We start from the raw sequence: 69,459 nt of genomic DNA on the forward strand, positions 1-69,459 counted from the left end.
TGGCAGGCTGGTCAGGTCTGGGTATGAGTTGTGTCTCTAGGACTGTGCAGGTATATGGTGATGGCAGGCTGGTCAGGTCTGCGTATGAGTTGTATCTCTAGGACTGTGCAGGTATATGGGGATGGCAGGCTGGTCAGGTCTGCGTATGAGTTGTCTCTAGGACTGTGCAGGTATATGGGGATGGCAGGCTGGTCAGGTCTGGGTATGAGTTGTATCTCTAGGACTGTGCAGGTATATGGGGATGGCAGGCTGGTCAGGTCTGGGTATGAGTTGTATCTAGGACTGTGCAGGCATACGGGGATGGCAGGCTGGTCAGGTCTGGGTATGAGTTGTATCTCTAGGACTGTGCAGGTATACGGGGATGGCAGGCTGGTCAGGTCTGGGTATGAGTTGTGTCTCTAGGACTGTGCAGGTATATGGGGATGGCAGGCTGGTCAGGTCTGGGTATGAGTTGTATCTCTCGGACTGTGCAGGTATATGGGGATGGCAGGCTGGTCAGGTCTGGGTATGAGTAGTGTCTCTAGGACTGTGCAGGTATATGGGGATGGCAGGCTGGTCAGGTCTGGGTATGAGTTGTCTCTAGGACTGTGCAGGTATATGGGGATGGCAGGCTGGTCAGGTCTGGGTATGAGTTGTATCTCTAGGACTGTGCAGGTATATGGGGATGGCAGGCTGGTCAGGTCTGGGTATGAGTTGTCTCTAGGACTGTGCAGGTATATGGGGATGGCAGGCTGGTCAGGTCTGGGTATGAGTTGTCTCTAAGACTGTGCAGGTATATGGGGATGACAGGCTGGTCAGGTCTGGGTATGAGTTGTCTCTAGGACTGTGCAGGTATATGGGGATGACAGGCTGGTCAGGTCTGGGTATGAGTTGTCTCTAGGACTGTGCAGGTATATGGGGATGGCAGGCTGGTCAGGTCTGGGTATGAGTTGTCTCTAGGACTGTGCAGGTATATGGGGATGGAAGGCTGGTCAGGTCTGGGTATGAGTTGTGTCTCTAGGACTGTGCAGGTATATGGGGATGGCAGGCTGGTCAGGTCTGGGTATGAGTTGTATCTCTAGGACTGTGCAGGTATACGGGGATGGCAGGCTGGTCAGGTCTGGGTATGAGTTGTGTCTCTAGGACTGTGCAGGTATACGGGGATGGCAGGCTGGTCAGGTCTGGGTATGAGTTGTATCTCTAGGACTGTGCAGGTATATGGGGATGGCAGGCTGGTCAGGTCTGGGTATAAGTTGTCTCTAGGACTGTGCAGGTATATGGGGATGGCAGGCTGGTCAGGTCTGGGTATGAGTTGTCTCTAGGACTGTGCAGGTATACGGGGATGGCAGGCTGGTCATGTCTGGGTATGAGTTGTATCTAGGACTGTGCAGGTATATGGGGATGGCAGGCTGGTCAGGTCTGGGTATGAGTTGTATCTCTAGGACTGTGCAGGTATATGGGGATGGCAGGCTGGTCAGGTCTGGGTATGAATTGTATCTCTACGACTGTGCAGGTATATGGGGATGGCAGGCTGGTCAGGTCTGGGTATGAGTTGTGTCTCTAGGACTGTGCAGGTATACGGGGATGGCAGGCTGGTCAGGTCTGGGTATGAGTTGTATCTCTAGGACTGTGCAGGTATACGGGGATGGCAGGCTGGTCAGGTCTGGGTATGAGTTGTATCTCTAGGACTGTGCAGGTATACGGGGATGGCAGGCTGGTCAGGTCTGGGTATGAGTTGTATCTCTACGACTGTGCAGGTATATGGGGATGGCAGGCTGGTCAGGTCTGGGTATGAATTGTATCTCTACGACTGTGCAGGTATATGGGGATGGCAGGCTGGTCAGGTCTGGGTATGAGTCGTGTCTCTAGGACTGTGCAGGTATATGGGGATGGCAGGCTGGTCAGGTCTGGGGATGAGTTGTATCTCTAGGACTGTGCAGGTATATGGGGATGGCAGGCTGGTCAGGTCTGGGTATGAGTTGTGTCTCTAGGACTGTGCAGGTATATGGTGATGGCAGGCTGGTCAGGTCTGCGTATGAGTTGTATCTCTAGGACTGTGCAGGTATATGGGGATGGCAGGCTGGTCAGGTCTGCGTATGAGTTGTCTCTAGGACTGTGCAGGTATATGGGGATGGCAGGCTGGTCAGGTCTGGGTATGAGTTGTATCTCTAGGACTGTGCAGGTATATGGGGATGGCAGGCTGGTCAGGTCTGGGTATGAGTTGTATCTAGGACTGTGCAGGCATACGGGGATGGCAGGCTGGTCAGGTCTGGGTATGAGTTGTATCTCTAGGACTGTGCAGGTATACGGGGATGGCAGGCTGGTCAGGTCTGGGTATGAGTTGTGTCTCTAGGACTGTGCAGGTATATGGGGATGGCAGGCTGGTCAGGTCTGGGTATGAGTTGTATCTCTCGGACTGTGCAGGTATATGGGGATGGCAGGCTGGTCAGGTCTGGGTATGAGTAGTGTCTCTAGGACTGTGCAGGTATATGGGGATGGCAGGCTGGTCAGGTCTGGGTATGAGTTGTCTCTAGGACTGTGCAGGTATATGGGGATGGCAGGCTGGTCAGGTCTGGGTATGAGTTGTATCTCTAGGACTGTGCAGGTATATGGGGATGGCAGGCTGGTCAGGTCTGGGTATGAGTTGTCTCTAGGACTGTGCAGGTATATGGGGATGGCAGGCTGGTCAGGTCTGGGTATGAGTTGTCTCTAAGACTGTGCAGGTATATGGGGATGACAGGCTGGTCAGGTCTGGGTATGAGTTGTCTCTAGGACTGTGCAGGTATATGGGGATGACAGGCTGGTCAGGTCTGGGTATGAGTTGTCTCTAGGACTGTGCAGGTATATGGGGATGGCAGGCTGGTCAGGTCTGGGTATGAGTTGTCTCTAGGACTGTGCAGGTATATGGGGATGGAAGGCTGGTCAGGTCTGGGTATGAGTTGTGTCTCTAGGACTGTGCAGGTATATGGGGATGGCAGGCTGGTCAGGTCTGGGTATGAGTTGTATCTCTAGGACTGTGCAGGTATACGGGGATGGCAGGCTGGTCAGGTCTGGGTATGAGTTGTGTCTCTAGGACTGTGCAGGTATATGGGGATGGCAGGCTGGTCAGGTCTGGGTATGAGTTGTATCTCTAAGACTGTGCAGGTATATGGGGATGGCAGGCTGGTCAGGTCTGGGTATGAGTTGTATCTCTAGGACTGTGCAGGTATATGGGGATGGCAGGCTGGTCAGGTCTGGGTATGAGTCGTGTCTCTAGGACTGTGCAGGTATACGGGGATGGCAGGCTGGTCAGGTCTGGGTATGAGTTGTATCTCTAGGACTGTGCAGGTATATGGGGATGGCAGGCTGGTCAGGTCTGGGTATAAGTTGTCTCTAGGACTGTGCAGGTATATGGGGATGGCAGGCTGGTCAGGTCTGGGTATGAGTTGTCTCTAGGACTGTGCAGGTATACGGGGATGGCAGGCTGGTCAGGTCTGGGTATGAGTTGTATCTAGGACTGTGCAGGTATATGGGGATGGCAGGCTGGTCAGGTCTGGGTATGAGTTGTATCTCTAGGACTGTGCAGGTATATGGGGATGGCAGGCTGGTCAGGTCTGGGTATGAGTTGTGTCTCTAGGACTGTGCAGGTATATGGGGATGGCAGGCTGGTCAGGTCTGGGTATGAGTTGTCTCTAGGACTGTGCAGGTATATGGGGATGGCAGGCTGGTCAGGTCTGGGTATGAGTTGTATCTCTAGGACTGTGCAGGTATATGGGGATGGCAGGCTGGTCAGGTCTGGGTATGAGTTGTCTCTAGGACTGTGCAGGTATATGGGGATGGAAGGCTGGTCAGGTCTGGGTATGAGTTGTATCTCTAGGACTGTGCAGGTATATGGGGATGGCAGGCTGGTCAGGTCTGGGTATGAGTTGTGTCTCTAGGACTGTGCAGGTATATGGGGATGGCAGGCTGGTCAGGTCTGGGTATGAGTTATTTCTAGGACTGTGCAGGTATATGGGGATGGCAGGCTGGTCAGGTCTGGGTATGAGTTGTGTCTCTAGGACTGTGCAGGTATATGGGGATGGCAGGCTGGTCAGGTCTGGGTATGAGTTGTATCTCTAAGACTGTGCAGGTATATGGGGATGGCAGGCTGGTCAGGTCTGGGTATGAGTTGTATCTCTAGGACTGTGCAGGTATATGGGGATGGCAGGCTGGTCAGGTCTGGGTATGAGTCGTGTCTCTAGGACTGTGCAGGTATACGGGGATGGCAGGCTGGTCAGGTCTGGGTATGAGTTGTATCTCTAGGACTGTGCAGGTATATGGGGATGGCAGGCTGGTCAGGTCTGGGTATAAGTTGTCTCTAGGACTGTGCAGGTATATGGGGATGGCAGGCTGGTCAGGTCTGGGTATGAGTTGTCTCTAGGACTGTGCAGGTATACGGGGATGGCAGGCTGGTCATGTCTGGGTATGAGTTGTATCTAGGACTGTGCAGGTATATGGGGATGGCAGGCTGGTCAGGTCTGGGTATGAGTTGTATCTCTAGGACTGTGCAGGTATATGGGGATGGCAGGCTGGTCAGGTCTGGGTATGAGTTGTGTCTCTAGGACTGTGCAGGTATATGGGGATGGCAGGCTGGTCAGGTCTGGGTATGAGTTGTATCTCTAGGACTGTGCAGGTATATGGGGATGGCAGGCTGGTCAGGTCTGGGTATGAGTTGTCTCTAGGACTGTGCAGGTATATGGGGATGGAAGGCTGGTCAGGTCTGGGTATGAGTTGTATCTCTAGGACTGTGCAGGTATATGGGGATGGCAGGCTGGTCAGGTCTGGGTATGAGTTGTGTCTCTAGGACTGTGCAGGTATATGGGGATGGCAGGCTGGTCAGGTCTGGGTATGAGTTATTTCTAGGACTGTGCAGGTATATGGGGATGGCAGGCTGGTCAGGTCTGGGTATGAGTTGTGTCTCTAGGACTGTGCAGGTATATGGGGATGGCAGGCTGGTCAGGTCTGGGTATGAGTTGTATCTCTAGGACTGTGCAGGTGTATGGGGATGGCAGGCTGGTCAGGTCTGGGTATGAGTTGTATCTCTAGGACTGTGCAGGTATATGGGGATGGCAGGCTGGTCAGGTCTGGGTATGAGTAGTGTCTCTAGGACTGTGCAGGTATATGGGGATGGAAGGCTGGTCAGGTCTGGGTATGAGTTGTATCTCTAAGACTGTGCAGGTGTATGGGGATGGCAGGCTGGTCAGGTCTGGGTATGAGTCGTGTCTCTAGGACTGTGCAGGTATATGGGGATGGCAGGCTGGTCAGGTCTGGGTATGAGTTGTCTCTAGGACTGTGCAGGTATATGGGGATGGCAGGCTGGTCAGGTCTGGGTATGAGTTGTGTCTCTAGGACTGTGCAGGTATATGGGGATGGCAGGCTGGTCAGGTCTGGGTATGAGTTGTATCTCTAGGACTGTGCAGGTATATGGGGATGGCAGGCTGGTCAGGTCTGGGTATGAGTCGTGTCTCTAGGACTGTGCAGGTATATGGGGATGGCAGGCTGGTCAGGTCTGGGTATGAGTTGTGTCTCTAGGACTGTGCAGGTATATGGGGATGGCAGGCTGGTCAGGTCTGGGTATGAGTTGTGTCTCTAGGACTGTGCAGGTATATGGGGATGGCAGGCTGGTCAGGTCTGGGTATGAGTTGTATCTCTAGGACTGTGCAGGTATATGGGGATGGCAGGCTGGTCAGGTCTGGGTATGAGTCGTGTCTCTAGGACTGTGCAGGTATATGGGGATGGCAGGCTGGTCAGGTCTGGGTATGAGTTGTGTCTCTAGGACTGTGCAGGTATATGGGGATGGCAGGCTGGTCAGGTCTGGGTATGAGTTGTGTCTCTAGGACTGTGCAGGTATATGGGGATGGCAGGCTGGTCAGGTCTGGGTATGAGTTGTATCTCTAGGACTGTGCAGGTATATGGGGATGGCAGGCTGGTCAGGTCTGGGTATGAGTTGTCTCTAGGACTGTGCAGGTATATGGGGATGGCAGGCTGGTCAGGTCTGGGTATGAGTTGTGTCTCTAGGACTGTGCAGGTATATGGGGATGGCAGGCTGGTCAGGTCTGGGTATGAGTTGTCTCTAGGACTGTGCAGGTATATGGGGATGGCAGGCTGGTCAGGTCTGGGTATGAGTTGTATCTCTAGGACTGTGCAGGTATATGGGGATGGCAGGCTGGTCAGGTCTGGGTATGAGTTGTATCTCTAGGACTGTGCAGGTATATGGGGATGGCAGGCTGGTCAGGTCTGGGTATGAGTTGTCTCTAGGACTGTGCAGGTATATGGGGATGACAGGCTGGTCAGGTCTGGGTATGAGTTGTCTCTAGGACTGTGCAGGTATATGGGGATGGCAGGCTGGTCAGGTCTGGGTTTGAGTTGTCTCTAGGACTGTGCAGGTATATGGGGATGGCAGGCTGGTCAGGTCTGGGTATGAGTTGTATCTCTAGGACTGTGCAGGTATATGAGGATGGCAGGCTGGTCAGGTCTGGGTATGAGTTGTATCTCTAGGACTGTGCAGGTATATGGGGAAGGCAGGCTGGTCAGGTCTGTGTATGAGTTGTATCTCTAGGACTGTGCAGGTATATGGGGATGGCAGGCTGGTCAGGTCTGGGTATGACTTGTCTCTAGGACTGTGCAGGTATATGGGGATGGCAGGCTGGTCAGGGCTGGGTATGAGTTGTATCTCTAGGACTGTGCAGGTATATGGGGATGGCAGGCTGGTCAGGTCTGGGTATGAGTTGTATCTCTAGGACTGTGCAGGTATATGGGGAAGGCAGGCTGGTCAGGTCTGGGTATGAGTTGTGTCTCTAGGACTGTGCAGGTATATGGGGAAGGCAGGCTGGTCAGGTCTGGGTATGAGTTGTATCTCTAGGACTGTGCAGGTATATGGGGAAGGCAGGCTGGTCAGGTCTGGGTATGAGTTGTATCTCTAGGACTGTGCAGGTATATGGGGATGGCAGGCTGGTCAGGTCTGGGTATGAGTTGTATCTCTAGGACTGTGCAGGTATATGGGGATGGCAGGCTGGTCAGGTCTGGGTATGAGTTGTATCTCTAGGACTGTGCAGGTATATGGGGATGGCAGGCTGGTCAGGTCTGGGTATGAGTTATCTCTAGGACTGTGCAGGTATATGGGGATGGCAGGCTGGTCAGGTCTGGGTATGAGTCGTGTCTCTAGGACTGTGCAGGTATATGGGGATGGCAGGCTGGTCAGGTCTGGGTATGAGTTATCTCTAGGACTGTGCAGGTATATGGGGATGGCAGGCTGGTCAGGTCTGGGTATGAGTTGTCTCTAGGACTGTGCAGGTATATGGGGATGGCAGGCTGGTCAGGTCTGGGTATGAGTTGTATCTCTAGGACTGTGCAGGTATATGGGGATGGCAGGCTGGTCAGGTCTGGGTATGAGTTGTATCTCTAGGACTGTGCAGGTATATGGGGAAGGCAGGCTGGTCAGGTCTGGGTATGAGTTGTGTCTCTAGGACTGTGCAGGTATATGGGGATGGCAGGCTGGTCAGGTCTGGGTATGAGTTGTCTCTAGGACTGTGCAGGTATATGGGGATGGCAGGCTGGTCAGGTCTGGGTATGAGTTGTCTCTAGGACTGTGCAGGTATATGGGGATGGCAGGCTGGTCAGGTCTGGGTGTGAGTTGTCTCTAGGACTGTGCAGGTATATGGGGATGGCAGGCTGGTCAGGTCTGGGTATGAGTTGTCTCTAGGACTGTGCAGGTATATGAGGATGGCAGGCTGGTCAGGTCTGGGTATGAGTTGTGTCTCTAGGACTGTGCAGGTATATGGGGATGGCAGGCTGGTCAGGTCTGGGTATGAGTTGTCTCTAGGACTGTGCAGGTATATGGGGATGGCAGGCTGGTCAGGTCTGGGTATGAGTTGTCTCTAGGACTGTGCAGGTATACGGGGATGGCAGGCTGGTCAGGTCTGGGTATGAGTTGTCTCTAGGACTGTGCAGGTATATGGGGATGGCAGGCTGGTCAGGTCTGGGTATGCGTCGTGTCTCTAGGACTGTGCAGGTATACGGGGATGGCAGGCTGGTCAGGTCTGGGTATGAGTTGTCTCTAGGACTGTGCAGGTATATGGGGATGGCAGGCTGGTCAGGTCTGGGTATGAGTTGTATCTCTAGGACTGTGCAGGTATATGGGGATGGCAGGCTGGTCAGGTCTGGGTATGAGTTGTGTCTCTAGGACTGTGCAGGTATATGAGGATGGCAGGCTGGTCAGGTCTGGGTATGAGTCGTGTCTCTAGGACTGTGCAGGTATATGGGGATGGCAGGCTGGTCAGGTCTGGGTATGAGTTGTGTCTCTAGGACTGTGCAGGTATATGGGGATGGCAGGCTGGTCAGGTCTGGGTATGAGTTGTGTCTCTAGGACTGTGCAGGTATATGGGGATGGCAGGCTGGTCAGGTCTGGGTATGAGTTGTATCTCTAGGACTGTGCAGGTATATGGGGATGGCAGGCTGGTCAGGTCTGGGTATTAGTTGTCTCTAGGACTGTGCAGGTATATGGGGATGGCAGGCTGGTCAGGTCTGGGTATGAGTTGTGTCTCTAGGACTGTGCAGGTATATGGGGATGGCAGGCTGGTCAGGTCTGGGTATGAGTTGTCTCTAGGACTGTGCAGGTATATGGGGATGGCAGGCTGGTCAGGTCTGGGTATGAGTTGTATCTCTAGGACTGTGCAGGTATATGGGGATGGCAGGCTGGTCAGGTCTGGGTATGAGTTGTATCTCTAGGACTGTGCAGGTATATGGGGATGGCAGGCTGGTCAGGTCTGGGTATGAGTTGTCTCTAGGACTGTGCAGGTATATGGGGATGACAGGCTGGTCAGGTCTGGGTATGAGTTGTCTCTAGGACTGTGCAGGTATATGGGGATGGCAGGCTGGTCAGGTCTGGGTTTGAGTTGTCTCTAGGACTGTGCAGGTATATGGGGATGGCAGGCTGGTCAGGTCTGGGTATGAGTTGTATCTCTAGGACTGTGCAGGTATATGAGGATGGCAGGCTGGTCAGGTCTGGGTATGAGTTGTATCTCTAGGACTGTGCAGGTATATGGGGAAGGCAGGCTGGTCAGGTCTGGGTATGAGTTGTATCTCTAGGACTGTGCAGGTATATGGGGATGGCAGGCTGGTCAGGTCTGGGTATGAGTTGTCTCTAGGACTGTGCAGGTATATGGGGATGGCAGGCTGGTCAGGGCTGGGTATGAGTTGTATCTCTAGGACTGTGCAGGTATATGGGGATGGCAGGCTGGTCAGGTCTGGGTATGAGTTGTATCTCTAGGACTGTGCAGGTATATGGGGAAGGCAGGCTGGTCAGGTCTGGGTATGAGTTGTGTCTCTAGGACTGTGCAGGTATATGGGGAAGGCAGGCTGGTCAGGTCTGGGTATGAGTTGTATCTCTAGGACTGTGCAGGTATATGGGGAAGGCAGGCTGGTCAGGTCTGGGTATGAGTTGTATCTCTAGGACTGTGCAGGTATATGGGGATGGCAGGCTGGTCAGGTCTGGGTATGAGTTGTATCTCTAGGACTGTGCAGGTATATGGGGATGGCAGGCTGGTCAGGTCTGAGTATGAGTTGTATCTCTAGGACTGTGCAGGTATATGGGGATGGCAGGCTGGTCAGGTCTGGGTATGAGTTATCTCTAGGACTGTGCAGGTATATGGGGATGGCAGGCTGCTCAGGTCTGGGTATGAGTCGTGTCTCTAGGACTGTGCAGGTATATGGGGATGGCAGGCTGGTCAGGTCTGGGTATGAGTTATCTCTAGGACTGTGCAGGTATATGGGGATGGCAGGCTGGTCAGGTCTGGGTATGAGTTGTCTCTAGGACTGTGCAGGTATATGGGGATGGCAGGCTGGTCAGGTCTGGGTATGAGTTGTATCTCTAGGACTGTGCAGGTATATGGGGATGGCAGGCTGGTCAGGTCTGGGTATGAGTTGTATCTCTAGGACTGTGCAGGTATATGGGGAAGGCAGGCTGGTCAGGTCTGGGTATGAGTTGTGTCTCTAGGACTGTGCAGGTATATGGGGATGGCAGGCTGGTCAGGTCTGGGTATGAGTTGTCTCTAGGACTGTGCAGGTATATGGGGATGGCAGGCTGGTCAGGTCTGGGTATGAGTTGTCTCTAGGACTGTGCAGGTATATGGGGATGGCAGGCTGGTCAGGTCTGGGTGTTAGTTGTCTCTAGGACTGTGCAGGTATATGGGGATGGCAGGCTGGTCAGGTCTGGGTATGAGTTGTCTCTAGGACTGTGCAGGTATATGAGGATGGCAGGCTGGTCAGGTCTGGGTATGAGTTGTGTCTCTAGGACTGTGCAGGTATATGGGGATGGCAGGCTGGTCAGGTCTGGGTATGAGTTGTCTCTAGGACTGTGCAGGTATATGGGGATGGCAGGCTGGTCAGGTCTGGGTATGAGTTGTCTCTAGGACTGTGCAGGCATACGGGGATGGCAGGCTGGTCAGGTCTGGGTATGAGTTGTCTCTAGGACTGTGCAGGTATATGGGGATGGCAGGCTGGTCAGGTCTGGGTATGCGTCGTGTCTCTAGGACTGTGCAGGTATACGGGGATGGCAGGCTGGTCAGGTCTGGGTATGAGTTGTCTCTAGGACTGTGCAGGTATATGGGGATGGCAGGCTGGTCAGGTCTGGGTATGAGTTGTGTCTCTAGGACTGTGCAGGTATATGGGGATGGCAGGCTGGTCAGGTCTGGGTATGAGTTGTATCTCTAGGACTGTGCAGGTATACGGGGATGGCAGGCTGGTCAGGTCTGGGTATGAGTTGTGTCTCTAGGACTGTGCAGGTATATGGGGATGGCAGGCTGGTCAGGTCTGGGTATGAGTTATATCTCTAGGACTGTGCAGGTATACGGGGATGGCAGGCTGGTCAGGTCTGGGTATGAGTTGTATCTCTAGGACTGTGCAGGTATATGGGGATGGCAGGCTGGTCAGGTCTGGGTATGAGTTGTATCTCTAGGACTGTGCAGGTATATGGGGATGGCAGGCTGGTCAGGTCTGGGTATGAGTTGTATCTCTAGGACTGTGCAGGTATATGGGGATGGCAGGCTGGTCAGGTCTGGGTATGAGTTGTATCTCTAGGACTGTGCAGGTATATGGGGATGGCAGGCTGCTCAGGTCTGGGTATGAGTTGTCTCTAGGACTGTGCAGGTATATGGGGATGGCAGGCTGGTCAGGTCTGGGTATGAGTTGTATCTCTAGGACTGTGCAGGTTTATGGGGATGGCAGGCTGGTCAGGTCTGGGTATGAGTTGTATCTCTAGGACTGTGCAGGTATATGGGGATGGCAGGCTGGTCAGGTCTGGGTATGAGTTATCTCTAGGACTGTGCAGGTATATGGGGATGGCAGGCTGGTCAGGTCTGGGTATGAGTTGTATCTCTAGGACTGTGCAGGTATATGGGGATGGCAGGCTGGTCAGGTCTGGGTATGAGTTGTATCTCTAGGACTGTGCAGGTATATGGGGATGGCAGGCTGGTCAGGTCTGGGTATGAGTTGTATCTCTAGGACTTTGCAGGTATATGGGGATGGCAGGCTGGTCAGGTCTGGGTATGAGTTGTATCTCTAGGACTGTGCAGGTATATGGGGATGGCAGGCTGGTCAGGTCTGGGTATGAGTTGTATCTCTAGGACTGTGCAGGTATATGGGGATGGCAGGCTGGTCAGGTCTGGGTATGAGTTGTATCTCTAGGACTGTGCAGGTATATGGGGATGGCAGGCTGGTCAGGTCTGGGTATGAGTTGTCTCTAGGACTGTGCAGGTATATGGGGATGGCAGGCTGGTCAGGTCTGGGTATGAGTTGTCTCTAGGACTGTGCAGGTATATGGGGATGGCAGGCTGGTCAGGTCTGGGTATGAGTTGTCTCTAGGACTGTGCAGGTATATGGGGATGGCAGGCTGGTCAGGTCTGGGTATGAGTTGTCTCTAGGACTGTGCAGGTATACGGGGATGGCAGGCTGGTCAGGTCTGGGTATGAGTTGTATCTCTAGGACTGTGCAGGTATATGGCGATGGCAGGCTGGTCAGGTCTGGGTATGAGTTGTATCTCTAGGACTGTGCAGGTATATGGGGATGGCAGGCTTGTCAGGTGTGGGTATGAGTTGTCTCTAGGACTGTGCAGGTATATGGGGATGGCAGGCTGGTCAGGTCTGGGTATGAGTCGTGTCTCTAGGACTGTGCAGGTATATGGGGATGGCAGGCTGGTCAGGTCTGGGTATGAGTTGTATCTAGGACTGTGCAGGTATATGGGGATGGCAGGCTGGTCAGGTCTGGGTATGAGTTGTGTCTCTAGGACTGTGCAGGTATATGGGGATGGCAGGCTGGTCAGGTCTGGGTATGAGTTATCTCTAGGACTGTGCAGGTATATGGGGATGGCAGGCTGGTCAGGTCTGGGTATGAGTTGTCTCTAGGACTGTGCAGGTATATGGGGATGGCTGCCTGCTCAAAACCACCCTGAGAATTGACCGATGTCTGCCTGAGATCGCATACAGTTGCAGCAGGAGACCTAATCTTTGTAGTGCTGTCTTGAGGTGCGCGCTGCTCCTGATGTTGGGTATCGGGACCTGACACCCACTGACCTGCTTGCAATTAAAAGAACTAACGTTTAGTTACTAGTGATGGGCGAGCGTGCTCGGCATTGCTTGTTACTCAGTTCTGGTTGCTTGGGCGCCACTTGAGAACAGAGTATAATAAGTCATTGGGAAACGCAAGCGTTCTTAAACTCCGATGTGTGATCAAGTAACGAGCAGTGGCGAGCACGCAACCGCATCTTTATCAGATACTCAAATCTTTACTGTATAGCTCAATGCATATAGTGCAGCTACAAGAGACTGTTATTGTGGAGGAGAGTGGTGGATCTCTTCCCCTGGCTTGGGCCTGTGTGGAGGAGAATGGTGGCTCTTTACTCTCCTGGCTTGGGCCTGTGCGGAGGAGAATGGTGGCTCTACTCTCTTGGTTTGAGCCTGTGCGGAGGAGAATGGTGGCTCTACTCTCTTGGTTTGGGCCTGTGTGAAGGAGAATGGTGGCTCTACTCTCTTGGTTTGGGCCTGTGCGGAGGAGAATGGTGGCTTTTTACTTTCTTGGTTTGGGCCTGTGTGAAGGAGAATGGTGGCTCTCTACACTCTCGGCTTGTGCCTGTGCGGAGGAGAATGGTGGCTCTACTCTCTTGGTTTGGGCCTGTGCGGAGGAGAATGGTGGCTTTTTACTTTCTTGGTTTGGGCCTGTGTGAAGGAGAATGGTGGCTCTACTCTCTTGGTTTGGGCCTGTGCGGAGGAGAATGGTGGCTTTTTACTTTCTTGGTTTGGGCCTGTGTGAAGGAGAATGGTGGCTCTCTACACTCTCGGCTTGGGCCTGTGCGAAGGAGAATGCGAGCTCTACTCTCTTGGCTTGGGCCTGTGCGGAGGAGAATGGTGGCTCTACTCTCTTGGTTTGAGCCTGTGCGGAGGAGAATGGTGGCTCTACTCTCTTGGTTTGGGCCTGTGTGAAGGAGAATGGTGGCTCTACTCTCTTGGTTTGGGCCTGTGCGGAGGAGAATGGTGTCTTTTTACTTTCTTGGTTTGGGCCTGTGTGAAGGAGAATGGTGGCTCTCTACACTCTCGGCTTGGGCCTGTGCGAAGGAGAATGCGAGCTCTACTCTCTTGGCTTGGGCCTGTGCGGAGGAGAATGGTGGCTCTACTCTCTTGGTTTGGGCCTGTGCGGAGGAGAATGGTGGCTCTACTCTCTTGGCTTGGGCCTGTGTGAAGGAGAATGGTGGCTCTCTACACTCTCGGCTTGGGCCTGTGCGAAGGAGAATGGGAGCTCTACTCTCTTGGTTTGAGCCTGTGCGGAGGAGAATGGTGGCTTTTTACTTTCTTGGTTTGGGCCTGTGTGAAGGAGAATGGTGGCTCTCTACACTCTCGGCTTGGGCCTGTGCGAAGGAGAATGCGAGCTCTACTCTCTTGGCTTGGGCCTGTGCGGAGGAGAATGGTGGCTCTACTCTCTTGGTTTGGGCCTGTGCGGAGGAGAATGGTGGCTCTACTCTCTTGGCTTGGGCCTGTGTGAAGGAGAATGGTGGCTCTCTACACTCTCGGCTTGGGCCTGTGCGAAGGAGAATGGGAGCTCTACTCTCTTGGTTTGAGCCTGTGCGGAGGAGAATGGTGGCTTTTTATTTTCTTGGTTTGGGCCTGTGTGAAGGAGAATGGTGGCTCTCTACACTCTCGGCTTGGGCCTGTGCGAAGGAGAATGCGAGCTCTACACTCTTGGCTTGGGCCTGTGCGGAGGAGAATGGTGGCTCTACTCTCTTGGTTTGGGCCTGTGCGGAGGAGAATGGTGGCTCTACTCTCTTGGTTTGGGCCTGTGTGAAGGAGAATGGTGGCTCTACTCTCTTGGTTTGAGCCTGTGCGGAGGAGAATGGTGGCTCTACTCTCTTGGTTTGGGCCTGTGTGAAGGAGAATGGTGGCTCTACTCTCTTGGTTTGGGCCTGTGTGAAGGAGAATGGTGGCTCTACTCTCTTGGTTTGGGCCTGTGTGAAGGAGAATGGTGGCTCTACTCTCTTGGTTTGGGCCTTTTTGAAGGAGAATGGTGGCTCTACTCTCTTGGTTTGGGCCTGTGCAGAGGAGAATGGTGGCTCTACTCTCTTGGTTTGAGCCTGTGCGGAGGAGAATGGTGGCTCTACTCTCTTGGTTTGGGCCTGTGTGAAGGAGAATGGTGGCTCTACTCTCTTGGTTTGGGCCTGTGCGGAGGAGAATTGGGGCTCTTTACTCTCTTGAATTGAGCCTGTGCGGAGGAGAATGGTGGCTCTTTACTCTCTTGAATTGAGCCTGTGCGGAGGAGAATGGTGGCTCTACTCTCTTGGTTTGGGCCTGTGCGGAGGAGAATGGGGGCTCTTTACTCTCTTGAATTGAGCCTGTGCGGAGGAGAATGGGGGCTCTTTACTCTCTTGAATTGAGCCTGTGCGAACGAGAATGGGGGCTCTACTCTCTTGGCTTGGGACTGTGTGAAGGAGAATGGGGGCTCTACTCTCTTGGTTTGGGCCTGTGTGAAGGAGAATGGGGGCTCTACTCTCTTGGGTTGGGCCTGTGCGGAGGAGAATGGGGGCTCTACTCTCTTGGGTTGGGCCTGTGCGGAGGAGAATGGTGGCTCTACTCTCTTGGTTTGGGCCTGTGCGCAGGAGAATGGTGGCTCTACTCTCTTGGTTTGGGCCTGTGCGGAGGAGAATGGTGGCTCTACTCTTAGTTTGGGCCTGTGCGGAGGAGAATGATGGATCTTTACTCTCTTGGCTTGGGCCTATGCGGAGGAGAATGATGGATCTCAACTCTTATTTTTTTTTTTGTGTGTGTGCAGTTCCCGTGCCGTTGGGAAGGGTGTACGTCCTGATCCTTTTATCATTCCTTATGAGTGAGTAGTGGGTGGGCAGACCCCTACAAAGGAAACATAGCCATCCGGAAATGTTAATGTTGTTTTAATAAAAGTGTTTTATTGATATTGTATTGTGTTAGGGCACCCCCTAGTGGCCGGGTGGGACGGCTGTCGCCACAGGGAATGAGGAGGAGCCGGCAGAAACCAGTGGAAGATAAAAAGTGTGTGTGTGGAAGAAAGTGGCAGTTGGGTCCGGGAGGAGTGAGTGAACAACAAGGGGGCAGAGTGTGGGAGCTGAATAGATCGGGGACGCCGGAGAAGACAGGAGGGGACGAAACCTCAGCAAGCAAAGCAGCCGGTGTGGGTCCGGCCTGTGGGTAGCTGTTAGTGGGAGCCCGGCGAAGTGGAGTAACCGGTCACATCCCCACTGGAGGGAGCGTCAGGGCAGGTTGTCCCCCAGCTCAAGCAAGTGTACCCGGTATTCATAACTGCACTGTTTTTGGGAGAAGAAGTGTGAAAATAAAACATGTCGTTTATTTGCATTGAACCCTGCCTGAAGCGTGTTTTTGCACCGGATGATCGTTGCACCACCACACTCTGCCCCACCGAGTCATCTCCCGACATGGAAGTAGTGATGGAGTAAGGGGGGAGTCTTGAACCTACAAAGGCCACGACTACAAGGCCGGAGACCCCCCTGGCTCATCATTACATGTGGCGTAGTCGGCAGGATGCGAATTCCCTGCCAGGGACCCAAGAAGCCGGAGATCAAGTGGTGCCTAGGGCACAGGATCCGGACTTCAAGAGAAGATTTCCAGTCCCTTGGTGGGAAGAAGAAACAGTGCCTGTAGCGTTGGACCGGGCACAAGATGGCGGCAAGATGGCCGTCGTCTGGGAAGATGAAGAAAGCGCGCGAAAAGTTGGCGCCAAAAGAAGAGCCTGGGGCTGGCCGGTGCCGAAAAAGAAGTTCGGAGTACTCCGCCCAAAGAGGGGAGGTGCCAGTCCCAGGGCACGCAGAAGAACATGTACAGTGGGTGGAGTTTGTTCAAGAGCGGGAAAAATAGGCCCGCCTCCACCTTCTCCACCTTCTCCACCTTCTTCACCTTCTCCACTGACCCCGCCGCCATTACTAGAGACGACGCAAGCTCATAAGATGGAGACCTCCGGGCAACAGCAGGAAATAGTGACCACTATGGCCCTCACTAACCTGGGCCGAGGACGTCCCAAACATGCTGCAGCTACAGAAGTGTCCCCTCTCAATATCCCGGCCGCGTCAGGAGGATCAGAACGTCCGGCTAAGGTGACCTGGCTAACCACCTGGGACGCTGCGACCGGAGGCACTACCACCGAAGTACGAGCGACCTACGCCACCCAGTTACCAGTGGGGAATCGGCCCCTGGGGATCTCCTATCCCGTCTCGGAGACACCCCTGCCCGTCACCGCGGCCGCAGCACCATCCGTCCCCATACAGGCTCCGGCAGAAGAGATCGCCCGGAAGCTGGAACAAGACCCCTGGGGTTTTTTCTGGGACCCCGTCCAGCCGTCTACCATACCTCACTCAAGGGCTCCGTCCCCGGTACCAGACCCCGTCCGGGAGCGGCTGCTCGCAGAGACCATCGCCCGGGAGATGATGGCCGGTCCCCGAGGTGAAGAGCTGGCGCTGCAGTTCACCACAGGTATAGTGGTGAAGTTTAACCAGCAGGAAGGCTACGGCTTTATCCGGGAAGAGACAACCGGAGACGACTACTTTTACAACAGGGTACATCTGGATGTGGAAGGTTTGCCGCAGCGCCTGCATACACTCTATCCGGGCGAAAAAGTCGAGTTCCTACCGGAGGCGGGAAGCCGCGGCCTCTTCGCGGTCGGCGTGACTAGAATGCCGACCCCACGAGAAGCCGCTCAATGGCAGCAGGAGCTGGAGTGGGAGGAACATCAAAGCCGGCGGCGGGCCCAGTTAAGACCGGTGCTGGCTGAAGCCTCTCAACCCCGACGCACTTTGGCGGTGGCTCCGGAGATGATGCCCGGACCAACTCCTGGCCCGGAAAGGGAGATCCCGGCGGTGCTGGCGGTCAACCAGAACATAACCAACCACCCGGTGATTGTTCTGGACGTGCCTCAGCCACCCCGAGGAGCGACACCATCACCCCCGCCAGGAAATGAGGAGATCACGACACCCGAGGCCGCCGTTGCTCCTGAACCTTTTCGAAGGCTACGTCGACAGCCCGGGCAGTCCCTGTCCGACTACATCCAGGCACAGAGGGCCGAATGGAAGCGGGCCTGGCCTCCGGCGTAAACCGCCCTGATCGGCTCGTACGAAGACCAGTGTTGTTGTTTGACCGGCAGAAGTTATGTTAAGACCGGAGGGAGTCTGTGGCTGGACTGAGCCAGGGGCTCCTCCGTGTCCTGAAGAAAAGTTTTGTGTTCCTGTGGCGCACAACCAAGACCGGGAGCGCTGCTAAGCCTCCGGGCACCATCAAAGACCAGGAGCGCTGCTAAGCCTCCGGGCGCCACCAAAGACCGGGAGCGCTGCTAAGCCTCCGGGCGCTGGACTGGTGCCCCTTTTCTTCCGGGCCGCCTGTTGTGGACTGGTTCATAGTGTTGTGCCTAGTTTAAAGATGTGTGTTTTTATGATGGAGCCTTGCCGGGAGGCTCGGGTTTTAAGAGAGGAGGTGTGTAGTGGGTGGGCAGACCCCTACAAAGGAAACATAGCCATCCGGAAATGTTAATGTTGTTTTAATAAAAGTGTTTTATTGATATTGTATTGTGTTAGGGCACCCCCTAGTGGCCGGGTGGGACGGCTGTCGCCACAGGGAATGAGGAGGAGCTGGCAGAAAGCAGGGGAAGATAAAAAGTGTGTGTGTGGAAGAAAGTGGCAGTTGGGTCCGGGAGGAGTGAGTGAACAACAAGGGGGCAGAGTGTGGGAGCTGAATAGATCGGGGACGCCGGAGAAGACAGGAGGGGACGAAACCTCAGCGAGCGAAGCAGCCGGTGTGGGTCCGGCCTGTGGGTAGCTGTTAGTGGGAGCCCGGCGAAGTGGAGTAACCGGTCACATCCCCACTGGAGGGAGCGTCAGGGCAGGTTGTCCCCCAGCTCAAGCAAGTGTACCCGGTATTCATAACTGCACTGTTTTTGGGAGAAGAAGTGTGAAAATAAAACATGTCGTTTATTTGCATTGAACCCTGCCTGAAGCGTGTTTTTGCACCGGATGATCGTTGCACCACCACACTCTGCCCCACCGAGTCATCTCCCGACATGGAAGTAGTGATGGAGTCAGGGGGGAGTCTTGAACCTACAAAGGCCACGACTACAAGGCCGGAGACCCCCCTGGCTCATCATTACAAGTGTATCATCTTTGGTGGAGGCTGCTCAAGTTTACTGTGATTTCTGATGATCCCGGTGCTCACCAGGGTCTGAGCACATCACATCTCCGTCACTTTCTGCTCCATAGAAAAATGCTCGCTTCTAGGATTGCTACACACTTCTCCACCTGGAAGAATTGACACTGGGTCACCTTGGAGCTCCATACTATGCACCTTGGGTCCTTTATTTGGTCCATCAAACATGACGGGTCAGTTTTCACCTTCAGTGCTGGAGCAGATATCTGCAAACACTGAACATATAAAATCTCATCTGCGTTACTCCTATCTTGAATATCCATCTAAAAATTAAGGCACTTAGCTCATGAAATGGCCAATTCATGAGAGGCTGTCAGCCACCGTCTGTAAGGCATCCTTCTCTGCTGGAATATCTCAGGGTTGTTATATTGTGTTGTGCGTTGTGCAATCATGGCAGCCTGCACCTGTTCACACCTGCTTTATTCTGTTCGCAGGTGCTGATCAGTTTTTTTTGTGTGTTCGACTATAGGAGGGCTATGACTGCCTCAGCAGAGACTGAAGGGTTTGTAAGTCTGTTCTGGTATTTTCGGTGCATTCTTTGCAGTAACTCCTGACCTCTGCCATGAAGCAGCTGGCTCAGGATGAACAAAGTTGCTTTATCATTACCTGTTAGCAAGGCATTGGGAAGACCTGGTGACTTCATGATCGGTGAGGACAATGCTTGGTGTTCACCCCCTCAGTTCTGTCGCACAGGTCAGGGCATGTGGCAGGGAGTGGTTAAGATGTGCTCATTGTGTGCAGGGTGTGGACGTCGTGTCATGTGTGTCATGCTGTGTGCCAGGGTGTCTGGGTGTGTGCAGTAATGCAGTCACACAGGATATTATCGGAGGGGATGAGGGAGAAAGTTCTGCAGCAGAATTGAGAAGGACAAGCCCTCTGCTGTGTGCCCTCTCATAGCTTGTACTCCAGCCCTGCAACCATTCAGACCCAGGCCACGCACGTCCAGGTCAGGTTATCCGAGGTCTAACCTTTCCCAGAACATCAACTCCTGTGTGCTATTATCCTGTCATGTAGGCTCCATCCTTCTAGGACTATTACCTGTCTTCTGGACATTGCTATTGTAGGACTGCAACCTGTCTCCTCGTGGCTCCATCCTTCTAGGACTACAACCTGTCTTCAGAACATTGCTCATTATAGGACTACAACCTGCCTCCTGGAGACTCCATCCTTCTAGGACTATTACCTGTCTTCTGGACATTGCTATTGTAGGACTACAACCTGTCTCCTCGTGGCTCCATCCTTCTAGGACTACAACCTGTCTCCTGGAGGCTCCATCATTCTCGGACTATTACCTGTCTTCTGGACATTGCTATTGTAGGACTGCAACCTGTCTCCTGGAGACTCCATCCTTCTAGGACTACAACCTGTCTCCAGAACATTGCTTATTATAGGACTACAACCTGCCTCCTGGAGACTCCATCCTTCTAGGACTATTACCTGTCTTCAGAACATTGCTTATTATAGGACTACAACCTGTCTCCTGGAGACTCCATCCTTCTAGGACTATTACCTGTCTTCAGAACATTGCTTATTATAGGACTACAACCTGTCTCCTGGAGACTCCATCCTTCTAGGACTATTACCTGTCTTCAGAACATTGCTTATTATAGGACTACAACCTGTCTCCTGGAGACTCCATCATTCTCGGACTATTACCTGTCTTCAGAACATTGCTTATTATAGGACTACAACCTGTCTCCTGGAGACTCCATCCTTCTAGGACTATTACCTGTCTTCAGAACATTGCATATTATAGGACTACAACCTGTCTCCTGGAGACTCCATCCTTCTAGGACTATTACCTGTCTTCAGAACATTGCTTATTATAGGACTACAACCTGTCTCCAGGAGATTCCATTCTTATGCTAGGACTAGTACCTGTGTCCTGGAGGTGCCATAATTCTCCTAGGACTACAACCTTTCTCCAAGAGGCGCCATCCTTCTCCTGGAAGTTCCATCTGTCTACTGGACTACAACCTGTCTTGTGGAGGCTGCCTCCTTCTAGGACTATTACCTGTCCCCTGGAGGTTCAATCTTTGTAATGGACTACAACCTGTCTCCTACAGACTCCCTTTTTATTCTAGAACTACAACCTGTCTCCTAGGCTTCATCCTTCTCTTAGGACTATTACATGTCTTCTTTAGACTTCATCCTTCTAGGACTATTACATGTGTTCTGGAGGCTCCATCCTTAATCTTTGACTACAACCTATCTCCAAGAGTCTCCATTCTTATTTTAGGACTATAACCTGTATCCTGGAGGTGCCATCCTTTTTCTAGGACTATTACCTGTCTCCAGGAGGCTTCATCCTTATTCTAGGTTCTAGTACCTGTCACCAGAAGGCTCCATCCTTCTCCTAGGACTAATACTTGTCTCCTGGAGGAACCATCCTTATTCTTGAACTAGAACCTGTCTCCTGGAGGCTAAATTCTTATTCTAGGACTATTACCTGTCTCCATGATGCTCCATCCCCCTAGGACTAGTACAAGTCTATAAGAGACTTCACCCATATTCTAGGACTAATACATGTCTCCTAGATGCCTTACTCCATCCTCATACTAGGACTAGTACCTATCTCCAGGAGACTTCATCTTTATTCTAGGACTAATACTTGTCTATATTAGGATCCATAATTAATGTAGGACTATAACCTGTCTCCTGGAGGCTCCATCCTTCTCCTAGAATTATAACCTGCTAACTGCAGACTCCATCCTCCTTCTAGGACTTGTACTTGTCTTCTGTGGGATTCATCCATATTCTAGTACTATAATGTCTTCTGGATGCTCCATCCTTATTCTAGGATTATTATCTGTCTTCAGGAGGCTCCAGCCTTATTCTAAGACAATTACTGGTCTCCTTGTGGCTCCATCCGTCTTCTAGGACTAATAACTGTCTCCTGGAGGCTCCATCCTTATAGTAGGACTATAACCTGCCTCCTGAAGGCTACATCCATATTCTAGGACTAGTACCTGTCTCCTGGAGGCTACATGCTTATACTAGGACTATAACCTGCCTCCTGAAGGCTCCATCCATATTCTAGGACTAGTACCTGTCTCCTGGAGGCTACATCCATATTCTAGGACTAATACCTTTCTCCTGGAGGCTCCATCCTTCTACTAGAACTAGTCCCTGTCTCCTGCAGGCTCCATCCTTCTACTAGGATTAGCACCTGTCTCCTGGGAGGCTCCATCATTCTACTAAGTCTACAACTTGTCTCCAGGAAGCTCCATCCTTATTGTAGGACTAGTACCTTTCCCCAGGAGGCTTCCTCCTTCTGCTAGGACTAATAACTCTCTCCACGAGACTCCAATCTTATTCTAAGACTAGTACTTGACTCCTTGAGACTCCATCCTTCTCCTACGACTAGTATTGGTCTCCAGAAAGCTCCCTCCTTCTTGTAGGACTATTACGTGTCCACAGGAAGCTCTGTCCTTATTCTAGGAATAATACTTTTCTCCTGAAGGCTCTAGTTTTCACTGATTTTCTTTTGTTTAGTTTCCCACCATTTGTGACGTGTTTATCTTGCTTCTTAGGGCTCCTTCCAGTGCCTATCCCCTAAGGTGGTAATTTCTTCTGCACACTATGGTCATCCATCCAGCATAGTCCCTTCTCCAGGAGTGTCCTCCGTATCCATCCTCCTTCTGGGAGCATCGTCAGACTCGTACTTATCATCGTAGTGACATCTTAGATGGGCGGTAACAGTGTAAAGAATGCCGCCGACGTCCAGAACGGTAAATATCTCCTTATGTCACCTTTGTATTTGGTACTAAGTGAATTATTAAAGAGACAAATTAAATCTGTAACAGAAATAGTAATAACAGTAGTAATAGCAACACTAGCCGTACTAATGGAGGTAATAATGGGTGTGGTGCGAGTAATCACAGAGCTAGTGGTGGTAATGGCAGCAGTAACAGCAGATTTACTATTATTGCTACGGCTGCAATGTAAAATATAAGAAAAGAAGAAGATAATCTGGAAATCTTATCTCCATATTGTATGGCACAGAACAGATCGCACATTGGACATTTTCATTTGAAGAAATTACCGTAACTCATTTAGAAATTGATGGCAGTGACACATCTCAGAACAGTTTTACCCGGGCCGTATCCACCACTGTGTCCTGGCCGCGTCCACCACTGTGTCCCGGCTGTGTCCACCATGTCTACTATAGTGTCCCGGACGCGTCAACCATTGTGTCCTGGCCGCGTCCATCATGTCCACCATTGTGTCCCGGCCGCGTCCACCAGACTGTAGAGACGGGGAAGTGAGTAGATAATTGCTGGAGTTTTGGGAGAGGAACATTGTCCCGTTCTTGTCCGATGTTGCTTTCTTGCTCTTCCTCATTTTGGGGTCTTTACCTGATTTTTCGTTTGATGATGTACCATACGTTTTCTATTGGTGAAAGGTTCAAACTGCAAGCGGTCGATTCATCACCCAGACTCATCTTCTGCCACCCTGTGTTGCTGTGATGGATGCAGTATGTGGTTTATCATTGTCCTGCTGAAATGCACAAGGCTTTCCCTAAAATAGACGTTGTCTGGATGGATCAGGTGTTGTTCTACCACCTCTATGTAATGCTCAGCATTGATGGCGCCTCTCAGGTGTAAGCTGCCCCTGCCATAGGCACTAATGCTCCATTCACCAGAGATGCAGAACTGTGCACTGATAACCAGCTGCATGGTCCCTCTCTTCGTTAACAAGCTGGGTGGTCCATGTCGTCCAGGGTTCCCTCAAAGTATGTCACAATTTGATTAATCGACCACAGAACAGTTTTCCATTGTACCTCGGTCCAGAGCTTTGGCCCTGAGCAGAAGGCAGCATTTCTGGATTGTGCGGACATACATCTTCTTCTTTGTGTGATGGAGCTTTCACTTGCCTTTGTGGATTGCTTGGTGATTACAGAATGATTTCTGGAAGTTTTCCTGAGCCTATACAGTGATTTGCATGACTGAATTCTGACTGTATAATTCAGTGCCACCTGGAGATCTCGAGCATCCATTACTGAGCCTATGCACATGGTTTTCTCCGCAGTCTCTGAATCTCTAGAAGACATTATATATTGTGGATGGTAAATATTCAAAGTCTTTACAATTTTACATTGAAGATTATATTTCTGAAAGTGTCCCACATTTTTAGATGCATTTGTTCACAGATGGGTGACCTCAGACCATCTTTGCTTCTTCGGAGAGACTCTGCCTCTCTCATCTGCTCTTTTTATACAATCATTTGGCCTGGTTGAATATCGAGCCTTTGGCTGTTTTTCATTCATACCTCTTACTATTACATCATTTTATTAACCCTGTCTCAAGCTTTCTGAAAAGTGTCGCCACCATCATTTTCTGAATGAGTTAATTTTTTCAAAGAAAAATGTCCCATGTCTGATCCGTGTTCTGTGTGATACAATATGGTGATAAGAGACTTTCCGATCGCCGTGTTTTCTTTCCATTTTGCACAGTGCTTAATTTTTATGGACTCGGGGTTGTAGTAGTGATTGTAGCACAAATAAGAATAATCCCAGTAGTAGTTGTGATAATAGCTGCAGTAATAATAGTAATCACACTTCCTTCTTGTGGGTCCCTTGCTTTATCCTGGGAGTTCAGGATCTGTTTTTCCAGTTCCTCTCAGTTTCGTCCATCTTTCTCCTCAGATCCCACCATGGGTCCAGCGTCACCATCCCTCTACAAGCTTCACCAGTCTCCGACGGACTCCCCCACCCGGGATTCGTTCTACACACCCACAGGCAGCCCTGACTCTCGGCCCACCCCTATGGACACTGGCCCTTCCCCTGAGGATTTAAGCCCCCTCCACGATGAGCCCAGGAGTACAGATACCTGGGGGGCCCCATTTAGTCAGGCAATGAAGAGGATACAAAGAGCGACGTGTGCTCTAGATGAAATGCATGGACAGCTGCGGGGCCTTCTGAGTCCGGCGAGCAGCACTGAGGGCCACCGCATCTTGGATTCAGCTCTGGGTTGGGAGATGCGGCTGACAGAAGTGAGAAAAGACCTGAAAGGTGGCCTGCGAGAGCTGAGCGAGCTGCGGAGGCAGTATGAGGCGCTGAGTGCAGGTTCGACTCCCCACAGGCACCCCATCACCTCCATCATAACCGATAGACATAACACAAGTGTAGCACCATGGCGAGACGCACAATATCTCCACCACTGTGACTCTTCTCAGGGCTTTCCATGGTCACATAGCCGATGTCCCGGCGGTCGTATAAATATATAGACATTGTCCGTCTCTCCATGGTGAAATGTTATGTTACTCAGTTATCAATACCAAGACTAGAACTGTGTCCCCCGTCCTTTTTTAATTGCCCGATACATCATTCTGCGGACCTCCTGAGTGCTCTCTGTCTTACAGGTTCAGGAACAGAGGCCGCAAAGCCCTCGGACATTCAGGTTTGTGGGATTCTGCATATATTGAGCCGGCGTGGAAAGGGAGGGAAAATGTATGGCGGGAGGGTAGACATGTGGTGAGAGGACAGGCGTATAGTGGTGGGAGGGCAGACGTATTGTGAAAGGACAGGTGTATAGTGGAGGGAAGGCAGACGTATGGTGAGAGGACAGGCGTATTGTGGGAGGGCAGACGTATAGTGGAGGGAGAGCAGACGTAGGGTGAGAGGACAGGCGTATTGTGGGAGGGTAGACGTATCGTGATTGGACATGTGTATAGTGGAGGGATGGCAGACGTATTGTGAAAGGAGAGGTGTATAGTGGAGGGAAGGCAGACGTATGGTGGGAGGCAGGCGTATTGTGGGAGGGCAGACGTATCGTGATAGGACAGGTGTATAGTGGAGGGATGGCAGACGTATTGTGAAAGTGTTGAGGATGGATACAAGTGATCCCTTTCCGATCTGATCGTTGTTCCGAATTAAAATGTCGTTTGTGCACGGCGAAAAAGAATGATAATTAATTGGAAATCAATTAAAACTCTTCCTCTCACGACCAAGACTGAGGCAAGACTGAAAATCTTTATTCTCGGACACTTAAACCACGAAGTAAAAGGGGTGTAAACAAAAGTTCTAGTCCAATCAAGTATCGTAGGTCAGGGCTTCATGACGTAGAGAGATCTGCATATGCCCCTTGGATTGGTCAATCCAAGGCTTCAGGAATTTCATTGTCCATCTGTCTTGGGTGTAAACCAGGAAATGGTGGCCATTTTCAAGCTATACATATATATATATATCCTAGTATATACTGAGGTTAAGGAAAATACACTGAATATGCAATATACATATATACATGTTAGTAAGAAACAAAAGCATTCACAAATATGTGTATTAGTTCACATCTACTGAACTATATAACTGAGTCTATGAAATGGCTGAATTAAGTATTTTTGGATACTCAATTCTTTATCCTCAACAGTCCCCCCTAAAGACTTACTTCTGCCATTTCTAAATTCTAAGGGGTACTGTGTTCCCTTAGGAAGAGAGGTAGAAAGATCTGTTGAAAAACCTGCCTAACTGAACGTTGAAACATGGGCGGAAAGGGGAAAGGGGTTTTCTTCACCGGTTTGAGACCAAGGACTCCTAGGCGAGTCCTCACCCTTTGTAGTTGGACTTTCCCATGTCTCAAGGTTCTCTAAGTCCTCTCTTCTAACTGTTCTGGCAATGCTGGTCTAAGACTATACAGGGTTTTCTGAAAAGGATAAGTATGAGCAGAACGCTCAGTGCAGCTCCGGTTGATTAACCCTTCTACAATGCGAGGTGTGGATCCATAGATGTTTCTGTGGTTGGATCGGCTCATCTAGTGTTGACTCATGGCTCTTTCTCGCTTGTCCTTTAGGATCAATCAGTCTCCTGACTGGAGACCATATGCTAATAGCTCTGATTTAAGATCTGGAATTGGAGAATACACCTGTTTAGCACACTATTCAGTCAATTATATAAAAATATACATGTCTATGTTAAACCAAAAAACATCTTACATAAAGACCTGCTTATTGCAAAAAGAAAACAGAACATATACATTTTATACACCATTTACTAGTTTCCACTTTTCTATAAAATATACACTTTTTGTAAACACATTTTTCTTTACATACCACCTTCATGTGCTTCTCAACAATAATGTCGTTTTCTGCACTGGAATGCCTCTGACCAAACCTGGAGAGAAATTTACACAACACGCACAGACTTGCATACAACGTGCTCATGATATACATCTATAATCAGTTTGCAGTCTCTAAGAATGGGTAGAGCAGGTGCAGGGTGTTTCTACGGACTCTTTACAGTTTTTTCTCACTTCGTTCTAGGCACTTGTCTCACAAGACTGGGTGAATCTGCCCACCTGGGTACTGAACCCGGTGTCACCAAAGCACACACTGACAATTGTCTTTCACAGATGTTACCTGGGCCATCATTAAGAAGAGCTCTCATGGCAGAGAAAGCTTACCACCCTTTATCCACAGACCTTCCTCAGTCAGCTGGCTCCCTGCATGTCACACTCCATTCCTTGTTGTTTTGCTTGTTCCTGTAGGGATTTAAGAACACAAGGAGTAACAGAAGTCACTGACGTGACCAATGTCACCAAGGCATGGTCGGTATTGGTGAAAGACTCTCAACTCTAGGCCCGTTCACTGCTTCTTGGTCAGCTGCACCTGTGCAAGGATCTCCATCCGAATCCATCAGCTCAGATCTAGACTTTCTTTTCGGCATACCTAATTCATTTGACAACAGGAAAAAATCTACAACCTACATACACCTCTAAAGACTCTTACCCACTCCTGTTCTACCCATCTAGAGAGGGCATTTAATGCATCACTGTCTCCTGTATCAATAGGATTGGAGGGAGTGGTCGAATTTAGACTACCTCATGTGGTGTAAACAGCAGCATATCCAGTGCAGAATCGACCACCATCTGGTTTCATCTATAAAAACAAAAACTTAAAAATATACATTAGATCATTCTTATAACTTCATCTCTGATCATAATACAGTTAGTGGTCATCTATACCTCACATGACTGAAAATACTAAATAAATAAACAAACAAATAAATAAACAAATAAACATATAAGACAAGACTTTCCTATTTCAGTTAACAGATATACCTCATAGTAATCTAATAAACATAACCTATGGGAAAAAGGTCAGCTTCAAAACCAAGGTCAACTTCAAAACCTATCTAATATGCCTGCTGCGCTCTCCAAGAAACTGGAGAATATAATTAATACCTTATTCCCCCCTTGTTTAATTGTTTATTTACCAATATGGCAAAATTCAGCATTTGTATACTGGTATTCCCTAAAAGAAAAGATAAAACAGCAGGTAATAAATTAGCCACATACTAAAACCTAAAATGAACAAACACTGAAAATAACGTACATCTCAGAACACTATACATTACTGGGGAATTTTAAAACCTTACAATAAACAACACTGTATCCATAAAGAAAAGAAAAACCTTTCATAGTAGAAACGACTGAGACATGATGAAATGACAGCTGTGACTGGGCGACTAACCTGCAAAAATATATAAATTGTTTAGAAATAATCGTAAAAACAGAAAAGGTGATAGAGTCACAAAATAAAAATATATTGTTCAAATAAATCGCCATTAAACACAAAACACATCCCATAAAATTTAATATTCCCTATTCAGGTATAAACAGCAAACTAAAAATGGGAAACCCTGAACTCCAAGGGTTAAACCAAACTCACGTCACTATTGGAGAGAGACACATTCCATCAAGACACATTCCATCCCTGTCTCTTAAAAGCGAGACAGGAAGAAGGAAAAAACTCATCCTTTGTTATAACAAAGACGTAGCAGGGAACACATCCATTACCCATGTACATTGAATGCATTATACATTTTTCCTAATTCCTTTTTACAAATGGATTTGATACATTTTGACATCAGTAGGGGTAAGTCGTTTACAATTTTTGTTTTAAATTAACTAACATAATACAAAGATATATATATTTACCTTCCTCTATTTTATTTTATGATATAATGCTGCAGGACTTCTAAAATACCAATTGATTTTATGTGAACAGAAAATTCTGTAAAAGTTTCACTTACTTATCTTTGACTTGTATTTATGGGATAACTGAGTAAACAAATATACTATTTATACTTATTCAGATATGTTAGTCATTTATACCAGAGAACACCTCCCACCGGGGATGGGTGGAGAGCTTTGAACAAAGAGCCATTGCGAGGGGTGTGGCTTATGAGGTGTACTGCCATCAGTGGGTGTAGCAAGACGGCTGCCACAGGAAGTTCCAGGCACCTGACTTCCGGGTGTAGCATCCATGTTGTGACTCCCTGGGTGTACTGGGAGTGGCTGGAACTACGTAGTAAACCAGGGATACTTTAGTGCCTGTAAATTTGCATTTCAGCATACAAAGGAGAGATATGATTAGCACCAGATATAATGACTTCTAGAGAAAAACAATAAGGCACCGCTAGAGAAACACATTTAGTGATTCTACAAACAGCAACAGACAGTGAATGAGGTCTTTGTTCTCCATTATAAACTCACTACAGATTAATCTGAACTTCAATACATGGGTTGCAGCCTGCCATCTAGTGGTAGTCCAACGATATTACACAACTTTTTGCAATCTTTTATATTTTTTCCGTTTTTTGTAACTAGGGCGACAGCGTTCTCAGCTCCTACTAAAAAACAATCTCTTCTTGAACAGAGTATACAGTGCTCTAGCTGGATTGGCCACATCCAACTGAACCCTCTTCCCGCTTCCCTACTATGCAATAAGGACATACTGCGACGTCCAACGTACGAATACAATACCGTTCCTCGTACGTTCCTATTTTTCCGGCGTCTCACATAGCAGTGCATGAGTTAATACTCAGGGGAATACGCTGGTTCAAAACACTTTTCTCCACCACCGGAATCCCTCCCCCTCTTTCCCGTGTAAGCGGACGCACTTTTTCAGCGTCCAACACGTGGATACTAATACCGTTCTCCACGTGTTCCTATTTCCGGCCATTAACACAAGAATCGATGTATTTTATATATATATATATATATATATATAAATAAAACACTGGGGGACACGCCAATTCCCTTATTTCTCTGTTCCAAAAACAAACCAACGATTACAAAATGCTGAAAAACGCATAAACTAGTTAATTTCTCTCAAATCCAAACCAAGATAACACTTGTCTTTCTTTCAAATCATTACAACTCTGTTTGCTTTACGATACAAAGGCTGCAGTCACCTGACCCCTCCTTTCTCCAAAGAGCTGCGCTGTTTTAACACCCAGCGTCTGCCTCTTCACGCTCCACCCCCCTTCTCCTTCACAGAACAAAGACAACAGCTGCGTCTGTGGGCATTCCAAACCCCCCCCCCCCCCCCCCGCTTTCTAACACACACAAACTTTCCTCTTAGTGAAGAAATGCAGGGGCAAGGGGGGGGATTAACTATCAACCCCCCTGCTTTCTTTGTCTAAGACACTGCAGACACAGCGTGTAATTCAATTCCCGCGCTCAGTCTGTGACTACCTCCCTTCTTCCTTCGGTCACAGCGAAGAAGAAAAAAAAACTACAGGCAATTAACTCTTTGAAAACTAGATCAGAGCGTAGAATCTACAAGCTATCTATGAAGCTAAAAACACCGTTCACAATTAGCAATAAAAAAAACAAACGATCAGATCGTATGACCCACGGACCCTATGACGCTATGGGGTCTGGGTCCGTCTCTTTGTTCTTAGACTACCGGCGAAAGATTCAAGCCCGCTAAGGGTCAATAGCGTCAACCCCTTCCTCAGTTCAGGGATCAGACCGTTCGCCACAAGTCTCCGAAACCGCAGGCAAATCTCATATACATTATATATGACACTTACCTGCGATTTTGAGTGATCAGCTCCTGTTTCGGTGGCCTGTGGGTACTAGGAAACGATCCCTCGGATCCGAGATAGAAGTTCGGCCAATCTTTCTTACGGTATCTCAGCAGTGCCTCCAGTTGTTGAGGATGGATACAAGTGATCCCTTTCCGATCTGATCGTTGTTCCGAATTAAAATGTCGTTTGTGCACGGCGAAAAAGAATGATAATTAATTGGAAATCAATTAAAACTCTTCCTCTCACGACCAAGACTGAGGCAAGACTGAAAATCTTTATTCTCGGACACTTAAACCACGAAGTAAAAGGGGTGTAAACAAAAGTTCTAGTCCAATCAAGTATCGTAGGTCAGGGCTTCATGACGTAGAGAGATCTGCATATGCCCCTTGGATTGGTCAATCCAAGGCTTCAGGAATTTCATTGTCCATCTGTCTTGGGTGTAAACCAGGAAATGGTGGCCATTTTCAAGCTATACATATATATATATATATCCTAGTATATACTGAGGTTAAGGAAAATACACTGAATATGCAATATACATATATACATGTTAGTAAGAAACAAAAGCATTCACAAATATGTGTATTAGTTCACATCTACTGAACTATATAACTGAGTCTATGAAATGGCTGAATTAAGTATTTTTGGATACTCAATTCTTTATCCTCAACAAAAGGAGAGGTGTATAGTGAAGGGAAGGCAGACGTATGGTAGGAGGACAGGCGTATTGTGGAAGGGCAGATGTATAGTGGAGGGAGAGCAGACGTAGGGTGAGAGGACAGGCGTATTATGGGAGGGTAGACGTATCGTGATTGGACATGTGTATAGTGGAGGGAGGGCAGACGTATTGTGAAAGGAGAGGTGTATAGTGGAGGGAAGGCAGACGTATGGTGGGAGGCAGGCGTATTGTGGGAGGGCAGACGTATCATGATAGGACAGGTGTATAGTGGAGGGATGGCAGACGTATGGTGAGAGGACAGGCGTATAGTGGTGGGAGGGCAGACGTATTGTGAAAGGAGAGGTGTATAGTGAAGGGAAGGCAGACGTATGGTAGGAGGACAGGCGTATTGTGGAAGGGCAGATGTATAGTGGAGGGAGAGCAGACGTAGGGTGAGAGGACAGGCGTATTATGGGAGGGTAGACGTATCGTGATTGGACATGTGTATAGTGGAGGGAGGGCAGACGTATTGTGAAAGGAGAGGTGTATAGTGGAGGGAAGGCAGACGTATGGTGGGAGGCAGGCGTATTGTGGGAGGGCAGACGTATCATGATAGGACAGGTGTATAGTGGAGGGATGGCAGACGTATGGTGAGAGGACAGGCGTATAGTGGTGGGAGGGCAGACGTATTGTGAAAGGACAGGTGTATAGCAGGGGGAGGGAAAACGTATGGTGGGACGGGGAAATGTATGGTGGGAGGACAGGCATATAGTGGTGGGACGGTAGACGTGTGGAGGGAGCACAGACGTGTGGTGAGAGGACAGGCGTATAGTGGTGGGAGTGTAGTCGTGTGGTGGGAGCGTAGACGTGTGGTGAGAGGACAGGTGTATAGTTGTTGGACTGCCATCATATGGTGAAAGAACCAATGTATGGTGAGACGATATAGACAGTGTTTGGGCACCTCCTGCAGTCAGTGGATGAGACATGAATGTGTGTGGTCCCTCCAGGGTAGCACAATAATGACAGATCTCTCCTTGACAGGCTCACATAAGAGCTTTGGAATCTGAGGAGAGGATAGAGAGGGAACGACTGCGAGGTAGGTACCAGATGTAATGTTCTGCCATGAAAGCCAGTGTGATGCTCTGCAGCACGGCTCCTATACTCTGTGCTCCTCTGTCCCTTGTAGATCGCGTCTACCAGGTAGAGAAAGAAAATGTGAAATTAACAGAAAGGATCATCGAACTGCAGGTGAGACGTCACCTTGTGTATCTTCACCTTGTGTATCTCTATCTCATATATCACCACCTTGTTTATCTCCACCTTGCGTATCTCCAGCTCACGTTATCATCTCCATTCTGAGTTATCGCCGCCTCATGTATGTCCTGTGACTCTCCATGGCTTCATTCTTATCCTCCTCACAGGGTGAAGTGCAGGATCTCAACCTGCTGCAGTCAGATCTCCGCACGGCCGTCTCTGTAGCCGAGAGATTTAGAGAGGAGACCCAAGAGAAACTGGAGATATGTGAGCGGGAGAACCATAGACTCAGAAACAAGGGGTGAGTGGCACCTGAAACCTGAGCAAATCTCTTACATCGGCCCAAGATGAGGGGGTAACATGGCTATGAACAATGGTGGATCCCTCTGAAGTGGAGATTTGACTGAGTGATCTTGGATCCCTCTGAGGTGGTGACGTGGCTCTAATTGGTGGTGGATTCCTATAATTCTAGAGCCTGTTAGGTCACACAGATGAATTGTGCTCCTGAATAATTACGAGTCCTTATAGACAGGGAAATAACAGAGGACTGATGGTTTTGTACATTGAAGACCACTGATGGTGAATGTTGAGGACTGACTTTGCTCTTCCCCTGCAGGTCGGACTCTGTGGATTGGGTAGAGGGCCCCACTGTCAATGGTTCTCTGCAGGGATATCGCAGCCTTCCTCGGGGAGCCATCCTGTCTTCCATGCGGGTAGGTAGAGCACTAACATCCAACTTGTGGCTGCCACATGTCCACTTACTCTTGTCTGACCTCTTGGCAGGACCCCATTACAAAGTCCAGCAGTCTGATGAGTGTGCCCCCCAGCAGCTCCCGGGTCCGGGATTCAGGTGACACTTCCTAACTAGAAGTCCATGAACATCAGAGGTTTCTCAGTGAAGTCCTCTTCTGTGTCTGTTGCAATGCTTATGTCTTCTTCTTTCTCAATAAGACATGTCATATGTGCCACCAGGACCTTAACACCTTCTTCTCATCTTTTCCCTCCTCACATTATAGTCGATGAGTCGTAATATTAATTATCCATTTCAGCTCAATGATGAGAGTTGTTGTCCTATAACCAATATTTACGTATCTCCATTATCAGAAGCCCCATCAGCCCGTAAAGAGAGAAGAGGAAGCCTAGAAACCCTACTAAACCAGTCAAAAGCCACGTGAGTGACACAGCTCTCTACACGTGGCTCAGTATATGGATGCCGTGTTCGGCCATTTCTGATCTTTCTTATTTCCTCAGGGAGAATTTGACCGAAGACTCTGGCTCCTTCTTCCGTCGTTATGGAGGTTCAAAAAGAGGCGTTTTCCTGCGCTGGGCTCAGGACCGCACCTGCGGATACAAGGTGGGTGCAGTAGTGAGAGCTGGTCCCCGAGTAAGAGGCGCGGCTCGGGGGGTCATCCGACAAAAGCTGCGCACAGGTTCCCAGACACTCCTGGTGGAAAATCCAGGTTCTGTAATGTTGGGAACCTCTCACTCTCCATCACAATCCTTCCACTGCAGATGTAGGGATTGCCTGTTCATCACGTGCGCTGTAGGGATTGCCTGTCTATCACGTGCACTGTAGGGATTGCCTGTCCTGTTATGATCTGGTAACCGTGGACGATCACAAAAAATCCCATTGATAAGGAAAAAAATAAAAACCATAAGAGTAGTTGGAAACTAAGCTGACCGCCATCCCCTCTCTATCGGACAACACTAGAAGTAGCAGTGGAATGTTCCTAACACACCTAGACACCTCGTCCCTGACTGAGAAACTTGCTACACCTCAAAGATACAAATGAGGAATCTTAACTTGCTTCGGAGCAGTCCCCAAAGAAATAGCAAGTCCCCAACATGCAACAACGGTGATGTAAGAAAACACAATACACAGAAAATATAGATTAGGAAAGGTGAGGCCCGACTTAATAGATACAAAAGGACAGGAAAGATAACTGATTGCGGCCAGCAAAAAACCCTGTAAAAATACCAATCTCCTGATAATAAAAAATACTGAGACCACACGGTCTTCCCCCACTATATCAGGTACTCTTGTGCCAGACACTTTAAACAGAACTGCAGATATAATGGGAAGAAACAAAATCACAGAACAAATAATATTCTAAAGTGCAAATAATCCAAACATGAACAGGGAGCAAGCTCCCTTTCTTGCTGTAGGAACTACCCTGCTCACAAAAGCAGAGAGACAGATTCTCACATACAAGAAACCAAACACAGAACCAAATGGAATAAGCAGAAACACTCTTAAGTGCAATTCCAGCAATTAAGCACAGAAACTAGTACACTTATGTGGAGTAGATTCAGGCACCAAATAAACGGGAGAAACTGAAGGGAAAACTCCCAGCCATCTTCAGAAGCAGGCAGGAATATTTATCACCGGCGACCACCAGGCACACAATGCTCTCCTACATAAGCTAGGCTGATATGCAATAGGATTTCCTGGATTCCCAAATAATTTCATCACCTGTCTGAATCACAGATTCCAACTCAGCTTCATTACCATTCCTGCCCACCAGAGGGAGCTCCACACCAGTAACCACTCGGATGACATTCACAACACTGTCCATCACGTGCCCTGTAGGGATTGCCTGTCCATCACATGCCCTGTAGGGATTGCCTGTCCATCACGTGCCCTGTAGGGATTGCCTGTCCATCACGTGCGTTGTAGGAATTGCCTGTCCATCACATGTGCTTTAGGGATTGCCTGTCCATCACGTGCGCTGTAGGGATCACTCGTGCACTGTGTGAGCTTTAGCGATCACTCGTGCACTGTGTGAGCTGTAGGGATCTCTCTTGTGCACTGTGTGAGCTGTAGGGATTGAGGGATTGCCTGTCCATCACGTGCGCTGTAGGGATCTCACTTGTGCACTGTGTGAGCTGTAGGGATCTCTCTTGTGCACTGTGTGAGCTGTAGGGATCTCTCTTGTGCACTGTGTGAGCTGTAGGGATCTCTCTTGTGCACTGTGTGAGCTGTAGGGATCTCTCTTGTGCACTGTGTGAGCTGTAGGGATCTCTCTTGTGCACTCTGTGAGCTGTAGGGATCTCTTGTGCACTGTGTGAGCTGTAGGGATCTCTCTTGTGCACTGTGTGAGCTGTAGGGATCACTCTTGTGCACTGTGTGTGCTGTCGGGATCTCTCTTGTGCACTGTGTGAGCTGTAGGGATCTCTCGTGCACAGTGTGAGCTGTAGGGATCTCTCGTGCACTGTGTGAGCTGTAGGGATCTCTCGTGCACTGTGTGAGCTGTAGGGATCTCTCGTGCACAGTGTGAGCTGTAGGGATCTCTCGTGCACTCTGTGAGCTGTAGGGATCTCTCGTGCACTGTGTGAGCTGTAGGGATCTCTCGTGCACTGTGTGAGCTGTAGGGATCTCTCATGCACTGTGTGAGCTGTAGGGGTCTCTCGTGCACTGTGTGAGCTGTAGGGATCTCTCATGCACTGTGTGAGCTGTAGGGATCTCTCGTGCACTGTGTAAGCTGTAGGGATCTCTTGTGCACTGTGTAGGCTGTAGGGATCTCTCGTGCACTGTGTGAGCTGTAGGGATCTTTCGTGCACTGTGTGAGCTGTAGGGATCTCTCGTGCACTGTGTGAGCTGTAGGGATCTCTCGTGCACTGTGTGAGCTGTAGGGATCTCTCGTGCACTGTGTGAGCTGTAGGGATCTCTCGTGCACTGTGTGAGCTGTAGCGATCTCTCTTGTGCACTGTGTGAGCTGTAGCGATCTCTCTTGTGCACTGTGTGAGCTGTAGGGATCTCTCGTGCCTGTGTGAGCTGTAGGGATCTCTCTTGTGCACTGTGTGAGCTGTAGGGATCGCTCGTGCACTGTGTGAGCTGTAGGGATCTCTCTTGTGCACTGTGTGAGCTGTAGGGATCTCTCGTGCACTGTGTGAGCTGTAGGGATCTCTCGTGCACTGTGTGAGCTGTAGGGATCTCTCGTGCCTGTGTGAGCTGTAGGGATCTCTCGTGCACTGTGTGAGCTGTAGGGATCGCTCGTGCACTGTGTGAGCTGTAGGGATCTCTCGTGCCTGTGTGAGCTGTAGGGATCTCTCGTGCACTGTGTGAGCTGTAGGGATCTCTCGTGCACTGTGAGCTGTAGGGATCTCTCTTGTGCACTGTGTGAGCTGTAGCGATCTCTCTTGTGCACTGTGTGAGCTGTAGGGATCTCTCGTGCACTGTGAGCTGTAGGGATCTCTCGTGCACTGTGTGAGCTGTAGGTATCTCTCGTGCACTGTGTGAGCTGTAGGGATCTCTCGTGCACTGTGAGCTGTAGGTATCTCTCGTGCACTGTGTGAGCTGTAGGGATCTCTCGTGCACTGTGAGCTGTAGGGATCTCTCGTGCACTGTGTGAGCTGTAGGTATCTCTCGTGCACTGTGTGAGCTGTAGGGATCTCTCGTGCACTGTGTAAGCTGTAGGGATCTCTCGTGCACTGTGTGAGCTGTAGGGATCTCTCGTGCACTGTGAGCTGTAGGGATCTCTCGTGCACTGTGTGAGCTGTAGGGATCTCTCATGCACTGTGTAAGCTGTAGGGATCTCTCGTGCCTGTGTGAGCTGTAGGGATCTCTCGTGCCTGTGTGAGCTGTAGGGATCGCTCGTGCACTGTGTGAGCTGTAGGGATCACCCATCATCATCGGACGCTCATTCTCTTGTACGTCTTGCAGCATGTGGTCATCACGAACTTCAGCACTTCATGGGTGGACGGCATGGCGCTGTGCGCTCTCCTGCACTCCTACCTGCCGCAGAGCGTCCCGTACGCACAGCTGCGCCCCCTGGAGAAGGTATGTCGCCATCTCTGCACCATTAGTCAGGGTGTAGAGCGCTCTTGGTCACGAATATTGAACTCTCTTACAGAGGAAGAACCTGCAGTTGGCTTTCCAGGTGGCGGAGAGTGCAGGGATCCCCCCCGTGCTGGTAATGTCCCCCCATGTGACTTGTCTGTCTTCTCTGCTTCTTCTCCATCTCTGACTCTTCTCCTCCCCGCAGACCATTGACCACATGCTCCAGACACAAGGTCCAGACTGGCAGAAAGTTCTTCTCTACGTTGAGTCAATTTACCAGAAATTCGAGGCCTGAATTTTGTGATTTCTTGGTTTGTCTGACAACTATTGGCAGGTGCCGCAGGAGTCGGGACCACGACCGGTGTCTTCAGTCTGTTACATGGATTTCTCTACCAGACGCTTCACCTAATGAAGTCTTCTCTGGACACCGGCTCCTATCTCCTCATACCAATGCAGACGATGTGTGGACTGATCAGAACTTATATGTAGGGACTGGTCCCTACACCGGGGCTTGTTCTCCGTGGGATGAGCTGCAGAATTAAACATGTGAACCCCCCCCCAATCTGGGCTGATCTTCTGTGAACTCACCAGGAGCCCAATCTGCAAATACAGCCCACACGTCCCACCAGGGGCAGGGGGTCATCTGGGCTGTGGGCTTATAAATTCTTGGAAAATTCTCCCAAAATTTAGATTAAGTGATAACAGAGTTTCCAGGTGGAAAGTGGTGGTGGGAGGTAAGGGGGGTGACAGGTAAAGGGAGCAGAAGATAAAGGGGTAGCAGGTAAGGAGACGGAAGGTAAGAGGGCAGGAGGTAAGGGGGCAAGAGGTAAGGTGGTGGGAAGTAAGGGGATGACAGGTTAGTGGGGCAGGAGGTAAGTGGACAGGAGGTAAGGGGGCAGGAGATAAGGTGGTGGGAAGTAAGGGGATGACAGGTTAGTGGGGCAGGAGGTAAGTGGACAGGAGGTAAGGGGGCAGGAGATAATGTGGTGGGAAGTAAGGGGATGACAGGTTAGTGGGGCAGGAGGTAAGTGGACAGGAGGTAAGGGGGCAGGAGATAAGGTGGTGGGAAGTAAGGGGATGACAGGTTAGTGGGGCAGGAGGTAAGGCGGCAGTTGATAAGAGGGCAGGAGGAAAGGTGGTGGGAGGTAAGGAAGCAGAAAGTAAGAGGACAGGAGGTAAGGGGGGTCTCAGGTAAGGAGACGGAAGGTAAGAGCACAAGAGGTGAGGGGGCAGGAGGTAAGGGGGCAAGAGATAAGGTGGTGGGAGGTAAGGGGATGACAGGTTAGTGGGGCAGGAGGTAAGTGGACAGGAGGTAAGGTGGTGGGAGATAAGGTGGTGGGAAGTAAGGGGATGACAGGTTAGTGGGGCAGGAGGTAAGGAGGTGGGAGGTAAGGGAATGACAGGTTAGTGGGGAAGGAGATAATGTGGTGGGAGGTAAGGGGATGACAGGTTAGTGGGGCAAGAGATAAGGTGGTGGGAGGTAAGGGGATGACAGGTTAGTGGGGCAGGAGGTAAGTGGACAGGAGGTAAGGTGGTGGGAGATAAGGTGGTGGGAAGTAAGGGGATGACAGGTTAGTGGGGCAGGAGGTAAGGAGGTGGGAGGTAAGGGAATGACAGGTTAGTGGGGAAGGAGATAATGTGGTGGGAGGTAAGGGGATGACAGGTTAGTGGGGCAAGAGATAAGGTGGTGGGAGGTAAGGGGATGACAGGTTAGGGGGGCAGGAGGTAAGTGGACAGGAGGTAAGGTGGTGGGAGATAAGGTGGTGGGAAGTAAGGGGATGACAGGTTAGTGGGGCAGGAGGTAAGGAGGTGGGAGGTAAGGGAATGACAGGTTAGTGGGGAAGGAGATAATGTGGTGGGAGGTAAGGGGATGACAGGTTAGTGGGGAAGGAGGTAAGGTAGCAGCAGGTTTGTCAGCAGAGAGATGGCATGTAAGATGGTGTCAGGTAAGGGGAGGGCAGGAGGTAAGGTGGCGGGGTGGCAAGAGGTAAGGAGACGTCAGGTAAGGGAGCAGAAGGTAAGGGGGCAGCAGGTAAGGAGACGGAAGGTAAGAGGGCAGGAGGTAAGGGGGCAAGAGGTAAGGTGGTGGGAAGTAAGGGGATGACAGGTTAGTGGGGCAGGAGGTAAGGCGGCAGTTGATAAGAGGGCAAAGGTAAGGTGGTGAGAGGTAAAAAAGCAGAAGGTAAGAGGGCAGGAGGTAAGGGGGGCCTCAGGTAAGGAGACGGAAGGTAAGAGGACAAGAGGTAAGGGGGCAGGAGGTAAGGTGGTGGGAGGTAAGGGGATGACAGGTTAGTGGGGCAGGAGGTAAGGTGGTGGGAGGTAAGGGGATGACAGGTTAGTGGGGCCGGAGGTAAGGGGGCAGGAGATAAGGTGGTGGGAGGTAAGGGGATGACAGGTTAGTGGGGCAGGAGGTAAGGTGGTGGGAGGTAAGGGGATGACAGGTTAGTGGGGCAGGAGGTAAGGTGGTGGGAGGTAAGGGGATGACAGGTTAGTGGGGCAGGAGGTAAGGGGGCAGGAGATAAGGTGGTGGGAGGTAAGGGGATGACAGGTTAGTGGGGCAGGAGGTAAGGGGGCAGGAGGTAAGGTGGTGGGAGGTAAGGGGATGACAGGTTAGTGGGGCAGGAGGTAAGGTGGGAGGTAAGGGGATGACAGGTTAGTGGGGCAGGAGGTAAGGGGGCAGGAGATAAGGTGGTGGGAGGTAAGGGGATGACAGGTTAGTGGGGCAGGAGGTAAGGGGGCAGGAGGTAAGGGGGCAGGAGGTAAGGTGGTGGGAGGTAAGGGGATGACAGGTTAGTGGGGAAGGAGGTAAGGTAGCAGCAGGTTTGTCAGCAGAGAGATGGCATGTAAGATGGTGTCAGGTAAGGGGAGGGCAGGAGGTAAGGTGGCGGGGTGGCAAGAGGTAAGGAGACGTCAGGTAAGGGAGCAGAAGGTAAGGGGGCAGCAGGTAAGGAGACGGAAGGTAAGAGGGCAGGAAGTAAGGGGGCAAGAGGTAAGGTGGTGGGAAGTAAGGGGATGTTAGTGGGGCAGGAGGTAAGGCGGCAGTTGATAAGAGGGCAGGAGGAAAGGTGGTGGGAGGTAAGGAAGCAGAAAGTAAGAGGACAGGAGGTAAGGGGGGTCTCAGGTAAGGAGACGGAAGGTAAGAGCACAAGAGGTGAGGGGGCAGGAGGTAAGGGGGCAAGAGATAAGGTGGTGGGAGGTAAGGGGATGACAGGTTAGTGGGGCAGGAGGTAAGTGGACAGGAGGTAAGGTGGTGGGAGATAAGGTGGTGGGAAGTAAGGGGATGACAGGTTAGTGGGGCAGGAGGTAAGGAGGTGGGAGGTAAGGGAATGACAGGTTAGTGGGGAAGGAGATAATGTGGTGGGAGGTAAGGGGATGACAGGTTAGTGGGGAAGGAGGTAAGGTAGCAGCAGGTTTGTCAGCAGAGAGATGGCATGTAAGATGGTGTCAGGTAAGGGGAGGGCAGGAGGTAAGGTGGCAAGAGGTAAGGAGACGTCAGGTAAGGGAGCAGAAGGTAAGGGGGCAGCAGGTAAGGAGACGGAAGGTAAGAGGGCAGGAGGTAAGGGGGCAAGAGGTAAGGTGGTGGGAAGTAAGGGGATGACAGGTTAGTGGGGCAGGAGGTAAGGCAGCAGTTGATAAGAGGGCAAAGGTAAGGTGGTGAGAGGTAAAAAAGCAGAAGGTAAGAGGGCAGGAGGTAAGGGGGGCCTCAGGTAAGGAGACGGAAGGTAAGAGGACAAGAGGTAAGGGGGCAGGAGGTAAGGTGGTGGGAGGTAAGGGGATGACAGGTTAGTGGGGCAGGAGGTAAGGTGGTGGGAGGTAAGGGGATGACAGGTTAGTGGGGCCGGAGGTAAGGGGGCAGGAGATAAGGTGGTGGGAGGTAAGGGGATGACAGGTTAGTGGGGCAGGAGGTAAGGTGGTGGGAGGTAAGGGGATGACAGGTTAGTGGGGCAGGAGGTAAGGTGGTGGGAGGTAAGGGGATGACAGGTTAGTGGGGCAGGAGGTAAGGGGGCAGGAGATAAGGTGGTGGGAGGTAAGGGGATGACAGGTTAGTGGGGCAGGAGGTAAGGGGGCAGGAGGTAAGGTGGTGGGAGGTAAGGGGATGACAGGTTAGTGGGGCAGGAGGTAAGGTGGGAGGTAAGGGGATGACAGGTTAGTGGGGCAGGAGGTAAGGGGGCAGGAGATAAGGTGGTGGGAGGTAAGGGGATGACAGGTTAGTGGGGCAGGAGGTAAGGGGGCAGGAGGTAAGGGGGCAGGAGGTAAGGTGGTGGGAGGTAAGGGGATGACAGGTTAGTGGGGAAGGAGATAATGTGGTGGGAGGTAAGGGGATGACAGGTTAGTGGGGAAGGAGGTAAGGTAGCAGCAGGTTTGTCAGCAGAGAGATGGCATGTAAGATGGTGTCAGGTAAGGGGAGGGCAGGAGGTAAGGTGGCGGGGGTGGCAAGAGGTAAGGAGACGTCAGGTAAGGGAGCAGAAGGTAAGGGGGCAGCAGGTAAGGAGACGGAAGGTAAGAGGGCAGGAAGTAAGGGGGCAAGAGGTAAGGTGGTGGGAAGTAAGGGGATGTTAGTGGGGCAGGAGGTAAGGCGGCAGTTGATAAGAGGGCAAAGGTAAGGTGGTGAGAGGTAAAAAAGCAGAAGGTAAGAGGGCAGGAGGTAAGGGGGGTCTCAGGTAAGGAGACGGAAGGTAAGAGGACAAGAGGTAAGGGGGCAGGAGGTAAGGTGGTGGGAGGTAAGGGGATGACAGGTTAGTGGGGCAGGAGGTAAGGTGGTGGGAGGTAAGGGGATGACAGGTTAGTGGGGCCGGAGGTAAGGGGGCAGGAGATAAGGTGGTGGGAGGTAAGGGGATGACAGGTTAGTGGGGCAGGAGGTAAGGTGGTGGGAGGTAAGGGGATGACAGGTTAGTGGGGCAGGAGGTAAGGTGGTGGGAGGTAAGGGGATGACAGGTTAGTGGGGCAGGAGGTAAGGGGGCAGGAGATAAGGTGGTGGGAGGTAAAGGGATGACAGGTTAGTGGGGCAGGAGGTAAGGGGGCAGGAGGTAAGGTGGTGGGAGGTAAGGGGATGACAGGTTAGTGGGGCAGGAGGTAAGGTGGTGGGAGGTAAGGGGATGACAGGTTAGTGGGGCAGGAGGTAAGGGGGCAGGAGATAAGGTGGTGGGAGGTAAGGGGATGACAGGTTAGTGGGGCAGGAGATAAGGTGGTGGGAGGTAAGGGGATGACAGGTTAGTGGGGCAGGAGGTAAGGGGGCAGGAGGTAAGGGGGCAGGAGGTAAGGTGGTGGGAGGTAAGGGGATGACAGGTTAGTGGGGCAGGAGGTAAGGGGGCAGGAGGTAAGGTGGTGGGAGGTAAAGGGATGAGAGGTTAGTGGGGCAGGAGTTAAGGGGGCAGGAGATAAGGTGGTGGGAGGTAAGGGGATGACAGGTTAGTGGGGCAGGAGGTAAGTGGACAGGAGGTAAGGTGGTGGGAGGTAAGGGGATGACAGGTTAGTGGGGCAGGAGATAAGGTGGTGGGAGGTAAGGGGATGACAGGTTAGTGGGGCAGGAGGTAAGGGGGCAGGAGGTAAGGGGGCAGGAGGTAAGGTGGTGGGAGGTAAGGGGATGACAGGTTAGTGGGGCAGGAGGTAAGGGGGCAGGAGGTAAGGTGGTGGGAGGTAAAGGGATGAGAGGTTAGTGGGGCAGGAGTTAAGGGGGCAGGAGGTAAGGTGGTGGGAGGTAAGGGGATGACAGGTTAGTGTGGAAGGAGGTAAGTGGACAGGAGGTAAGGTGGTGGGAGGTAAAGGGATGAGAGGTTAGTGGGGCAGGAGTTAAGGGGGCAGGAGATAAGGTGGTGGGAGGTAAGGGGATGACAGGTTAGTGGGGCAGGAGGTAAGTGGACAGGAGGTAAGGGGATGACAGGTTAGTGGGGCAGGAGGTAAGGGGGCAGGAGATAAGGTGGTGGGAGGTAAGGGGATGACAGGTTAGTGGGGCAGGAGATAAGGTGGTGGGAGGTAAGGGGATGACAGGTTAGTGTGGAAGGAGGTAAGTGGACAGGAGGTAAGGTGGTGGGAGGTAAAGGGATGAGAGGTTAGTGGGGCAGGAGTTAAGGGGGCAGGAGATAAGGTGGTGGGAGGTAAGGGGATGACAGGTTAGTGGGGCAGGAGGTAAGTGGACAGGAGGTAAGGGGATGACAGGTTAGTGGGGCAGGAGGTAAGGGGGCAGGAGATAAGGTGGTGGGAGGTAAGGGGATGACAGGTTAGTGGGGAAGGAGGTAAGGTGGTGGGAGGTAAGGGGATGACAGGTTAGTGGGGCAGGAGGTAAGGGGATGACAGGTTAGTGGGGCAGGAGGTAAGGTGGTGGGAGGTAAGGGGATGACAGGTTAGTGGGGAAGGAGGTAAGGTAGCAGCAGGTAAGGGAGCAGAGAGATGGCATGTAAGAGGGTGTCAGGTAAGGGGAGGGCAGGAGGTAAGGTGGCGGGGTGGCAAGAGGTAAGGAGACGTCAGGTAAGGGAGCAGAAGGTAAGGGGGCGACAGTTAAGGTGGTGTCAGGTAAGGGGCGGCGGGTAAATGGACGGTCCTGCTGTGGTGATCTGTGTACGGTGGGGGGTTCACACCTAATACACGGATGTCGGTGTGTTCCCACTGTGAGGACCTTTGCTGTTTCTGCCTTCACAGCCTTAGGCAGATTCGTCCATTGTGTAGACATCAGTTTGGAGAGCGGCTCCGGAGATTCCTTCACGTTGTTAGTGAACGGTTTCCATTTGTTGGGCGTCTTCTTCCCTCCACTTGCTCTTCTATCTTCTCACCTCATGCGAGATGACTTCCGGTGGTGCGGTGACACCAGACGTCTATGGTGTTGCGTGCCCGTATGTCATCTCTGAGAAGGAAACGTTCTCTCCTCAGTCAGGCCGGGGGAAGCTCTGCCTTTATGGTTAGAATCGGTCCTTACCTCTCACATGTCCGGTACATTGGGAACGTCGTCTGATGGTCGTGTGTTACGTATGAAGACTCCTGGACACTTACTGAGAGCTGCGGCCTCCACTGGTTTATGCCTCAGAGTTGTTTTTATGAAGAGATTAGTTATTTCCCAGTGCATCAGTCTGTACGGGGGTCCACTAATGGGGCGATACTCTCCCAGAGGGCGGCCATCTCTACAGCTGTACACTGTTTGCTGTGCGTAGATGTGAGATGCTGCAATACTCAGGCCAAGTGGGGGAATAAGTGCGGCAGACTCAGGCCTGGCTCAGGCAGGATCAAGCATGGCTCAGGCAGGTTCAGGCAGGATCAAGCATGGCTCAGGCAGGTTCAGGCAGGATCAAGCATGGCTCAGGCAGGATCAGGCAGGATCAAGCATGGCTCAGGCAGGATCAGGCATGGCTCAGGCATGGCTCAGGCATGGTTCAGGCAGGATCAGGCATGGCTCAGGCAGGATCGGGCAGGATCAAGCATGGCTCAGGCATGGCTCAGGCAGGATCAGGCATGGTTCAGGCAGGATCGGGTGGGTTCAGGCAGGATCGGGCAGGTTCAGGCATGACTCAGGCAAGGCTTAGGCAGGTTCAGGTGTGGCTCAGGCAGGATCAGGCGTGGCTCAGGCAGGATCAGGCATGGCTCAGGCAGGCTCAGGCATGGCTCAAGCAGGCTCAGGCATGGCTCAGGCAGGATCAGGCATGGCTCAGGCAGGATCAGGCATGGCTCAGGCAAGGCTTAGGCAGGTGGTGAGGGGTTAGAGGTGGTGCATACAGGCCGGGCAGCGGTGGTGAGGGGTTAGAGCCGGTGTATACAGGCCGGGCAGCGGTGGTGAGGGGTTAGAGCCGGTGTATACAGGCCGGGCAGCGGTGGTGAGGGGTTAGATCCGTGCATACAGGCCGGGCAGCGGTGGTGAGGGGTTAGAGCCGGGACATACAGGCCGGGCAGCGGTGGTGAGGGGTTAGATCCGGTGCATACAGGCCGGGCAGCGGTGGTGAGGGGTTAGAGCCGGTGTATACAGGCCGGGCAGCGGTGGTGAGGGATTAGAGCCGGTGCACACAGGCCGGGCAGCGGTGGTGAGGGGTTAGAGCCGGTGTATACAGGCCGGGCAGCGGTGGTGAGGGGTTAGAGGTGGTGTATACAGGCCGGGCAGCGGTGGTGAGGGGTTAGAGGTGGTGCATACAGGCCGGGCAGCGGTGGTGAGGGGTTAGAGCCAGTGCACAAAGGCCGGGCAGCGGTGGTGAGGGGTTAGAGCCAGTGCACACAGGCCGGGCAGCGGTGGTGAGGGGTTAGAGCCGGTGCATACAGGCCGGGCAGCGGTGGTGAGGGGTTACAGCCGGTGTATACAGGCCGGGCAGCGGTGGTGAGGGGTTAGAGCCGGTGCATACAGGCCGGGCAGCGGTGGTGAGGGGTTAGAGCCGGTGCACACAGGCTGGGCAGCGGTGGTGAGGGGTTAGAGCCGGTGCATACAGGCCGGGCAGCGGTGGTGAGGGGTTAGAGCCGGTGGACACAGGCCGGGCAGCGGTGGTGAGGGGTTAGAGCCGGTGCATACAGGCCGGGCAGCGGTGGTGAGGGGTTAGAGCCGGTGTATACAGGCCGGGCAGCGGTGGTGAGGAGTTAGAGCCAGTGCATACAGGTCGGGCAGCGGTGGTGAGGGGTTAGATCCGTGCATACAGGCCGGGCAGCGGTGGTGAGGGGTTAGAGCCGGTGCATACAGGCCGGGCAGCGGTGGTGAGGGGTTAGAGCCGGTGCATACAGGCCGGGCAGCGGTGGTGAGGGGTTAGAGCCGGTGCATACAGGCCGGGTAGCGGTGGTGAGGGGTTAGAGCTGGTGTATACAGGCCGGGCAGCGGTGGTGAGGGGTTAGAGCCGGTGCATACAGGCCGGGCAGTGGTGGTGAGGGGTTAGAGCCGGTGCATACAGGCCGGGTAGCGGTGGTGAGGGGTTAGAGCTGGTGTATACAGGCCGGGCAGCGGTGGTGAGGGGTTAGAGCTGGTGTATACAGGCCGGGCAGCGGTGGTGAGGGGTTAGAGCTGGTGTATACAGGCCGGGCAGCGGTGGTGAGGGGTTAGAGCTGGTGTATACAGGCCGGGCAGCGGTGGTGAGGGGTTAGAGCCGGTGCATACAGGCCGGGCAGCGGTGGTGAGGGGTTAGATCCGTGCATACAGGCCGGGCAGCGGTGGTGAGGGGTTAGAGCTGGTGCACACAGGCCGGGCAGCGGTGGTGAGGGCTTAGATCCGTGCATACAGGCCGGGCAGCGGTGGTGAGGGGTTAGAGGTGGTGCATACAGGCCGGGCAGCGGTGGTGAGGGGTTAGAGCCGGTGCATACAGGCCGGGCAGCGGTGGTGAAGGTTAGAGCTGGTGCATACAGGCCGGGCAGCGGTGGTGAGGGGTTAGAGCCGGTGTATACAGGCCGGGCAGCGGTGGTGAGGGGTTAGAGGTGGTGTATACAGGCCGGGCAGCGGTGGTGAGGGGTTAGAGCCGGTGCATACAGGTCGGGCAGCGGTGGTGAGGGGTTAGAGCCAGTGTATACAGGCCGGGCAGCGGTGGTGAGGGGTTAGAGGTGGTGCATACAGGCCGGGCAGCGGTGGTGAGGGGTTAGAGCCAGTGCACAAAGGCCGGGCAGCGGTGGTGAGGGGTTAGAGCCAGTGCACACAGGCCGGGCAGCGGTGGTGAGGGGTTAGAGCCGGTGCATACAGGCCGGGCAGCGGTGGTGAGGGGTTACAGCCGGTGTATACAGGCCGGGCAGCGGTGGTGAGGGGTTAGAGCCGGTGCATACAGGCCGGGCAGCGGTGGTGAGGGGTTAGAGCCGGTGCACACAGGCTGGGCAGCGGTGGTGAGGGGTTAGAGCCGGTGCATACAGGCCGGGCAGCGGTGGTGAGGGGTTAGAGCCGGTGGACACAGGCCGGGCAGCGGTGGTGAGGGGTTAGAGCCGGTGCATACAGGCCGGGCAGCGGTGGTGAGGGGTTAGAGCCGGTGCATACAGGCCGGGCAGCGGTGGTGAGGGGTTAGAGCCGGTGCATACAGGCCGGGCAGCGGTGGTGAGGGGTTAGAGCCAGTGTATACAGGCCGGGCAGCGGTGGTGAGGAGTTAGAGGTGGTGCATACAGGCCGGGCAGCGGTGGTGAGGGGTTAGAGGTGGTGCATACAGGCCGGGCAGCGGTGGTGAGGGGTTAGAGCCGGTATATACAGGCCGGGCAGCGGTGGTGAGGGGTTAGAGCCGGTGCATACAGGCCAGGCAGTGGTGGTGAGGGGTTAGAGCCGGTGCATACAGGCCGGGCAGCGGTGGTGAGGGGTTAGAGCCAGTGTATACAGGCCGGGCAGCGGTGGTGAGGGGTTAGAGCCAGTGTATACAGGCCGGGCAGCGGTGGTGAGGGGTTAGAGCCGGTGCATACAGGCCGGGCAGCGGTGGTGAGGGGTTAGAGCCGGTGTATACAGGCAGGGCAGCGGTGGTGAGGGGTTAGAGGTGGTGCATACAGGCTGGGCAGCGGTGGTGAGGGGTTAGAGCCGGTGCATACAGGCCGGGCAGCGGTGGTGAGGGGTTAGAGCCGGTGCATACAGGCCGGGCAGCGGTGGTGAGGAGTTAGAGGTGGTGTATACAGGCCGGGCAGTGGTGGTGAGGGGTTAGAGCCGGTGCATACAGGCCGGGCAGTGGTGGTGAGGGGTTAGAGCCAGTGTATACAGGCCGGGCAGCGGTGGTGAGGGGTTAGAGCCGGTGCATACAGGCCGGGCAGTGGTGGTGAGGGGTTAGAGCCAGTGTATACAGGCCGGGCAGTGGTGGTGAGGGGTTAGAGCCGGTGCATACAGGCCGGGCAGCGGTGGTGAGGGGTTAGAGCCGGTGCATACAGGCCGGGCAGTGGTGGTGAGGGGTTAGAGCCGGTGCATACAGGCCGGGCAGCGGTGGTGAGGGGTTAGAGCTGGTGCATACAGGCCGGGCAGCGGTGGTGAGGGGTTAGAGCTGGTGTATACAGGCCGGGCTGCGGTGGTGAGGGGTTAGAGCTGGTGCATACAGGCCGGGCAGCGGTGGTGAGGGGTTAGAGCCGGTGCATACAGGTCGGGCAGCGGTGGTGAGGGGTTAGAGCCGGTGTATACAGGCCGGGCAGCGGTGGTGAGGGGTTAGAGCCGGTGCATACAGGCCGGGCAGCGGTGGTGAGGGGTTAGATCCGTGCATACAGGCCGGGCAGCGGTGGTGAGGGGTTAGAGCTGGTGCATACAGGCCGGGCAGCGGTGGTGAGGGGTTAGAGCCGGTGCATACAGGCCGGGCAGCGGTGGTGAGGGGTTAGAGCCGGTGCATACAGGCCGGGCAGCGGTGGTGAGGGGTTAGAGGTGGTGCATACAGGCCGGGCAGCGGTGGTGAGGGGTTAGAGCCGGTGCATACAGGCCGGGCAGCGGTGGTGAGGGGTTAGAGCCGGTGCATACAGGCCGGGCAGCGGTGGTGAGGGGTTAGAGCCGGTGCATACAGGCCAGGCAGCGGTGGTGAGGGGTTAGAGCCGGTGTATACAGGTCGGGCAGCGGTGGTGAGGGGTTAGAGCCGGTGCATACAGGCCGGGCAGCGGTGGTGAGGGGTTAGAGCCGGTGCATACAGGCCGGGCAGCGGTGGTGAGGGGTTAGAGGTGGTGCATACAGGCCGGGCAGCGGTGGTGAGGGGTTAGATCCGTGCATACAGGCCGGGCAGCGGTGGTGAGGGGTTAGAGCCGGTGCATACAGGCCGGGCTGCGGTGGTGAGGGGTTAGAGCTGGTGCATACAGGCCGGGCAGCGGTGGTGAGGGGTTAGAGCTGGTGTATACAGGCCGGGCAGCGGTGGTGAGGGGTTAGAGCCAGTGCACACAGGTCGGGCAGCGGTGGTGAGGGGTTAGAGCCGGTGTATACAGGCCGGGCAGCGGTGGTGAGGGGTTAGAGCCGGTGCATACAGGCCGGGCAGCGGTGGTGAGGGGTTAGAGCCAGTGCACACAGGTCGGGGAGCGGTGGTGAGGGGTTAGAGCTGGTGCATACAGGCCGGGCAGCGGTGGTGAGGGGTTAGAGCTGGTGTATACAGGCCGGGCAGCGGTGGTGAGGGGTTAGAGCCAGTGCACACAGGTCGGGCAGCGGTGGTGAGGGGTTAGAGCCGGTGCATACAGGCCGGGCAGCGGTGGTGAGGGGTTAGAGCCGGTGCATACAGGCCAGGCAGCGGTGGTGAGGGGTTAGAGCCGGTGTATACAGGCCGGGCAGCGGTGGTGAGGGGTTAGATCCGTGCATACAGGCCGGGCAGCGGTGGTGAGGGGTTAGAGCCGGTGCATACAGGCCGGGCTGCGGTGGTGAGGGGTTAGAGCTGGTGCATACAGGCCGGGCAGCGGTGGTGAGGGGTTAGAGCTGGTGTATACAGGCCGGGCAGCGGTGGTGAGGGGTTAGAGCCAGTGCACACAGGTCGGGCAGCGGTGGTGAGGGGTTAGAGCCAGTGCACACAGGTCGGGGGAGCGGTGGTGAGGGGTTAGAGCCGGTCTCATCTCCGGGATTTGCTGCACTTTTTCTGGGAATTTTTCCATTCTGAGTGATATGTGGGGGTCCTGCTGCCGCTCCGGACCTCTGATCCCGGGAAGGTCCCTTGCTGGCGATTTGTGTGGCTGATGGATTCGTGGTCAGCAGCGTGTTCTGTGCAGGTTACGCGGTGAGGATCTGCAGTGTGTCCGCACACCGCCATACTGATACATGAACTGTGTGCTCTGATAATAAACCGCTAAGGACCTGACATCATTACTGTCTCCAGCGCTGGTGGAGTTCATGTATTACTAGTCGCAGTGTGCGCACACATCAGGTGTATATATATATATATATATATAGTATATATGTCACATGGCATTCAGCTCTACACTCGCCAGGTGTCATGGCGTCTTCGGACTCTGTTCACACTGCAGAGGCTGACGGGCCACCCAGTGCCTTAGTGTTGCTTAGTTAGAGCCGGGAGTCGACCCGTTGTGTGCTGACTTATGATCCATATGGAGGAACAGGCTCCACCATCTTAGAAACGGCGGAGGCGGCTGTGATAGGTCTCCAGAAACCCGTGACCCAAGCAGCGATTCACAGGCCAGCAGAAATTAACTCCTGCCAGACCGATCATTAATAAGCTCACAACTGGTCAACACCCGACTCTGACTAGGCAACTCCAAACCAGCAGGTGGCGGGTCAGACTCTGCCGTGTGAAGAGTGAGAAGGCGCCATTACACCTGGTGATGTTAGAGCTGAAGGCCGTGTGACCGTACTCCTCCCTCTACGAGGAGCCTCTGGGCCAGGTCTCTCTGGATGACAGCGATGGAAAGATCTAACCAGGCATGGATATCCGAAGCTGGCACCCAAGTCCTCTCCTCAGAACCATAACCCCACCAGTGCACCAGATACTGCGGAGAACGACGAACGACCAGGGAAGCAATCATTTTAGACACTTCGAATTACACACAACCTTCCACCAAAACCATAGGTGGAGGGATGGGCAAGGAGGTTCCCAAACCCACCAAGCTCTTCAATAGCGACATTATTATCGACCCATCCAAATCTTTTCATGGACGCCGCAGCTTCCCTTGTGAGGCAGGCGCTGTCACTCTAGGCGGCAAAATTAAAAGGGGCGGTTCACTCCTCCACCTTGGCGCAGTCCGGGTTGGTTGCCGAATCAGCTGAACCTAAACTGCTGATTCTATATTGGTTTGCTGGGGATCACAGCCGGTTTGTCGCCTTCCATGAGGCACGTACGTTGTATTTCCACCTGCGTCCTCTTTCTTCTTGTAGAGTGGTACATGGCATGGGTATTGTGGTCTCACTTCTTAGTGGTGACCCACAATCTTGGGCATCTTCCTTGCCTCCCGATTCCCGTGTATGGGTCTATGGATGTTTTTTTTCTGCACTCGGTCTCATCTACGACAATCCTGATGAGGTGTTATTGGCTTTTTTAGGGTGTTTTTGAGAGGGTAAAGGGGACATGGTGGTGGCAGCATCGTGCTATGGGGGCAGGGACAGGACGACTGGTTACAATTGAAGGAAAGATGAATGTGGCCAAGTACAGAGATATCCTGTAAGAAAACCTCCTCCAGATGCTCTGGACCTCAGACTTGGCCGAAGGTTCACCTTCCAACAAGACAATGACCCTAAGCACACAGCTAAAATAATAAAGGAGCGGCTTCAGGACAACTCTGTGACCATTCCTGACCGGCACGGCCAGAGCCCTGACCTAAACCCAACCGAGCATCTCTGGAGAGACCTGAAAATGGCGTCCACCCACGTTCACCATCCAACCTGATGGAACTGGAGAGGATCTGCAAGGAAGAATGGCCGAGGATCCCCAAATCCAGGATCCGAAGACGACTCATGGCTGTACTAGCTCAAAAGGAGGGTCCTTCTACCCAATACTGAGCAAAGGGGCTGAATACTTATCACCATGGGATATTTCAGGTTTTCTTGTTTAATAAATTTGCAAACATTTCTAAATTTCTGTTCTTTGTTTTGTCAGGATGGGGGATGGGAAGATGGGGGATTGGAGCAGAGTGCACATTAGAATTTACAAAATGGCTGCAATGAAAGAAAGAGGGAAACATTTAAAGGGGTTGTGAATACTTTCCCTACCCACTGTACTTAGAAGACATTCTCATTTATTCTCTAGAGCTCAGGTCACACTTGAACATGTTAGACAGGTGTTGCAGATACTCAGGGCAAACACGTTGTACGCTAAGCTAGAGAAATGTGTATTCACCGTTCAGGAGCTGCCGTTTTTGGGTTATATTGTTTCCGCCTTTCCTGACAGCCCTTTACATGCGTTTGACTATCTGAAAAAATGCTTCACGTCAGCACCGCTACTTATACAGCCCGACGTGTCACTTCCTTTTACTGTGGAGGTTGACGCTTCTGAGGTTGGGGTGGGGGCTGTATTGTCTCAAGGTCCATCAGGTGGTAAACTACGTCGGTGTACCGTCTGTTCTAAAACGTTATTGCCCTCTGAATGAAATTATGAGATTGGATATAGGGAATTACCATTAAGTTGGCATTTGTGGAGTGGAGACACTTTTTGTAGGGAGCTATTCACCCGGTCACTGTCATCATGAATCATAAGAATCTACTGTATCTCAAGTCAGGAAAGCGCCTTTCTCCGAGACAAGCTCGGTGGTTGTTGTTGTTGAACAGGTTTAATTTTTTTATTACCTACCATCCTGGTTCTAAAACCACTAAAAGGGCACTTTACACGCTGCGATATCGCTAGCGTGCGTACTCGCCCCCGTTGGTTGTGCATCACGGGCAAATCGCTGCCCGTGGCACACAACATTGCTAGGAACAGTCACACTACTTACCTGCCTAGCGACGTCGCTGTGGCCGGCGATCTGCCTCCTTTCTAAGGGGGCGGTTTGTTCAGTGTCACTAAGCGGCCGCCCAATAGAAGCGGAGGGGTGGAGATGAGTAGGACGTAACATCCCGCCCACCTCCTTCCTTCCTCATTGCCGGCGGCCGCAGGTAAGGAGATGTTGGTCGCTCCTGTGATGTCACACACAGCGATGTGTGCTGCCTCAGGAACGAGGAACAACCTCGTTACTGCACATACGATTTTTGGAAAATAAGCGACCTCTCCAAAACCTACGATTTTTACCTCTTTTGCGATCGTTGAAGGTCGCTCGTACATGTCACTCGCTACGATATCGCTAACGACGCCGGATGAGCGTCACAAACACCTTGACCCCGACGATATATCGTTAGCGATGTCGCAGCGTGTAAATGGCCCTTAAGACTGATGCGTTGTCCAGGAGTTTTCCAGGTGGAGAACCCTATGAGGAACCGGGTGTCCATCCTGCAGAAGGTAGTAGTGGTGGTGGCGGCCCTCAGTACACAGCTTGAGTCTGAGATTGCGGATGCCCAGGTTGAGGCACCGTCCGGGGTTCCAGCTAACAAGTCTTTTGTGCCCCTGAACCTTCGCCTTGAGGTTCAGGGTGAGCATCATGATTCTGTCCCGGCTGCTCACCCTAGGGTGAAGGCCACGCTGGCTCTCCTGTTGCATCATTTTTGGTGGCCCAAAATCAGGAGGGATGTGGTCCCTTACGTGTCAGCTTGTCCCACCTGTGCACATTCCAAGCCGTCACACTCCTCCTTCTCGGTATCTGCTACCATTAAGTGTACCTAGCAAACCTTTGTCGGATATTTCCCTGGACTTCATTACAGAGCCTCCTCCTTCTGCTAGTAATACGGTCATTTTTCTTTTGGTGGACAGGTTTTCCAAAATGACATTTTATCGCCTTGCCCTCTTTACCGAATGCTAAAATGTTAGCTCTGGTATTTATACATGAGATTGTAGATCGTCAGACGCCATGGAGTCCCGTCTGATATTGTCACTGATAGGGTACTCAATTCATTGCTCGTAGTCGGAGGAGGTCGGGCAGCAACGAGGTGAGGCTCATAGTCGTCGGAGGTCGGGCAGCAACGAGGTGAGGCTCATAGTCGGAGGAGGTCGGGCAGCAACGAGGTGAGGCTCATAGTCGTCGGAGGTCGGGCAGCAACGAGGTGAGGCTCATAGTCGGAGGAGGTCGGGCAGCAACGAGGTGAGGCTCATAGTCGTCGGAGGTCGGGCAGCAACGAGGTGAGGCTCATAGTCGTCGGAGGTCGGGCAGCAACGAGGTGAGGCTCATAGTCGTCGGAGGTCGGGCAGCAACGAGGTGAGGCTCATAGTCGTCGGAGGTCGGGCAGCAACGAGGTGAGGCTCATAGTCGTCGGAGGTCGGGCAGCAACGAGGTGAGGCTCATAGTCGGAGGAGGTCGGGCAGCAACGAGGTGAGGCTCATAGTCGGAGGAGGTCGGGCAGCAACGAGGTGAGGCTCATAGTCGGAGGAGGTCGGGCAGCAACGAGGTGAGGCTCATAGTCGTCGGAGGTCGGGCAGCAACGAGGTGAGGCTCATAGTCGGAGGAGGTCGGGCAGCAACGAGGTGAGGCTCATAGTCGGAGGAGGTCGGGCAGCAACGAGGTGAGGCTCATAGTCGTCGGAGGTCGGGCAGCAACGAGGTGAGGCTCATAGTCGGAGGAGGTCGGGCAGCAACGAGGTGAGGCTCATAGTCGGAGGAGGTCGGGCAGCAACGAGGTGAGGCACATAGTCGGAGGAGGTCGGGCAGCAACGAGGTGAGGCTCATAGTCGGAGGAGGTCGGGCAGCAACGAGGTGAGGCTCATAGTCGGAGGAGGTCGGGCAGCAACGAGGTGAGGCTCATAGTCGGAGGAGGTCGGGCAGCAACGAGGTGAGGCTCATAGTCGGAGGAGGTCGGGCAGCAACGAGGTGAGGCTCGTAGTCGGAGGAGGTCGGGCAGCAACGAGGTGAGGCTCGTAGTCGGAGGAGGTCGGGCAGCAACGAGGTGAGGCTCGTAGTCGGAGGAGGTCGGGCAGCAACGAGGTGAGGCTCGTAGTCGGAGGAGGTCGGGCAGCAACGAGGTGAGGCTCGTAGTCGGAGGAGGTCGGGCAGCAACGAGGTGAGGCTCGTAGTCGGAGGAGGTCGGGCAGCAACGAGGTGAGGCTCGTAGTCGGAGGAGGTCGGGCAGCAACGAGGTGAGGCTCATAGTCGGAGGAGGTCGGGCAGCAACGAGGTGAGGCACATAGTCGGAGGAGGTCGGGCAGCAACGAGGTGAGGCTCATAGTCGGAGGAGGTCGGGCAGCAACGAGGTGAGGCACATAGTCGGAGGAGGTCGGGCAGCAACGAGGTGAGGCACATAGTCGGAGGAGGTCGGGCAGCAACGAGGTGAGGCTCATAGTCGTCGGAGGTCGGGCAGCAACGAAGTGAGGCACATAGTCGTCGGAGGTCGGGCAGCAACGAAGTGAGGCACATAGTCGTCGGAGGTCGGGCAGCAACGAGGTGAGGCTCATAGTCGGAGGAGGTCTGGCAGCAACGAGGTGAGGCTCATAGTCGGAGGAGGTCTGGCAGCAACGAGGTGAGGCTCATAGTCGGAGGAGGTCAGGCAGCAACGAGGTGAGGCTCATAGTCGGAGGAGGTCAGGCAGCAACGAGGTGAGGCTCATAGTCGGAGGAGGTCTGGCAGCAATGAGGTGAGGCTCAGTCGGAGGAGGTCTGGCAGCAATGAGGGGAGGCTCATAGTCGGAGGAGGTCGGGCAGCAATGAGGTGAGGCTTATAGTCGGAGGAGGTCAGGCAGCAATGAGGTGAGGCTCATAGTCGGAGGAGGTCAGGCAGCAATGAGGTGAGGCTCATAGTCGGAGGAGGTCGGGCAGCAATGAAATAAGGCTTGTATTCGGGAGCTCGAAGAGGACAGGAAGCAATGAGGTGAGGCTGATAGTCGGGGACTGGAAGAGGACAAGCAGCGAAAAGTTGAGGCTCGTAGACAGGAGCAGGAGGAGTTCAGGCAGCGATGAGGTGAGGCTCGTAGTCAGGGGTGAGAGGTGGGCAGGCAGCAGGGGATAGGGCAATTTGGGCATTTTCTCCACTTCTTTGCACACCGAGGCCCAACCTCCTTTCAGAGGCAAATTGGGGAGACAATGAACAACAGGGTGGGATGAGCAGAATACAGATTGTACTCTACTGCAGAGGAGCAGGGCCTAGCAGCGAGGGTGTATGAGAGCAGGTGGTGCAACGGGAACAGGCGGTGCAGCAGGGTCCTGCAGGAAAGGAGCACGGGGAGCAGCAGCGAGGGTCTGTAGGAGCAGGGGGTATAGAAGGGTGCATGGGAGCAGGCGGGACAGCGGGAGCTGTGCTTCCCCATCCAGACTGCAGCGGAGTCGATAAAAGTCCTTTATTACAAACATCTCACGCCGCACACGTCACACAAACCTCGGAGCAGCAGAGGACACAGCCGTCCTCAAGGCTTCTTGCCCTTCGGCAAAACCAAAGCTCCAGAATCCCACGCAGCACCTCACGGCTTCTTCGCAGACACCTCGTCCACAGGTCATCCTCATACATAGAGATCAAAGTCCAGTCGTAACGAGTTGTAGAACTGTCCGGTGGAACTGTCCACTCTCCGGCAGTAGACCCCCGCTGAGAAGTATCCATCCTCCACCCATTCCTGGAACAGAAGCCAAACATGACACTCCACTAAGCCGCACCCGTCACCCATCTGTGCAGCTCCTTACCTGCATCTGGGCGCTGGTGAATGGGCCGTACAGCTCGGCACCCTCCACATTCTCCCATTTATACTCCCACAGAACCTCATCCGCCGCCGGCACAGCTGCAGAGAGAGGAGAGGGTGAGAGGCGGTCACCTGCGCACCGACCCCAGGACCTTACCCTGAAGCCATTACCTTCCTTTGTCACCAGCTTCTCCTCTTCCACCTCATCTGCAAACATGTCCAGGGCGGGTGCAGGCGGCGCCTCCATAGTGCGCAGTTTGTAGGCCAGCTTCTCGTAGGAGTCCTGGTACACCTCGTACACCCCGAGGGCCACCATCTGATCAGCCAGGGAGATGAGGTGATCCAGAGGCTCCATCTGCTCATCCTCCTGCTGTGGATCTGTGCTACTCGGCTCCACCGCGCTCCGCTCTGCAGCCTCATCATCTCGTCCGTCCTCCGTACTGGGCACTCTGGACCCGGCTGCATCTTTCATGGCCGAGCTCCGCTGCGCTCTGCTTTGTTTCACCCTTTGCGCTCCAGGTCTCTTCCGAGTTCTGCCGCCTCCCAAGCGCTGAATGCCCTTGGCCACGGTTTCACCTGGCAGTAACACCTTCAGGATCTCCTCCAGGAGGTTTCTCATCTCCATGGGCGCCCGGCCTTCATCAGAGTCCGAGTCCTGATCTGCAGCGGCAGAAGGGGGCGGCGCTTCACGCTCCTTAATACGAACCTGCAGAACTGAGGACCATCAGAGACAGCGGCCGGAGGGGAGAGAAGCCACGAGGAGCCAGCAGCAAGGGGGAAGAGGCACCACCAGAGGACAGAAGGAAGGGGGAAGAGAGGCACCACCAGAGGACAGAAGGAAGGGGGAAGAGAGGCACCACCAGAGGACAGAAGGAAGGGGGAAGAGAGGCACCACCAGAGGACAGAAGGAAGGGGGAAGAGAGGCACCACCAGAGGACAGAAGGAAGGGGGAAGAGAGGCACCACCAGAGGACAGAAGGAAGGGGGAAGAGAGGCACCACCAGAGGACAGAAGGAAGGGGGAAGAGAGGCACCACCAGAGGACAGAAGGAAGGGGGAAGAGAGGCACCACCAGAGGACAGAAGGAAGGGGGAAGAGAGGCACCACCAGAGGACAGAAGGAAGGGGGAAGAGAGGCACCACCAGAGGACAGAAGGAAGGGGGAAGAGAGGCACCACCAGAGGACAGAAGGAAGGGGGAAGAGAGGCACCACCAGAGGACAGAAGGAAGGGGGAAGAGAGGCACCACCAGAGGACAGAAGGAAGGGGAAGAGAGGCATCAGAGGACAGAAGGAAGGGGGGGAGAGAGGAACCACCAGAGGACAGAAGGAAGGGGGAGAGAGGCACCACCAGAGAACAGAAGGAAGGGGGAGAGAGGCACCACCAGAGAACAGAAGGAAGGGGGGAGAGAGGCACCACCAGAGGACAGAAGGAAGGGGGGAGAGAGGCACCACCAGAGGACAGAAGGAAGGGGGAGAGAGGCACCACCAGAGAACAGAAGGAAGGGGGGAGAGAGGCACCACCAGAGAACAGAAGGAAGGGGGGAGAGAGGCACCACCAGAGAACAGAAGGAAGGGGGGAGAGAGGCACCACCAGAGGACAGAAGGAAGGGGGAAGAGAGGCACCACCAGAGGACAGAAGGAAGGGGGAAGAGAGGCACCACCAGAGGACAGAAGGAAGGGGAAGAGAGGCACCACCAGAGGACAGAAGGAAGGGGGAGAGAGGCACCACCAGAGAACAGAAGGAAGGGGGAGAGAGGCACCACCAGAGAACAGAAGGAAGGGGGGAGAGAGGCACCACCAGAGAACAGAAGCCAGAAGGAAGGGGGGGAGAGGCACCACCAGAGGACAGAAGCCAGAAGGAAGGGGGGAAAGGCACCACCAGAGGACAGAAGCCAGAAGGAAGGGGGGAAAGGTACCACCAGAGGACAGAAGCCAGAAGGAAGGGGGGAAAGGCACCACCAGAGGACAGAAGCCAGAAGGAAGGGTGGAAAGGCACCACCAGAGGACAGAAGCCAGAAGGAAGGGTGGAAAGGCACCACCAGAGGACAGAAGCCAGAAGGAAGGGGGGAAAGGCACCACCAGAGGACAGAAGCCAGAAGGAAGGGGGGAGAGGCACCACCAGAGGACAGAAGCCAGAAGGAAGGGGGGAGAGGCACCACCAGAGGACAGAAGCCAGAAGGAAGGGGGGGGGGAACCACCAGAGGACAGAAGCCAGAAGGAAGGGGGGGGGGCACCACCAGAGGACAGAAGCCAGAAGGAAGGGGGGGGGCACCACCAGGGGACAGAAGCCAGAAGGAAGGGGGGGGGGGGAAGGTACCACCAGAGGACAGAAGGGAGGGGGGGGGGGGGGGGAGAGGCACCACCAGGGGTCAGAAGGAAGGGGGGGGAGGCACCACCAGAGGACAGAAGCCAGAAGGAAGGGGGGAGAGGCACCACCAGAGGACAGAAGGCAGAAGGAAGGGGGGAGAGGCACTACCAGAGGACAGAAGCCAGAAGGAAGGGGAGAGAGGCACTACCAGAGGACAGAAGGAAGGGGGGGGGGTACCGCCAGAGGACAGAAGGAAGAGGGGGGGGGGGGGTACCACCAGAGGACAGAAGGAAGAGGGGGGGTACCACCAGAGGGCAGAAGGAAAGGGGGGGGGAACCACCAGAGGGCAGAAGGAAAGGGGGGGGAACCACCAGAGGACAGAAGGAAAGGGGGGAACCACCAGAGGACAGAAGGAAAGGGGGGAACCACCAGAGGACAGAAGGAAGGGGGGGGGGGGGGTAACCACCAGAGGACAGAAGGAAAGGGGGGGGGGAAACCACCAGAGGACAGAAGGAAAGGGGAGGATCCACCAGAGGACAGAAGGAAAAGAGGGAAGGTACCACCAGAGGACAGAAGCCAGAAGGAAGGGGGTGAGGTACCATCAGAGGACGGAAGCTAGAAGGAAGGGGGGGGGGGAGGGAAGGTACCACCAGAGGACAGAAGGAAGGGGGGGAGGCATCACCAGAGGACAGTAGGTAGGGGGGGGAGAGGCACCACCAGAGGACAGACCCTCAGCGGCTGTTGTGCAGGTCTTTTACCCAATCGATGTTCTCCAGCCAGTGGTCTCGAATTTGTGCTTCCTTCTTTAGGAAATAGTTTCCCTCAGAGTCAAAGTGTCCTTCCTCCATCTCTTCATTCAGATTGAAGGGTGTAATCTGCACTCCGCCCTCAGACTCCAGGGTGGCGCTCTCCTGCCCTGTGTGATAACAATGTGTCACATGTGGAGGCGGCGCAGACGAGTCCATGCAGATAAGTCCACATTCTCCGGCGCTTACCCTCCACATCCTCGGGGGCCAGCATGTTGTACTTAGAGGCGGCTCCAGATTCATCGTCTCCATCATCCTCCTCATCGCTGTCCAGAGAATGCTTCCCCTTAAAGCGGCTGCCCGGACCCCCGACCGCCTCTGGAAACTAAAGAATAGAAAGTAAGGACCTCATCAGTGATGGCCGCCAAGTCCGCAACCCCGACACATCGCGAGCAGCACAATAGGACGAGACGCGCCACCTACCCCTGTATATATGATGAGTAGCCTGGCATTCTCCCCACCACCCCCGGTATGTAAAATGGGACGCTCCAGGCACCCCCCCCTCCACATAGCATGGGACGCTCCGGGAACCCCCCCCCCCTCCACATAGCATGGGACGCTCCGGGAAACTCCCCCCCCTCCACATAGCATAGGACGCTCCGGGTAACCCCCCCCCTCCACATAGCATGGGACGCTCCGGGAAGAAGGGAATTTTGTTACTTACCGTAAATTCCTTTTCTTCTAGCTCTTATTGGGAGACCCAGACGATTGGGGTATAGCTACTGCCCTCTGGAGGCCACACAAAGCACTACATTAAAAGTGCAAGGCCCCTCCCCCTCTGGCTATACCCCCCCGTGGTATCACGGGTTCTCCAGTTTTAGTGCCAAAGCAAGAAGGAGGAAGCCAATAACTGGTTTAAACAAATTAACTCCGAATAACATCGGAGAACTGAAAAACCGTTCAACATGAACAACATGTGTACCCGCAAACAACAAAAAAACATCCCGAAGGACAACAGGGCGGGTGCTGGGTCTCCCAATAAGAGCTAGAAGAAAAGGAATTTACGGTAAGTAACAAAATTCCCTTCTTCTTCAGCGCTCTATTGGGAGACCCAGACGATTGGGACGTCCAAAAGCTGTCCCTGGGTGGGTAAATAAATACCTCATGTTAGAGCTGCAAAACAGCCCTCCCCTACGGGGGTGTCACTGCCGCCTGCAGGACTCTTCTACCTAAGCTGGCATCCGCCGAAGCATAGGTATGCACCTGATAATGCTTGGTGAAAGTGTGCAGACTGGACCAGGTAGCTGCCTGGCACACCTGTTGAGCCGAAGCCTGGTGACGTAATGCCCAGGACGCACCCACGGCTCTGGTGGAGTGGGCTTTTAGCCCTGAAGGAACCGGAAGCCCCGCAGAACGGTAGGCCTCTAGAATTGGTTCTTTGATCCATCGAGCCAGGGTGGCTTTAGAAGCCTGCAACCCCTTGCGCGGACCAGCGACAAGGACGAAAAGTGCATCGGCACGGCGTATGGGCGCCGTGCGGGAAATGTAGATTCTGAGTGCTCTCACCAGATCTAGCAAACGTAAGGCCTTTTCATACCGGTGAACCGGATGAGGGCAAAAAGAAGGCAAGGAAATATCCTGATTAAGATGAAAAGAGGATACGACCTTAGGGAGAAACTCCGGAATGGGGCGCAGCACAACCTTGTCCTGGTGGAACACCAGGAAGGGAGCCTTAGAGGACAGAGCTGCCAGCTCAGACACTCGCCGAAGCGATGTGATTGCAACAAGAAACGCCACTTTCTGCGACAGCCGAGAAAAGGAAACTTCCTTCAGAGGCTCGAAGGGCGGCTTCTGGAGAGCAACTAGTACCCTGTTCAGATCCCATGGATCTAACGGTCGCTTGTACGGGGGCACAATATGACAGACCCCCTGCAGGAACGTGCGCACCTTAGGAAGACGTGCTAGACGCTTCTGAAAAAACACGGATAGTGCCGAAACTTGCCCTTTAAGGGAGCTGAGCGACAAGCCCTTTTCTAACCCCGATTGCAGGAAGGAAAGAAACTTGGGCAATGCAAATGGCCAGGGAGACACTCCCTGAGCAGAGCACCAGGACAAGAAAATCTTCCACGTTCTGTGGTAGATCTTAGCCGAATTCGACTTTCTAGCTTGTCTCATTGTGGCAATGACTCCCTGAGATAATCCAGCAGATGCTAGGATCCAGGACTCAATGGCCACACAGTCAGGTTCAGGGCCGCAGAATTCTGATGGAAAAACGGCCCTTGGGACAGTAAGTCTGGTCGGTCTGGCAGTGACCACGGTCGACCGATCGTGAGATGCCACAGATCCGGATACCACGACCTCCTCGGCCAGTCTGGAGCGACGAGTATGACGCGGCTGCACTCGGATCTGATCTTGCGTAGCACTCTGGGCAAGAGCGCCAGAGGTGGAAACACGTATGGGAGCTGAAACTGCGACCAATCTTGAACCAAGGCGTCTGCCGCCAGAGCTCTTTGATCGCGCGACCTCGCCATGAATGCCGGGACCTTGTTGTTGTGCCGGGACGCCATTAGGTCGACGTCCGGCACTCCCCAGCGGCGACAGATTTCCTGAAACACGTCCGGGTGAAGGGACCATTCCCCTGCGTCCATGCCCTGGCGACTGAGGAAGTCTGCTTCCCAGTTTTCTACGCCTGGGATGTGAACCGCGGATATGGTGGATGCTCTGTCCTCCACCCACATTAGAATGCGCCGGACTTCTTGGAATGCTTGCCGACTGCGCGTCCCTCCTTGGTGGTTGATGTATGCCACCGCTGTGGAGTTGTCCGATTGGATTCGGATCTGCTTTCCTTCCAGCCACTGTTGGAAGGCCAGTAGAGCAAGATACACTGCTCTGATCTCCAGAACATTGATCTGAAGGGTGGACTCCTGCGGAGTCCACGTCCCCTGAGCCCTGTGGTGGAGAAATACTGCTCCCCACCCTGACAGACTCGCATCTGTCGTGAATACTGCCCAGGATGGGGGCAGGAAGGATCTTCCCTGAGACAATGATGTGGGAAGGAGCCACCATTGTAGAGAGTCTTTGGCCGTCTGGGAAAGCGAGACTTTCCTGTCCAGGGACGTTGACTTCCCGTCCCATTGGCGGAGAATGTCCCATTGAAGTGGGCGCAGATGAAACTGCGCAAAGGGAACTGCTTCCATGGCTGCCACCATCTTCCCTAGGAAATGCATGAGGCGCCGCAAGGGATGCAACTGGCCCTGCAGGAGAGATTGCACCCCTGTCTGTAGTGACCGCTGCTTGTCCAGCGGAAGCTTCACTATCGCTGCTAGAGTATGAAACTCCATGCCAAGATACGTTAGTGACTGAGTCGGTGATAGGATCGACTTTGGAAAGTTGATGATCCATCCGAAAGACTGTAGAGTCTCCAGCGTAGCATTCAGGCTGAGTTGGCATGCCTCCTGAGAGGGAGCTTTGACCAATAAATCGTCTAGGTAAGGGATCACCGAGTGTCCCTGAGAGTGCAAGACTGCTACCACCGCCGCCATGACCTTGGTGAAGACCCGTGGGGCTGTCGCCAGACCAAATGGAAGAGCTACGAACTGAAAATGGTCGTCTCCTATCACAAAACGTAGAAAACGTTGATGTTCTGTAGCAATTGGCACGTGGAGATAAGCATCTCTGATGTCTATTGAGGCAAGGAAGTCTCCTCTGGACATTGAGGCAATGACAGAGCGGAGGGTTTCCATCCGGAACCTCCTGGCGTGCACATGCTTGTTGAGCCGTTTTAGGTCCAGAACAGGACGGAACGAGCCGTTCTTTTTTTGGAACCACAAAGAGATTGGAGTAAAACCCTTGCCCTTGTTCCTGAGGAGGGACTGGGATAACCACTCCTTCCGCTTTTAGGGAATCCACCGCCTGCAGCAGAGCATCTGCTCGGTCTGGATGTGGGGAGGTTCTGAAGAACCGAGCTGGAGGACGAGAATTGAACTCGATTCTGTACCCGCGAGACAAAATGTCCGTCACCCACCGGTCTTTGACCTGTGACATCCAAATGCCGGAAAAGCGGGAGAGCCTGCCCCCGACCGGCGATGCGGAGGGGGGGGGCTGGAAGTCATGAGGTAGCCGCTTTGGAAGCGGTACCTCCATTTGCTTTCTTGGGGCGTGTGTGAGTCCGCCACGAATCTGAGTTTCTTTGCGTCCTCTGAGTCCCTTTGGACGAAGTAAATGGTGTCTTGCCCGAACCTCGAAAGGACTGAAACCTCTGCTGCCACTTTTTCTGCTGAGGTTTGGGTGTTCTGGGTTGTGGTAAAGAGGAGTCTTTACCCTTGGACTGCTTAATGATGTCAGCCAATGGCTCGCCAAACAGTCTCTCTCTAGACAAAGGCAAACTGGTTAAACATTTTTTGGAACCAGCATCCGCTTTCCAGTCCTTTAACCACAAGGCTCTGCGCAAAACTACCGAATTGGCGGACGCCATTGAGGTGCGACTGGTAGATTCTAGGACCGCATTGATAGCGTAAGACGCAAACGCCGACATCTGCGTGGTAAGGTGCGCCACTTGCGGCACTGCTGGATGCATGATAGCATCCACTTTTGCTAAGCCAGCTGAAATAGCCTGGAGTGCCCAGACGGCTGCGAATGCCGGAGCAAACGACGCGCCTATAGCTTCATAGACAGATTTTAACCAAAGGTCCATCTGTCTGTCATTGGCATCTTTAAGTGAAGCGCCATCCTCCACTGCAACTATGGATCTAGCTGCAAGTTTGGAAATCGGGGGGTCCACCTTTGGACACTGTGTCCAGCGCTTGACCACCTCAGGGGGGAAAGGGAAACGCGTATCTTTAGATCGTTTAGAGAAACGCCTTTCCGGGTGAGCGTCGTGCTTCTGGATTGATTCTCTGAAGTCAGAGTGATCTAACAAAGCACTCAATTTACGCTTGGGATAAAGGAAACGAAACTTTTCCTGCTCCGCAGCCGCCTCTTCTGCTGAAGGGGCTGGGGGAGAAATATCCAACATCCTATTGATGGCTGAGATAAGGTCGTCTACCATGGCATCCCCATCCGGGGTATCCAGGTTGAGAGGGGTTCCAGGAGTGGATTCCTGATCACTCTCATCAGACACATCACAGGGAGACTGATTGCGCTGAGACCCTGAGCAGTGTGAAGACGTCGAGGGTCTTTCCCAGCGAGCTCGCTTAGGGTGGCTGGGGCCATCATCTGAGTCATAATCCTCGGCCTGTGAAGCCGGGGACCCCCCTATGGGCTGGATACATTCCAAGTAAGGGGGACCTGAGGACAGAGGCCTCGCCGTGCCCAGAGACTGAGCCCCATGCATAGATTGCAAGGTCTCAAGGATTTTTGCCATAGATACAGACATATTATCTGCAAAAACTGCAAAGTCCGTCCCTGTCACCGGGGCAGAACTTACAAGCGTCTCAGCCTGGGTCGCTACCTCTCCTGACTCCGGCTGGCGAAGCAGCAACGGGTCGGAGCATTGCACACAATGGGGGTCATCAGAGCCTGCTGGTAGATTAGCCCCACATGCAGCACACGCAGTATACACAGCCCTTTTTGCCTTGGCCGCCTTGCGTTTTGAGGATGACATGTTGCTGCTTCCACAGAGCGATCTGGGATATGCAGCCAGAAGCGCACCTCACAGTGCAAGAAATACAATATCTATATAACTGTATCCAGTACACTGATACACAGTGAGGCACTAGAGGGACCAGCACAGAAAAAACGCTTACCGCCCGCTTAAAAAGCGGGTGTGTGGTCGCCTGATAGCCCCTAGTCCAGGTCTCCCAGAGCCTTGCGTCCTTCCTCCAGCCAGGCATGCATGTAATGGCTGCCGGCGTCTCGAGAGAGGAAGGGGGGCGGGCCCTGGGCGTTCCTGGCCAAGAGCGGGAAGCCTGCTTCCCTCTGTGCATAGTGTGAGGGCTGGAGCATGTAAATCAGGCTCCAGCCCTCGTCGCTGCTTGCGAACAGCGTCTCTCCCCTACCCTGAATGACAGGGTGGGGGCGGGAACGAAACGGAGCTGCCGGCGTCCTAGGCCCAAAAAGCCGGGGACTAAAGTTATAACCGCCGCCGCCGTAAAAGCGCGGACGGCGGATCCCCGGCGCACCACAAGTCACAGCAGCGCCGCCCGGTCCAGAGGGGGTCGGCGCTGCGTTCCCATACACAAAACATCCCCCAGTAATCTGTAGGGACACTAACTCCAACATTGCGGTCCCCGGCGCACTACAACATCCAGCCAGCCCGGAGTGTGTCTGTGCCTGCCGGGGACACAGAGTACCTGTAAGATGCAGGGCCCTGTCCCTGATCGTACTCCTGCTCCGAATCCATCAGGTTCTAATGGGTCTGTGGATGGAGCCCGGCATCAGAGCTGAGAGGCCGGCAGGATCCCACTTCCACAGAGCCCTACCAGGGGATGTGGAAGGAAAACAGCATGTCAGGCTCCAGCCCTGTACCAGCAATAGGTACCTCAACCTTACAACACCATCCAGGGGTGAGAAGGGAGCATGCTGGGGACACTATATGTGTCCTCTTTTCTTCCATCCGAAACAGTCAGCAGCTACTGCTGACTAAAATCTGTGGAGCTATGCATGGAATGTCTGACCTCCTTCGCACACAAAGCTAAAACTGGAGAACCCGTGATACCACGGGGGGGTATAGCCAGAGGGGGAGGGGCCTTGCACTTTTAATGTAGTGCTTTGTGTGGCCTCCAGAGGGCAGTAGCTATACCCCAATCGTCTGGGTCTCCCAATAGAGCGCTGAAGAAACTCCCCCCCCCTCCACATAGCGTAGGACGCTCCAGGCACCCCTACATATAGCATGGGACGCTCCGGCCCCCCTATATATAGCATGGGACGCTCCGGCCCCCCTATATATAGCATGGGACGCTCCAGCCCCCCTATATATAGCATGGGACGCTCCAGCCCCCCTATATATAGCATGGGACGCTCCAGCCCCCCTATATATAGCATGGGACGCTCCAGCCCCCCTATATATAGCATGGGACGCTCCGGACCCCCCCCCCTATATATAGCATGGGACGCTCCAGCCCCCCTATATATAGCATGGGACGCTCCAGCCCCCCTATATATAGCATGGGACGCTCCGGACCCCCCCCCTATATATAGCATGGGACGCTCCGGACCCCCCCCTATATATAGCATGGGACGCTCCAGCCCCCCTATATATAGCATGGGACGCTCCGGACCCCCCCCCCCTATATATAGCATGGGACGCTCCAGCCCCCCTATATATAGCATGGGACGCTCCAGCCCCCCTATATATAGCATGGGCCGCTCCGGACCCCCCCCTATATATAGCATGGGACGCTCCAGCCCCCCTATATATAGCATGGGCCGCTCCGGACCCCCCCCCTATATATAGCATGGGACGCTCCAGCCCCCCTATATATAGCATGGGCCGCTCCGGACCCCCCCCTATATATAGCATGGGCCGCTCCGGACCCCCCCTATATATAGCATGGGCCGCTCCGGACCCCCCCTATATATAGCATGGGACGCTCCGGGCCCCCCTATATATAGCATGGGATGCTCCGGGCCCCCCTATATATAGCATGGGACGCTCCGGGCCCCCCTATATATAGCATGGGACGCTCCGGGCCCCCCTATATATAGCATGGGACGCTCCGGGCCCCCCTATATATAGCATGGGACGCTCCGGGCCCCCCTATATATAGCATGGGACGCTCCGGGCCCCCCTATATATAGCATGGGACGCTCCGGGCCCCCCTATATATAGCATGGGACGCTCCGGGCCCCCCTATATATAGCATGGGACGCTCCAGCCCCCCTATATATAGCATGGGACGCTCCAGCCCCCCTATATATAGCATGGGACGCTCCAGTCCCCCTATATATAGCATGGGACGCTCCAGTCCCCCTATATATAGCATGGGACGCTCCAGCCCCCCTATATATAGCATGGGACGCTCCAGCCCCCCTATATATAGCATGGGACGCTCCAGCCCCCCTATATATAGCATGGGACGCTCCAGCCCCCCTATATATAGCATGGGACGCTCCAGCCCCCCTATATATAGCATGGGACGCTCCAGCCCCCCTATATATAGCATGGGACGCTCCAGCCCCCCTATATATAGCATGGGACGCTCCAGCCCCCCTATATATAGCATGGGACGCTCCAGCCCCCCTATATATAGCATGGGACGCTCCAGTCCCCCTATATATAGCATGGGACGCTCCTCACTCTTCTCTTGCTCCTCTCCTCATCCTCAGGGAGATCCTCGAACGTCACTTTTCTCTTTGACATCCTGGGAGGGGCCGCGGGCGATCACATCCGGTGTCCGGGCGCAGCGCCTCCACACACGGCGGCCGCTCTCACCGCCAGCACGGACACAGCTCCCTCATGAAGTCAGACGCGCAGGAAATACGTCACCGGCCGGCGCCAGCTTATCAGGGTCACGTGACATGCATCAAGCCACACCCCCTTACCTGGCTCGGCAGCTGAAGAGTGAAGCGGCCCCGCCCACTCACGGGCACGCCCACAGACAGGTCCGCCCACACAATATGGCGCCCACTGACAAGCACGCCCACAGAAGAAAAACCTGTGGAAAAGGAGCGCAATAGGGTCTTACCCCGGTATGAGGGGGGTATTAGGAGGGGATAATCCTACTCACCTATAGGGCTTGTGAAAGTCACAACTATAACAGCATGTAACTGCAAGCCACGGCAGCGGTCCCCACGTGGGCAGATACCAGAGAGTAGTAGAGCTGGGTGTCAAGCCGCGCCAATGACCAACAGATCAAGAAGGTTGGAGATTAATGTTGCTTTATTTTATCACAGGTCGTTTCGGGAGACTCCTCCCTTCCTCAGGACAGACAGCAAAGAACATATATCAAAAAAGAGATCTGATGTTCTTTGCCAGTCTGTCCTGAGGAAGGGAGGAGTCTGTCCTGAGGAAGGGAGGAGTCTGTCCTGAGGAAGGGAGGAGTCTGTCCTGAGGAAGGGAGGAGTCTGTCCTGAGGAAGGGAGGAGTCTGTCCTGAGGAAGGGAGGAGTCTGTCCTGAGGAAGGGAGGAGTCTGTCCTGAGTCTGTCCTGAGGAAGGGAGGAGTCTGTCCTGAGAAAGGGAGGAGTCTGTCCTGAGGAAGGGAGGAGTCTGTCCTGAGGAAGGGAGGAGTCTGTCCTGAGGAAGGGAGGAGTCTGTCCTGAGGAAGGGAGGAGTCTGTCCTGAGGAAGGGAGGAGTCTGTCCTGAGGAAGGGAGGAGTCTGTCCTGAGGAAGGGAGGAGTCTGTCCTGAGTCTGTCCTGAGGAAGGGAGGAGTCTGTCCTGAGAAAGGGAGGAGTCTGTCCTGAGGAAGGGAGGAGTCTGTCCTGAGGAAGGGAGGAGTCTGTCCTGAGTCTCTCCTGAGGAAGGGAGGAGTCTGTCCTGAGTCTCTCCTGAGGAAGGGAGGAGTCTGTCCTGAGGAAGGGAGGAGTCTGTCCTGAGGAAGGGAGGAGTCTCCCGAAACGACCTGTGATGAAATAAAGCAACATTAATCTCCAACCTTCTTGATCTGTTGGTCATTGGCGCAGCTTGACACCCAGCTCTACTCCTCTCTGTTATAAGCACGGCCACAAACACACGCCCATGTCAGGACACGACCCTGTCAGGACACGCCCACATACAGGTCCACCCACCCATCCCGCCTATATAAGGGCTCCGTTTCTTCAGAGAAGCGCTGTGTGTGTGAGGACTGAGGAGGTCGCTCTGGTGCCGGCGTGACGTCTCGTGTGTGAGGTCGGAGCTGTGCTGTGTGTGACGTCTCGTGTGTGAGGTCGGAGCTGTGCTGTGTGTGACGTCTCGTGTGTGAGATCGGAGCTGTGCTGTGTGTGACGTCTTGTGTGTGAGGTAGGAGCTGTGCTGTGTGTGACGTCTCGTGTGTGAGGTCGGAGCTGTGCTGTGTGTGACTTCTCGTGTGTGAGGTCGGAGCTGTGCTGTGTGTGACGTCTCGTGTGTGAGGTCGGAGCTGTGCTGTGTGTGACGTCTCGTGTGTGAGGTCGGAGCTGTGCTGTGTGTGACGTCTCGTGTGTGAGGTCGGAGCTGTGCTGTGTGTGACGTCTCGTGTGTGAGATCGGAGGTGTGCTGTGTGTGACGTCTCGTGTGTGAGGTCGGAGCTGTGCTGTGTGTGACGTCTCGTGTGTGAGGTCGGAGCTGTGCTGTGTGTGATGTCTCGTGTG

The 69,459-nt window shown here is 53.4% G+C and overlaps 2 protein-coding genes across 3 annotated transcripts; one reads left to right on the plus strand and one right to left on the minus strand.

The window, feature by feature from the left end:
• Positions 1-19,506: 19,506 nt before the first annotated feature.
• LOC142245728 (uncharacterized) lies at positions 19,507-37,776 on the plus strand. 2 transcript variants are annotated; one of them, XM_075318684.1, is made up of 14 exons: positions 19,507-20,751; positions 22,247-22,444; positions 24,361-24,780; positions 25,077-25,114; positions 32,228-32,282; positions 32,373-32,434; positions 32,608-32,741; positions 33,057-33,153; positions 33,224-33,290; positions 33,545-33,611; positions 33,692-33,794; positions 37,104-37,220; positions 37,294-37,353; positions 37,426-37,776. In XM_075318684.1, exons 2-14 carry the CDS (start codon positions 22,402-22,404, stop codon positions 37,513-37,515), a joined length of 1,353 nt encoding a protein of 450 aa, XP_075174799.1. In that variant the 5' UTR covers positions 19,507-20,751; positions 22,247-22,401; the 3' UTR covers positions 37,516-37,776. The 2 variants fall into 2 exon arrangements, with proteins under 2 accessions (XP_075174799.1, XP_075174798.1); XM_075318683.1 differs by having other exon boundaries at positions 19,507-20,740.
• An 18,078-nt stretch (positions 37,777-55,854) lies between these two features.
• On the minus strand, positions 55,855-67,672 carry CD2BP2 (CD2 cytoplasmic tail binding protein 2). Its single transcript, XM_075319665.1, has 6 exons — positions 67,490-67,672; positions 59,503-59,638; positions 59,266-59,423; positions 56,373-56,907; positions 56,206-56,300; positions 55,855-56,138 (listed from the first exon to the last, which is right to left on the minus strand). Exons 1-6 carry the CDS (start codon positions 67,550-67,552, stop codon positions 56,028-56,030), a joined length of 1,098 nt encoding a protein of 365 aa, XP_075175780.1. The 5' UTR covers positions 67,553-67,672; the 3' UTR covers positions 55,855-56,027.
• Positions 67,673-69,459: the final 1,787 nt, after the last annotated feature.

This window comes from Anomaloglossus baeobatrachus, chromosome 7 (assembly GCF_048569485.1).
Source record: "Anomaloglossus baeobatrachus isolate aAnoBae1 chromosome 7, aAnoBae1.hap1, whole genome shotgun sequence".
NCBI lineage: Eukaryota > Metazoa > Chordata > Amphibia > Anura > Aromobatidae > Anomaloglossus > Anomaloglossus baeobatrachus.

Coding starts and splice junctions, on each gene's coding strand:
- LOC142245728 (XM_075318684.1), top strand. CDS start 22,402: ATGGGCGGTAACAGTGTAAAGAATGCCGCCGACGTCCAGAACG. Junction 33,612..33,691: donor CTAAACCAGTCAAAAGCCAC/GTGAGTGACACA, acceptor TTATTTCCTCAG/GGAGAATTTGACCGAAGACT. Junction 37,221..37,293: donor AGCTGCGCCCCCTGGAGAAG/GTATGTCGCCAT, acceptor ACTCTCTTACAG/AGGAAGAACCTGCAGTTGGC.
- CD2BP2 (XM_075319665.1), bottom strand. CDS start 67,552: ATGTCAAAGAGAAAAGTGACGTTCGAGGATCTCCCTGAGGATGAGGAG. Junction 59,639..67,489: donor AGGAGAGGAGCAAGAGAAGA/GTGAGGAGCGTC, acceptor TCTATTCTTTAG/TTTCCAGAGGCGGTCGGGGG. Junction 56,908..59,265: donor GGCTGGAGAACATCGATTGG/GTAAAAGACCTG, acceptor TCAGTTCTGCAG/GTTCGTATTAAGGAGCGTGA.